General features: G+C 33.7%; 4 protein-coding genes across 9 annotated transcripts in view; 3 read left to right on the forward strand and 1 right to left on the reverse strand.

Annotated features, from left to right (window-relative positions):
• Positions 1 to 2,386, reverse strand: part of LOC108338796 (60S ribosomal protein L11) — a 2,683-nt gene extending 297 nt beyond the window's left edge. Inside the window, exons 1-5 of the mRNA XM_017575827.2 lie at positions 2,244 to 2,386; positions 2,021 to 2,128; positions 1,886 to 1,928; positions 672 to 867; positions 1 to 183 (exon numbers count right to left, since the gene is read on the reverse strand). The exon at positions 1 to 183 is cut by the window's left edge and continues 297 nt beyond it. Of these exons, the coding sequence (XP_017431316.1) occupies positions 1 to 183; positions 672 to 867; positions 1,886 to 1,928; positions 2,021 to 2,128; positions 2,244 to 2,246 (533 nt within the window). The 5' untranslated portion in view covers positions 2,247 to 2,386. The remainder of the gene's footprint in view (positions 184 to 671; positions 868 to 1,885; positions 1,929 to 2,020; positions 2,129 to 2,243) is intronic.
• A 17,514-nt stretch (positions 2,387 to 19,900) lies between these two features.
• Positions 19,901 to 48,175, forward strand: LOC108340277 (uncharacterized). 6 transcript variants are annotated; one of them, XM_052877425.1, is made up of 5 exons: positions 19,901 to 20,046; positions 20,451 to 20,713; positions 20,867 to 20,921; positions 45,853 to 46,210; positions 47,371 to 48,175. In XM_052877425.1, exons 4-5 carry the CDS (start codon positions 45,889 to 45,891, stop codon positions 48,087 to 48,089), a joined length of 1,041 nt encoding a protein of 346 aa, XP_052733385.1. In that variant the 5' UTR covers positions 19,901 to 20,046; positions 20,451 to 20,713; positions 20,867 to 20,921; positions 45,853 to 45,888; the 3' UTR covers positions 48,090 to 48,175. The 6 variants fall into 6 exon arrangements, with proteins under 6 accessions (XP_052733385.1, XP_052733384.1, XP_052733383.1 ...); XM_052877424.1 differs by having other exon boundaries at positions 19,902 to 20,184; positions 20,451 to 20,717; XM_052877423.1 differs by having other exon boundaries at positions 19,902 to 20,184.
• On the forward strand, positions 40,143 to 43,271 carry LOC108339224 (uncharacterized). Its single transcript, XM_017576363.2, has one exon. It carries the CDS (start codon positions 40,744 to 40,746, stop codon positions 43,249 to 43,251), a length of 2,508 nt encoding a protein of 835 aa, XP_017431852.2. The 5' UTR covers positions 40,143 to 40,743; the 3' UTR covers positions 43,252 to 43,271.
• Positions 48,176 to 69,966: 21,791 nt separating the features above from the next.
• The window catches only part of LOC108339015 (acid phosphatase 1), a 3,882-nt gene continuing 1,759 nt past the window's right edge, over positions 69,967 to 72,089 (forward strand). The window contains exons 1-2 of the mRNA XM_017576152.2: positions 69,967 to 70,495; positions 71,310 to 71,519. Coding sequence (XP_017431641.1) covers positions 70,065 to 70,495; positions 71,310 to 71,519 — 641 coding nt within the window. The 5' untranslated portion in view covers positions 69,967 to 70,064. The remainder of the gene's footprint in view (positions 70,496 to 71,309; positions 71,520 to 72,089) is intronic.

Raw genomic sequence — 72,089 nt, forward strand, 5'->3', positions numbered from 1 at the left:
TGTGATTTGTTGAGGATAACACCCTCGTATTTCACCTGGAACCACTTCATAGCATCATCCTTGGTAACACGATGCTGGATCCCAACACGAGACTTGCAGCGGCGGCGGCGGCCAACACGATAGCCAGGGCGCTCCAGAACGACAAAGAAGTCCATTCCATAAATACCAGTGGAGGGATCATACCTGAAGAAGAGCCAACGTTCAACATTAATGGAACAACATTTTTAATAGAGCATAGTTAAAGTTACAAGTAAATTACAATAGCATTATACCACAAGAAACCAAATTCATGGACATTACAAAGAATGCAATACATGAAAACAACCATGGATTAAAATTCAATTTGTTCTAAAGTTAGAGAGACGATTTGAAAAACAAGAGAAACACATAAATGTAGATTAAACATGCATTATGTTGACAAATCCGTCTATCTTTAATGCTTGTGGAAATCTATTCTCCCACCACCAGTATAGAACAGTTAGGAACTGGATAGAACGAACTTCTAAATACCAATGGTATAATCCATTTTCCTTTTCACAGCTATGGTTTAATTAATTGTTAAATGAAAATTAAAAAAAAAAAACATGCTGCTTTGTATCAGTTAATAACAGCAAAACAAGTACAACAATAAAAAACATTTTACCATAAACTGCAAGAGATTTTAATCTTACTTGATACCCAAGTCAATATGCTCCTGAATACCAAAGCCAAAGCACCCAGTATCACTGAAGTTTCTTCGCAGAAGTTCATATTCCTTCACTTTCAATCCACTCTCCAGAAGTTGCATTGCCTTGTCACCTCTAACAGTGACATAGCATGCAATCTTTTCATTTCTTCTGATACCAAAAGAACGGACAGTGTATCTAGCTGTCAACAACAAAGAAAAAATAAACGATCAGAGAACAGTCAGTTGTAACCAAAAAAATTGTTGTCTCCTTAAAGGTGGGATAAATATACAAAACCACCCTTCTAAGTTTAAAATATGAAAAGTAATAAGTTTAAAATTTACAATAGTTTACAAAAATTAAGATAATCTCTGTTCAATACTTTTCTTCCAAGTGTTTCAATCCAAGCATTTAACCAGATATTGTGTCTTGAAAACAACCAAGGGGTTTCAAGGATCTTCTTCTGGTATTTTCATTTTGGTTCCATGCGGCAGACAGATGGACAAAGAATGAGCCCCTGCTGGTGACTCAATTATAGAACCAAAAATATCCCAGTTAACAGCATTTTGTTTGAGGCCCCAAAAAGGCTTAAAATATCCTTAATATTGTTACTTATTTCCTGAAATTGAAAGACCCTTCACTAAATACAATTCTGAGACTGAAGAATATCAGCCCAAGTATTTCACCAGATATTGTGTCTTGAGAACAACCCAGGGGTTTCAAGGATCTTCTTCTAGCCTTTTCATTTTGGCTCCAAGCGGCAGTCAGGTGGCAAGTGAAAGAACCCCTGCTGATGACTCAATAATAGAGCCAAAAATATCCCCATTCACAACAATTATTGCATGACTTTCCAAACAAATTTTTAAGTTGTACCACACAGCAAACCAAGGCCACAGTTTTATCATAGTCCTTAATACTGAAATTACAGGTAAATGCAGCTTGCATCCAGGACACGGACACGGATCAAAACGCCTATCATATCAATACTTCAGCCACAAAAGTGCAGTAGACAACTACTTCCCCGAAAATAAAGTAATTCAATCAAGGAAGTATTGCAGTTAGAAAACCAGAGAGAATAGTTACAGTCACGGCATATACACCACCCTTTCTCCTATTATCATTAGAACACAGAACTTTTTGAGAAGAGAAAGTATATAAAATGATGTTTGAGTAACCCTAATAATTAGAAGATGAAAAAAAAGAAGAAAAAGAAAACCCACCTTTGGAAAACACTGGGGTTTGGCCACTAAGCTGCTCCAACACCTTTAACAACAACAATTAAAAAAAGGGGTTTAACTCAAAATTAAAATAAAGCAAAAATAAGGATTGAAATGTAAAAAGAATAAAAGAAAAACCTTTGCGGCTCTGGTGAGACGATCGCCACTCTCGCCGACGGAGATGTTGAGGACGAGCTTCTGCACCTTGATTTCCCGCATGGGGTTGGATAGTTTCTTCTCCGAAGCCTAATGAAAACAGAAGATGAAACACAAAGGGTTGAATTGAGAATAACGCGTGAGAAAGACGAAGCGCGTGGCAGAGATGAAGAGAGAAGAAGAATGAGGAGAAGCAGAGACTCACCATTGCGAATGGAAGCTGAAGGAAAGATAGAGAGTTACAACGGCAAGATGCAATGGTAGTGGTTTTGGGGACAGAGAACAGGTAAATATGAGAGAGGGAGAAACTAGGGTTTTGGTATGTGTGCGCTATGACTATAATGCCCCTGATTAACGCCCATTATCTTTTTCTTATGTTAAAAAATAATACAGTTTTTGTGATTATTAATTAATACTTTGATTTTAATTGGTGGATAAAATATTTTATAGTATTGATTTAGTCTAATAATAATAATGAAAATTTTATTTATTTGTAGTCTCCAAAAAGGTGAGTACATTTTTTTCCCAATGAAAAACTCAATTATGTCACGTCTAGTATTAGAAATGCTGAGATTATGAACGTGGTGTAGAGATTGAAATCAAAATCAGGTTTTACTCATAATTGATTTATCGTGCAAACATTTAGTTTAGTAAAATAAATATCACCATAACCTTTTCTTAAGGAGAAAAATGAAACAGCAAAAGGAAATAAAACAAAAAGGTAAAATGAAGGATATAGTATTTAAATGAATAAAATTATAAAAAAAAAGTGGAAATTTTTATATTTATTTAGATTTGTAGAAAATAAATATGCGAATAAATGTTAGATATTTGTACACAGATAAGAAACGTCTTTTTCTTAAAAAAGATCAAATATTTTATTATTTTTTAAATATATATTTTCTTTCCATTTTGAAAAGTTTACAACAAAACTATTTTTTTTTCTTTTAATTTGAAAAGTTTAGAACATAAAATAGTTTACATGTAATTGTTTAATAAGAATTGAACCTTAAGAGTATTTATTACATGGTTAAAAGTCAAAATTCATGTATGACTTTTATTATTTAAGAGTGTTATATCAATCTAAAAATCTTATGATTTTATTATAATTTGATTGATTTGATTTCTAATACAATATAATTAATGTAATCATTAATTTTAATATCAATTGATTGTATATCATTAAGTTAAAATTAGGTTTAATTACTGTGATGACTTTTATTTTAGTTAAAATGTGTGTATATTTTGTTTTGGGTGGTTTTAATTTTATGTCAATTGTATTTCTAAATTTGTTAAGAGTGTGGCGACCTGACAAAAGATAGTGTATCCATATCAAAAAATTTAATTATATAATAGAAATGAGACATTTTATGTGTGAAGTATTTCCTTTTAATGGAGAAGAACTAAGTTTTCCTAATTGAAGTTTGAGGTTTCCATTGTCTTTTTCTCCTTGATAGTTTGTTAATGAAGTGTCGTGCAAAACAATTGATGGTTGATGATGTGCAATGTCTCACAATTAAGGTTGTTCATCTTGCTTGTAGAGACACAAAACCACAAAGTCTCCTCTCCTGGTTGGTTCAAGGGATTGAGTGGAACACCAATTTCCAATTTGTTGGGAGGTTGTGGCGTTAAGAGTGACTAAATCAGTTAAGAATTATAGGAAACAATATTGGAGTTGCCCTAATTACAAAATTTGATTTATGATTTTAATTTTCATTTAGAGTACATTGTTTATAGATTATAAGCTTTTCATTTAATTTTCTTCTATCAGTATTTTATACTTTAATATGTTTTTCATTATTCTTAATTTCATTTATCTATTTTAATTTTATAAACACTAATAATTATTACACTATTTTTAATATTTGTTTAGTAACTTTTTTATTTTATTTTTTTATGTATTTAAAATTAAAAAAAATCAACATTACAAATTACACAATAATATAAATATATTACATGATTTTTCGTCACATCCCATTTGCATAATAATATATTTATAATTAGAAACTGTGTAATATTTCAATTTAGTAGATTTATACCACCAACTTGAAACTATTACAAATTAGGTATTAAAAAATAGATCATCACTTAAACATATAATATGTATTTACAATACTAAATGAATACAAAACGATATATCTATGCATCACCTATACTCTATTTGACCATTAAGCAGTCTCATTACTTCTCAATCCTCTTACATGTATTATCCTTTGCTAACGTATGATATATGATGATTGTAGATTGATAAACCACAACCAAACACAAAAAATAGGTAATGTAATATATGCAAAAAGAAAATATGTATATATGATAAACGAAATCATGTAGTACAAACTCATCCAATCATACACATCATACAAATAGCTAAAGAACCACATATCACACATAACTCATTCATGACATTCTCATATAATACTAAATCATTATACCATGTCATACATATATAATTTACCTCAATCCAAACACATCTTATAGCACCAATCATCTATTATTTATTTCAATTTAAATGTTAATAATTCATCATTTATTTTCTTATTGCATTAGCATAATATTGAAATATAATATTTCCATTAAGTGCATCAAATGGTGAGAAACATTATTATAACCACAAACCTTTAATCAAATATCCTAACTATCAAAGTGAAGAATCACATGTCTAAGACCAGTTGTCAAATTTTCAGTATGATCCAATGGTTAACGAAACAAGAATCTCAATTTTCTCAAAATGACTTAGAATAAGAAAACATGGTGGTTTCTAGTGAGAGAATGACTTACCCAACAAGAGAAGCCTTTCCTGCCTCTTTGCCAAACTCAAAATTTTACACTTGAAAAATGACAGGTTGGCTCGTCCAATGAGAAAACCTCCCTACCTCTTTGTCAGACGCAAATTGAAATGAGTGATTGACTATTCCAACATGTATGCATAATTAAGAAGTCATGTAAGATTGGTGAATATGTTTCCTTGGCTTCAGAGGGTGTTTTTTTTAGTTCTCACATATCAAAACCAAGTTACCAAGTCAAAAACGCATCACTTGATACCAATTGAATCAAACTTACTAATATTTGAAGCAATTATAACATCAAACCCTAAATCATGTTTCTCAACTGCTTCTTAGAGTTCTATTTCTCACATGATGGCCTAACGGGATAAAGAAATCCGTAATTAAAAATTTAAACATATTACTATGATCACAAAGCAACAAAGATTCACTTTAAGCACATATTTTGTTCTTCAATCAGATAGATAGATGTGTAAATATCTTCACCCTGAACAATCTTACGATTCTTTATCTTCAAAAAATATATAAAAATTAAGGATAAAAATCTAAAGAAAAAGTAGGGAGGAAACTTTGGAAAAAAAGTTTAGAGAAATTATATTTTTTTATTTTATAAAATGATAGTTAATTTTTAAAAAATCTATTTATAATTTCAATAATTTTATTATTAAAATATTCTAGTATTATATTTTAAACTATCACAATTCTTATATCATTTTCTATGTTCTCACAAATAAAAATTATATTTATAATGTAAAGCTCGCTTACTTACCAACTACCAACTAATTTATCAAATCCTCATAATTCAATTAATTATTTAAGTAAAAACAATTATAATTGTAACAGTTGTGATAGAAATTAAAAGTTTTATTTCCCTAACTTTTATTTGCTAGAAAAAATTGTCTATTGATTTGTTAACTTCAATTATCATCATTATAACAATTTAATTTAACTGCCTTTAAACATTACTAAATCCATCTTCAAATATAACTCCAATGTACTAATAATAAAACAATACATTATTGGTTTAATCATTTAAAAAGTCCACATGATTTTTCTCAAATAGGTCTCTTACTTATTTTTTTTATTTCAATTGAGTCATTGTTTTTGAAAAATTTATTATATTCTTGCTGTTAGTTCTGTACTAACACCGTTAAAGAGGGTGTCACGTGTCAGTTTGTGATTTTTTTGAATTTTTTAAATATTTTTTTAATTATTTTATTTTATTTTTTTAAATTTTAAAAAAAAAATTGTCAAGTGTCAAGCTGACATTGTGCCACGTGGCAATGATAATGTGACGTGACATTAATAATGTCACGTATCATTATCAAGTCATATGTCATTGCATTAGTTTCAATTTGGTCCATACTTTTTTATTTTTGTCTCAATCTGATCCATGTATTTTTATTTTGTCTAAATTTAGTCCTAATTTTTTTTTAAATTAAACAATTTTGTCCCTCCCCAAATTCAAACCAAATTTAATTTGTATATAAATCTTTACAAATTTTTATTAAAATTGATATTTTTATTAAAAAATTTTAATGAGATTAAGTTTATTTATATTTAGTTAATTATAAAAATGTTAATTATGTTCTTTAAAAAAATAGTGACATTATTTTCGCGAAATTTTTTTCAATTTTTTATTTTAAGAAAATGTGTAAGACCCATGAAAAATATTTACCTTAATAGTAACAATTTTATTACTAGATTTCTTTGTGAATGGAAAATATAATAAGTTTATGTAAAAAATAAAATGTAGAAAGTTAAATAAGAAATTTTGGTAGCTTAATTGGTAGAAAATTGTGGTGATTTCAAGAACATGGGTTTAAACTCTCTTCTACCTTTTTCTTAAAAAAAAATTAAAAAAAAAATTTAAAATATTGATAGTGGATAAAGCACTCAGATTTTAAGGCATTACTGAGGGATCCAACCATGGGTGTTGGAAGAGCCCTTCGCACCAGGAAACTTTATCCTAAGTTCATTGGTCCATACCAAATTTTGAGACGAATTGGGCCAGTCGCTTACGAGATTGCGTTACCCCCTCAATTGGCCAATCTCCATTCAGTTTTTCATGTTTCCCAACTAAGAAAGTATGTACCTGATCCTTCTCACATTTTAGAAATAGAGGAGATTCAAATCTGAGAGGATCTCTCAGTGGAAGTACAACATGTTTGTATAGAAGACACTAAAACAAAAGAACTTAGGGAAAAAACTATCAATTTAGTCAGGGTGGTTTGGGATAAGAGAACAGGTGACTCTACATGGGAACTAGAAGAAGAAATGAAGCAATTATACCCTCAACTATTTTCTTGAAGTATAGAATTTTCGAGGTCGAATTTTTTTTGTTGTTGGGGAGAATGTAAGACCCATGAAAAATATTTACCTTAATAGTAACAATTTTATTACTAGATTTCTTTGTGAATGGAAAATATAATAAGTTTATGTAAAAAATAAAATGTGGAAAGCTAAATAAGAAATTTTGGTAGCTTAATTGGTAGAAAATTGTGGTGATTTCAAGAACATGGGTTCAAACTCTCTTCTACCTTTTTCTAAAAAAGAAAATTTAAAAAACAAAATTAAAATATTGATAGTGGATAAAACACTCAGATTTTAAGGCATTACTAAGGGATCCAATATGTCAAGTGGTGATTAAAATATTAATATAATAAATAATATTAAAAAAATGTTGAATAGTAAAATTTTTGGACTATAAATAGCCATGAGAGGGGAGGCTATTCTGCACAAAGAGAGGAAGAATCAAGTGAGAAATCTTGAGAAATAAAGAAGAAAGAGTTATGAAGAAATTTTTAGTTGCAAGAAGAGTAGAGGTTCTGGAGGGTTTTCGGGGAAACAAATTCTGAGCAAGAGATTGAGTCTGGAATAGAGGTAGGGGAGCTAACCTTTCTAAGCTTTTATATTATGATTTAATATTGTTTTATTACTATTCATGTCTTTGAATTCTGTGTGAATACTGTTAATGAAAAACATTGGTGCTTGTTATATATCTATCTATATTGAATTTCTGTGTTAATATTATATGTTGTTGTTTTGAATCTGTAAATAAGAAATTTGTTAAAACTAGTTGAGGAACACTTTGGCTAAGGAAAGACATGGTACTTAAGTTGTCCATTGTGACACACCTCTCTTTCCTGGAAGTCTACTCGACAAGTTTTTAACTTAAATCTTGTTGAACAAATTATGTACTGTTAAATTATTGTGCAATATATCTTGTTGGAATGAAAATTTCTGATGAATTCATGTTACTGTGGTAGATATGGAATTATGGATTATAATTGTGATGGTAGGATAGAGGAATCTTAAAAACCGGAGTTGGTACATCCCTGATCATAGAGCAGCCCTGGTCAAATCCAGTAAGTTGTGACTAGTCATATGTACTGGCGTTTATAGTGAGTTTGATTCTTCTCCTGTGACCATTTATGGTGATATTTTAGTATTGTTAATTTATTTTGTGATATATTCATTTTGTATGATTTCTGTGATGATTGTATCTTATTATATTGGATTTGAATTTATGCATCTGAACATGATATGAGTATTATGGGGAGATTTTGTAATGGTATAATATGAGTTGAGGAATATGAGCATGGTATGAGTCTCGTGGAAAGATTTTGTAATGATATGGTATTTGTGTATATGTTGATGTTAAGGGTCCTGTTATTGGAGGTTATCCTGATACTCTAATAATTATCCAGTCTCAAGTAGAGAAGGATGAATTATGTGGTGAGAGGGGCAGGAGGTCCTGGTCTATGTGCCGGTTTTGGACATAGTGTTGAGGACTAACCTTGTGAATGGTATGGAGTATTTTGGAAGTGTATTTGTAAGAAGAAGTAGAAGTCATCATAAGTCCATAACCTCCCGTGACCGCTCATCAACGTATCATCCGGATGAGTGTCTATTGGGTATTGTGGGATGAGTGTCTGTCTATTGGATATTGTGGAACGAGTGTCAATTGAGTATTGTGGGATGAGTGTTTATTGGGTATTGTGGGACGAGTGTCTATTAGGAATTGTGGTATGATGGGATGAGTATCTATGGTGTGATTGTGGTATGATGGTATGAGGGTGTCTGACATAATTATTATATGATGTTTGTATCAAAATAATTATGCATGTTTTATAAATGATTTGTTGCATGTTAGCTCACTCTACTTGTTTGTGTTTGTGTATGTGCGATGATCGTATAATTCGTTATACGGGAGCAGATGATGGAATGTCGTCTGATCCAGTGCCAATGAAGAAAGAGATAGAAAAATTAATTAGAAGAATTCGAGTTATATTTATGAGTTTGTAGTTGAAATCTGAGTTTAAAACATATATATATATATATATATATATATATATATATATATATATATATATATATATCAACTATGAGAGATCATGGGATGATACAAAATGAAATTTCATGTCATTAATTTGTTCATTGATGTGAAATTTCACTTTTTTAAAATAAAATTTGGAGAAAATTTTCGTGAAAATCATAATTAAAGGTAGTTTCTTCTTTTATGATCTTCCATATTAATTAGAATTTTCACAAAATTTTCTCCAATTTTTTATTTTAAGAAAATGAAATTTCATCTCATTAATTAACATTTATATAATTAACTAAATATAAATATAAATAAACTTAATATTGTTAAAAAAATTAAATAAAAATATCAATTTTAATAAAAATATTTGTAAAAATTTATATACAAATTAAATTTTATTTGAACATGGAGAAGAACAAAATTGTTTAATTTTAAAAAAAATTAAGACTAAATTGACACAATCAAAATATAGGGACTAAATTGAGACAAAATAAAGATCAACTTGAGACTAATACAATGACACGTTGACAATGTCACGTGACACTATCATTGTCATGTCTTACAATGTCAACTTGATACATGACAATACTTTTTATTTCTAAAAAAAAAAAAAATTTAAAAAAATCACAACGTTAAACCTACCGTCTTTAACTATGGTGTTAAACCTACATTCTTTAACTATGACCAAATTTCTTATGAAAATTATAATGAGATTTTTGTTTTTATCTTTGCATGAACAATTTTTTCACCATGATTGGTTCTTTGGGGATGAAAAATAAGGCAAAACTTTTCTTTTTGGACCCTTATGTATTGAGTTTGCTCAACAGGTCTACAATTGTGAAGTTAAAAAAATTCTTCAATTATAAATATTTCGGCTTCAAAATTTTCAGTTATCAAACCGATGATTTTCTTTACACCTTTTGAATAGAAATAATAATTTAAAGGCACAATTGTATGATGATAATTTTCTATAATTTTAACATTTTACTTTTTTTTCAAATAAAGATCATAAATTAAATTTATTAAGTTCAAATATCCACACGTTTGTAATTCAGATGCTGCCGTTTTTTGAATTTTTTCTTTTCCAAAGAATTCCATGCAAAAAAAAAAAGATCTTTGAGTTTTACTTTATTTATTTAAAAGATAAATTATACAGTTAGTTCCTGACATGTCAAATATCTATATTTCTCATTCCTTTATTTTTGTACTAATATTTTTAACTATTTAAATAATATTACGATTTTATTTAAATAGTATTACGATTTTCTTGCAAATGAAAAAAAAAAGATATATATAATAATAAAAACAAATCCTAAAAGTATTGGTAAAATTTAGTATTTCACCATTTGCAGTACCATCAATTCAAGATCTTCATTTTTTTTATCTTCAATTAAAATAATTTAATCATAATGTAACATTAGGTAAGGATGTAGTTAAATTATTTAAGGGTATAAGTGATTTAAACAAAATGAAGTATGCATACTTTGTTATTTAAGTTAAAATGTTTATAAAATATAACTACTTAAGTTTTATTTTAAAAAATTATTATTTTTCTAAATATTTTTTATTTTCTTTTATTTTAGGATTTCTGAAATATTTATTTAACTTTTTATATATTTGAGTCAATTTGATGATTATATTAGAGAGTTTAACACTTTTGTGCGATTAAAAGTTTTTTTAGTTAAGTTTTTTTTTTCTCTTCTTTTCTTGAGTTGGTCGTATTGGAGATGTATGTAATGAGTTAAGGCTTTGCATGCCATGTTTATGGAGTAAACACTACAAAAATTTTGCTTATTATTATTGGCTATCCCTATTTGATGGTAACTACAAAAATCCATCAATAATAACATGTTTTTGATGGACAAAAATTTGTCGTTAATTAGTTAATTTATAAATTTTATTAACAGATTAAAGGTCATCAATATTACTAACAAAAATATCCTTTAGAACAACATATACTTATCCATCGATAATTATCAACGGATAATTAATCCATTGGTAAGATAAAAATGTAGTTTACCAACAGATGTATTCGTTAGTAATTGTTATACAAAATTCAAAGTCAGTTTGGTATGACTCTTTATCACACAAAATAGACATGTAGAAGCATTCTAACCCGCACACAAACATACCTATCAATTATAAAGACAAAATACCAAATATCCAATAATGAATATCCAACCTTATATCACATAAAATGTAAACATATCACCATAATAAACATAATCAATAATAAACATAATGTACAATAATATATGTAAACATAATCCAAACTAAGTCAAACAATACCAAACTCAATCAAACATAATTCTCAGGATTGATATCCAAATTAAACTAATCCTCAATATTATAAGTTGAACTGAACTAAGTTGAACTAATCGAGCTGTTGTTGGGACGATGTTAGGTTGGACTGACCTTACCCTAAATGTTGTAGCACCATCACCAAAACCATACCCCAAACAAACCTTGTAACAAACTACAACAATGAACAAATTACAACAAGGTATAAACAAGTTCATAACCCAATTAATAAAGAGAAACCCATAAATCCCTCACCAATTCATACTTAATCAATTTGCTTACCTCGACGGTTGGTGCAACCACAAACGCGACATTGTCCCTCGATGATCGAAGCGGCAAAAAATTTCGACATCCTCTCTTGATGGCAAGCCTCATTCATTCAACTCATGAAGACTCCTTGCTCATGCCTCAAACTCCTGTCAAGGATGTTTTCTAATTTATGAAGGCTAAAGAAAGGACTTCCTTATTAACACAAACAATTCATAAGAGATTATTGTAATGCAAAAAAGAAGAGAAAAAACCAATTTGAGTGTTGGCTGCCCTAAAATGGCCCTTACATAGATTCATTATCAGCATCAAGATAGGTAGTGGTAAACGTCACAATAGGTAGTGACAACGTTGCAACAACGTCAAGGCGAGCACCGATAGTATCATCGTGGGTAGCGATAATGTCACAGACTCATAACTAGGGTTAACAAAGGTTTGATTGTGTTGTGCTCTTTCTCGCATTTTGTGGGAGAAAATGAATTGGGGGAGGAAGGAATTTGAAATTGGATTATTATTTCTTTGAATAACTTACTAAGGGATGTTATCCGTTAGTAATTTATGAACGTGGATATCCGTCTGAAATTTCCTATTACTTACAGATTTATATCCATTGATAAAATATTATCGGTAATAATTGGTTTTCTTGTAGTGAATGATGAACTTTTGTTAGTTTTGGGGTGGGATGGTGTGTTTATAATGTTGATCAAAGTATTCTATGTGTAGGTTTAGTCTTCTTGTGAGGGTAGTGAAGTTGAGAGCTTGAGCTTGATTAAACCATTTATAACGGTAAGAAAAACTTGTTATATTTTTTTTCATAACACTTTAGAGTAGATGATCTAGATGTGACTTGGTCACAATGTTAAGTTCTTTGTAGAGATTGTATTATGTTTAAGAATATTCGAAGTGTTTTAAATTTTGATATGAATAGTATATGTAATGATGAATATTTGAAATTAATATTTGTGATGCTACTTTTATGTTTTCTTCTATTGAATTTGAGATTCTTTCGACTTTGTTGATATTGAATTTCACATAAAGAAAGATATCAAGTGATGACATACCCTTAGCCATAGCCAAACACTTTCAAGAAGAGTTGAAGTCATTTGTGGAAGATAGACCTAAACTCTATCCATTGGCCCATTATGAGCCATCATGAAGATTTTAAAATAAGAATAATTTTGGACATTGTATTTTGGGACAAGTAGTCTAAGATTTATTTGAGTTTTGTATTATGGGCCTAGTAGTGTAGGATTTAATTTGGGCATTATATTTTAGACCAAGTAGAATAAGGTTTTGACCACATGAGTAAACAAAGGGTTAAGGCCCAATGTTGACGAAGGTGGGATGTCCACACAATGAGTTGACCAAGGGGTCAACATTTTTAGCTAGCTTGGTAGACAAGAGAGAGTGGATGGCCTTGACAAGTGTCACCATCCTATTGAAGAGTTTTTCCTCCTAGTTAGTGGTCACATGTCACTTTAGGAATTGATAGTATTTTCCATAGGTAGTGGCCACATGTCACCCTTTCATTTGAGAGGATTTTTACCACTTGTCTTCTTCCTATTGGAGAGGATTTCTCCCTGCTCTCCAAGCTAGCAAAGGTGGCTCTTTTAGGTTAAAGTTTATGTCCATTTTGAAACACCCTAGCTTATAAATAGAGGTGTCTCTCCTTCATGTAATTACCTTTGATTTAGAGTATAACTATGCTACCATTTTTGTGTCATACCACTCTTTTAAAGTCACTTTAGACTTAAGCAACCCAAGTGGTTTCTTGTCTTTATGGCTTTCAAAAGCAATATTTCACCTATGTTTCTAGTGTGTGGTGGTCTTTTTTTGCGATTAAAAATAATGGAAAAAGAAGTATTAAAAGCTTTTAAGCAAAAGGCCTCAAAAGATTACCAAAGAGAGTTTAGAAATGTGTTGATAAAATTTATGTGCATAAACCACTACCACTATTTTTGAGTAATCTATTTTGGGACAAAATTTACTCTCTGTTTTGGGTAGAGCTGTCAAAATGGGTCACCTAGTCCGACCTGGCCCGGCTTACCACGGGTTGGTCACTTAGTGAGTCAACCTAACCCGACTCATTTATTAGCAAGCCAGAAAAATTCGAACCCGGCCCGACCCACCACGGGTTGGTGGGTAAATGGGTTGACTCACTAGCTCACTTAATTACATTTTTTAAAAAAAAAAAAATTACAAACTTTCTATAATTTAAATCTTAACAAATTTCACTCCCAACATGGGTGTTTAATTAATTTTGAAAATAAGGAACTTAAATAATTTTTCAAGCAAATTAAATTTTGGTGGACCAACCCAGTCCACCACGGATTCAACCCGCATGAGCCAGGTTTAAATAAGCCGAATTGAAATTTGACCCGCATAAAAGAAATATAATTTTTTCAAACCCAACCCGGCACAAACCCATGGTGAGCCGAGTTGGCCCGCGGGTTGTGACCCATTTTGACAGCTCTAGTTTTGGGCATTTCTTTTCACTTTCTAGAAGCTAAAAGTCTTGGCTAATGATGCTAAAAAAGACTGGCCTTAGTGCCCCATTTTCTCAAAGTTGCTAAAGATAAGAAGCATCCACTTTATCATCTAGTAATTTTTATTTTTGTGAATCTATTCTAGTACCTTTCATTAGGACTTCTGTTGAGTGCTTAACCTTTCTTTCTTGCCATTTAATTTCTTGCTTATCTTCTTGTATTTCTTAGTTTTGTCATATTGAAATTCCTTTTGCAAAGCCTTTCTTGTTTAAGACCTTTTCTTGTTTTTCTTCTTTGTTTTCTCTTCTCGGTTTTGACTTGTTTTTGTGGAGTAGGTTCTCTTTGTGAGGTGATCCAATATCTTTAAAGTAGCCTTCTAGATGTTGGAGACTCAAAGGGAGCTTGAAGTCTAGAGTGATAGCAAAAAAGAAAAGAGAGAAACACTTGGGAGGAAGAACCTTTGTTTGGTTGTATTTCTTTGCCTTGTAATTGCTTTCCTTTTGCTTTGTATCTCACTACCTTGTTAGGTGTCTTAAGAGAGCCTTTGGTGCTCAATCCCATCTCTTAACAAGAACCTTTAATCCTTAGTAAATTTCGTTTTTAGTTTTTTAGGTTGGAGGAACCAAAGTTCATCTAACTTAGTCATTAGGCCGCATATTTAGTTTTTTGTTTTCTTTAATTGTGGTAGCTTAGTGTGTGTCCACTTTAATTTCAACTTTAGTTCCCTTTGAGAAGTTTGATGCAAGAGTTCTTAAAGTAAACTTTGGTTAGGAAAGACTTGGTTCTTAAGCAATCCTTTGTGATTCACGTCCCTTTCCTCGAAGCGAACTTGAGTACTTTAGCTTCCTTAAGTCTCATAAGGAGCTTTTTTTGAAATTTTAAGTAATTGTTAATGTATAACATGTTTTTTTTCTTAAAAAGGAGTTTCTTTTTAAAAAGGAGGTTTTATATTAGTTTTCGTTTAAGTCACAGTGAGGATGAGCTACATCATAGAAATGAGAGTGACATTCCATTCTTTTGTGAAAAGATTAATGCATTGTCATATTTAGCTTGTGAGAAAAAGATTAGAGAGCTTCATCCATTCTTTGTTAGGCATAGTAAATATTATATACTTAGTTTATGCATTTCTAGGTTTGTAGGACATGCAAGTGAGTAGTGGGATCATATACAATCAAGTGTTGAGAGATATAGAAAATCCCCAATTAAAGATTGGTATGATTTGATAGCATGCTTGAGAATAAAATTTGTTCCTTCTTCATTTAAGAGAACCCAAGAGCTAATATGTGAGATGGGAGAACTCATTAAAAGAGGAAACAATTCATTAAAAGTATAGATGAGTTTTGGTAGAGAAGATGAGTATTAAGAAAAAGTCAAAAAGCTCTTGAGTGAAAAGAGAAAGAGAGATTAAAAGTATTTTTCACTCTAGGAATAAAGAGTATTTTTCATAAGTAGTGACCACATGTCACTCTAGGAATGAAGAGTATTTTTCATATGTAATGACCACATGTCTTTTCTTATTTGAGAGGATTTTTTCCACTTGTCTTCTTCCGACTGGAGAGGATTTCTCCTTGCTCTCCAAGCTAGCAAAGGTGATTCTTTTAGGTTAAAGTTTATTTCCATTTCGAGACATCTTAGCTTATAAATAGAGGTGTATCTCCTTCATGTAAGGTCACCCTTGATTTAGAGTATAATTATGCTGTCATTTTTGTGTCATACTACTCTTTTAAGGTCAACTTAGGCTAGAGCAACCTAAGTGGTCTCCTCTAGCCACATTTCTCAAATAGCTGGCCCATCCTCTCTTAGAGAATCATCAAACATCACCTCCATCATTATAAAACATCCCATGATCGAAAGCCTTAGCTCTCTTTCCACCAACTTCCGCAAACATTGACATTCACCCTTCACCATGGCTTTCTCTTCTAGCTTTAGCCCAACCTAACTAGGAGGATTGCTATCATCAAGTAGTGAGATTAGGGGGGATTTTTATGACTTGGTTTACTATGTGAAAAGAAATTGTGTTTTGGTAGGTTGAGGATTCGCCTTCTTATATAAGTGAATGCATTCCTATTACGTAGCTTTATTGTGTTAGGTAACTTAGTAAAAATAGTGTGACAAATACCAATATCTAAGTCTAATTGAATTTATGCTTCTTTCAAAAATAAAGAGTCAGGTTAAATTCAATTATTTATGACATGAACTGTAACCAACACTAGTGCAATGAAGGGAAATGACACCGGTTATTTTCGCTTATAGGCACCGATTCTGCAACCGAGGGATATACAGGCGAGGTAAAAAGGATAACCTTAATGCCTCGGTTCTGAACTGAGTCAAAAAGGGATCGGTTTTCGCCTCGGTTCTCTTTTGAACTGAGGCTGTATCTTAGAAAATTCAATAAAAAAAATTCAGAAAACTGCAGAACTGTTTTCTATATTGCTGGGTCCTTTTCCTAAAACCTTTAATACAGCAGCCTTGCCCAAGTACTCCGGATAGAATCCCAACTCAAGCATTTTCATGATAGTTCTTGTAGTTACGCTCAAGTTAGACGCCAACTAATTCCAAAACACAAACCAACTCCAAAAATATGTTTTTTAGGCAGAATTGAGGTTCAATTTTCACTTAGGTAACAAAGATAATCAGTATTGGGTTTGGGTATGCAAGTCAGGAACAAGCTATCTAAATATCCCTCCATTAAATGTATATCCAAGCAGATTTTCAACATATATTCAAAATTATGTTCAGACAAAAGTTTGCTCAGAGAACATATTGAAGTATGTGTTTAAAAGAATCAAAAGGTTCCAGTTCTTCCGCATCAGAAAATTAGAAAATAATTAGGAGTTGAAGGCACCAAGGATTCATAATAGTTCAAAGTAACAGATACATGATAGAGTAGATAAAACCAACATAACAAATGAAAAAAAAATGAAAGAAACCAGGATTCATACTTATGCTAAAACCAATCTGATTTGCATGATAAATCTTTAACTTCTACAGTGTTCTTCCACTCTCGCAATTTCAAGATAGCTCCTTCCTTCTCCCCCATTTCCCAGTACAAAGAAATCACCTTTTCAATCATGCTAAAACCTAGTCGTCATCCTCGTCGACGCTGTCATCCTCGACCTCTGAAGCGGAGCCGAACGGTCCCGCAACAGCTTCATCCACGGGGGTTGAGGGCTCGGAAGCGGGCTGGACCGGGTGCTAGCCCAGCAGCTCCACCACTAGCACGAGCCGCACCAGGCGGTCCACGAACAACACCAGACGATCTGAGACCGCGTCCGGTGGTGGAGTGAGATCGCGTCCGGTGGCGGTTCCGACTGGTTCTGGGTTTAATGGATCGGATTGGGTGACGATTGATGGTAGGGTTGGGGTTGGGGTTGTGGGGTGGGAGGTGTGATGGGTTTGGGGGTGGGATGAGTCAAGATGAGGATGCGGCCATGGGCTTTGGGGGCAAAGATCCACGAGAGCAGGTTGGATGCAGCCATGGCTTTAGGCGGCGATAACGGAGCGGCGGCGTTGAAGGAGAGATTCGATGCAGAACCTTCCCTTCGTCTAGGTTTTAGGTTGCGTCAACGGAGGCGGAGGCGCTGCGAGGGAGCACGACGGCAATGTCGTCGAGGCAGCACATCAACGACGATGAGGAGGGAGCGTGACGGCGAGGCAACGAAGCGGTTGCGCGAGAAGCAGGGGACGACGCAACGGGAGGCAATGTGAGGCTGAATCTTGCGCGAGAATAGCGGCATAATGGTGGCGACGGAGCGGCGGAGTGGTGGCTATCAGATTTGAGCGAGAGAGAAGAAGAGGAACAGTGAGAAGGAGGTTTGAGCGAGAGAGAAGAAGAGGAATAGTGAGAAGGGTACCGTGAAAGCAAAATATCTATGAGCATACTACCTCGGTTACAGATTTACCTAAGGTAATAGAGGCATACTGACTCCGTTGGAACCATACCCGATGCCTAAACTTTCATAAAATAATTAAAATTTGAAAACATATACACGTTATATGCCTCGGTTGACGCGTAACAGATGTTGGAAAGCTTTTCTGCTTCAGTCCTACTGATACCCGAAGCAGTAGACCTTATTCAAAAATTATGTTAGCTTCTATAACGTGATTTAAGTGCGCTCTGGTGAGACTTTATGCCTCGATTTCTGACTTAACCGAGGTAGTAGACGTTTTACGCTTCAGTTTCCTATAAACCGAGGTATATAAGTTCTCTAAAACTACAAAAATGTCATAGTACTTTTATACGCTTCGATTTCAGTAAAACCGAGACATATATAGCGCGTTAAAAAACTTCTTTTTTACTAGTACAATAAATTAAGAATCAAGTAGTGCATATGAATATGTATCTATTAGAAATATGGATGAGATATGAATGGAGTGAATAATATATATATATAATTTTAGTATATGCACGTGGGTTTTTAAAATATTAATTTACCCTGTGGTTGTTTTTCAAAATGTATTAAACGAAAATATATAATATCTCATGAAAAAAATTCCAAGAATAGTAAAGAGAGATGCACAAATTTATTTATTTATTAAATTTCTGTACTTGAGATATCTATATATTATAATTATCTATGAAGAGAAAAATTCATTTCAGAAAAAGCTTTGAAATTTAACGTAAATATAAAATATTTGTTTATTTATCTGGTAATGACTAAAAACAATATAACTGTTAATAAAATTTTACACATTATATTCAAGTAACTCGTACATAAATTTACTTGTTCATTTAAAATGTTAAGAAGTCCACATTTTTAATTTTTGTTAATTTAATCTTTTAAATTTAAGATAACTTCAATTATGATCTCCTCCAGATTTTTTTTTAATTATCAATGATTTAAAATTTATAGTTTCGATCATCGAATATATTTTTTAAAAACTCGAGTCAGTCTTAAAAACATTTTAATCTTTTGAATTTTGTGTTTAAAGACTATATATAAATACACACATATATATATATATATATATATATATATATTACTTCATTTACTTTTACACATATATTTATTGTTTTGTAAATCAATATTTTCTTTTTCTTTATTTCAAAGTCATCTTATTTTAAATAAACTACACGACCTAAGGGAATAAAGAAAACGCACAAGCATTTTGGTTACATATATAAAATATACATACATTTTTCCACATTTGTTCTTTTCAAATTATGTTCTTATATATAAAAACACAATTATAGCAAAAAAATTAAAGAAATACGACAAAAATAAAAACTAACTATTTAATTAAATATATAAAGAACAACATTAATATATAACTAATTTCCATTAAAGTTACCAAATTTTATCCATCTAATCAACTAATCATACAAAATGATTCAGTGCTTTCCAAAAACTGATATTAAGTTTTAATTCAAAGACTAATACATGTCATGTTGCACAGTTTGCATGAAAATATGTCATTTTCTTGTATATAGATAGTAAAGTATTTTTCGTAACTCGTAATTAATTTTAGGAATTTCCGGCGATTTAAAAAATTTCGGATATGCGGGACTTAAGATTAAAACCGCACTTTTTATTTATTTTTTAAAATGCCTGGCGGTTTTGTAAGAAACCGCTCCTAAAATTTATATTTTATTTATTTTTAGAATAATATTTCGGCGGTTGATTAATCATACCGCCGGTAATCCCAATATATTTCCCAACCCAAAGTTTTCTTCCAAACCTAAACACAATCATTTTCTTCCAAACCCCTTCCCCTTCCCCACACCACAATCTTCAAACAAGGTTTTCGTGTTGGCCAGTTTGGCTTCGTGTTGGTCTTCCCCTGCTTGGGCGAGCCAGGTGTCGAGGCGTGGAGGACTTAACTTAGTCACTGGAGTTTTCTTTGGTAAACATAGAGTGGAGAACATTTTGTTTTTTTCAAGTTGTCAAAAAGCTGAATACCTTTTGTTGTTCACCTCTAAAAATGGGGATTCGTAACTTTCGTCCACCAAAATCGCGTGAAGAGTGTCTACTGCTCGAGTAGGTAGTATCACTAGCTAAACCCTAAGTAATGGGTTTCCTCTTTTTCCTTTCATACACTTTAGTAACTCTGTGCATTGGGGGATAAGTTTCTTATGTAAAACTGTCTTGTTTAAAAATTATTGATCAAGTTACTTAGCCACTGCTTTCAGAAAAATTCTCTCTATTTGCCACTTGATTTTCTTGGAAGGATACCCGGTCATCTGCTTGGTTTGAATTAGAGAAGTCAAGTTTTCATGTGGTAGAATTTCTTAATTTTTCGTTATGCAGGCACATTCGAACAAATTTGGAGCATTGGCTATAAAACTGACATGTTGATTGTTGATGGGAGTGTGTCATCTATAGTGTCGAATTGGATCTCCCTCTGGATGCTTCCTGTATCCATGAATTCCGAATACCTCCTAAAGCTCTTATAGGATTGCATTCGTATTGTCCTTCCATTTTTACGCTTTACATGCGGTGCTTGTTGACGTAAGTGTACATGCCAGTATACTAAAAGTTGCCTCTCATTCATTTGCATCAAAGCTACCCAGGTTTGTAAGTGTTCTTATTTTCGGTTTGAATCTGCTACAATTTTCTTTTAGCATTATCTGTTCAAAAGTTTATTTTTGAGCACTTGTGATTGCAAATTTATTTTTATGCATCTTGGATTATATAGAGTAACCTGTTCATTTGATCCATTACAGCAATTCTGCCAACACTGAAATCATTGCAGATAAAAGCAGCGAAGCCTCGAATAAAGTATGTTCTAAGACATTAGATGTCTCTTTTTTTATAATCACACTAAATTCTTTTTAATGCTATGTTTTCTCCTTTTCTATTTTTGGTTTTTTGAGACTGAGTATAAAGCTTGAGTAAAAGTGCACTCAGCCTTGGAAATTTATATACATGAATGATTACAAACCTAATAAATACAAAACAAAGTTGTTATTATTCAGTCCATAGGTATATTAGTGCAAAGTTAGACATCTGACGTAGATCTCAACTGTTATCTTTGAAAATTCAAACATACTGATTATGTCTTGGAAAATGAAAAAAGGAGTTAAATAAGGTCTATTTTCCTTATTTTGATGGTAAATGGTATCAAATCAATAAAGGTTAAGGTGTTAGCAATGAAAAAGTAAACAGATCTTTTAGCATCTGTTAAAGGCTCAGTAGCAAAGTTCCCTTTAAGTCCTACCTGCCTTGCCAATCTCTTACCAAACAACACTGCCAAGTCCTATCACAGACGTGGCTAGCAATAGTATAATCCTATTGCTTGGAAGACTTAATACAATCTACACAAGTCTTGCTGTTGCATTTGACTTTAATAGGTCCGTCTAAGTTCAGAAGATTACCTTAAACTGTTCCTTGCAAAAAACTTATGTACAATTACTTGTACATTTTGTAAAATCATGTCAGCAGGGTCCGTGCTCCACAATTGTTCTGATGGAGCCAGTTGCGTATTGTGATCAATAGTGACTTTGGTTCTGTACATATCATTAAAAAACAGATAAGCATAGGCATTAAAAAAAAGAATCAAATCACATTTCCATCCATCGAAGAATATTCTATTAAACACACTCAAGCATATTATTGTTCTTCTGCTTTAAACAAATTCTCTCACAAATTCCCTTGAGCTTGCCCATTTCAAAGGACAGTGAATCGGAATGTATTGTGTCAAAATGATGACCATAACAGACTAGAACAGGGTACACACCTTGGAAATGGTCCTTCCAATGAAATCAAGAAAGAAACACTTTTTTATTATTTTTGAATCTATTCATTAAGATCTTATCAACTGCAACCCATTTACAATTGAACTCTTTGGGCTAAATAATTTTATCCTTAGTGCACAGATTTCCTTAGCCTTTTTCCCTACTTCACAGATTTCTAGCTTTGTGTAGATACTGCATATTTCAAGTATCTCGTATAGTTACTGCTTAGAATAGGGCCTCGTACTGCAAACCTGCATTTAAATTTCCACTCTTACACCTACTGGCTACTGGTAGGAAAATATGAAACCTACAACACCTACATCATCTCATATTTTCATTGTTGATGATATTAAATCTTTTGACAGTTTATTTAAATTCTATTCTTGCAGAAACTGCTTTTCTAACTGCTAACCTAGATGATAAAGTTTCCATGTTCCATTGATAAAATAAGAAATTACTATACTTAGAACTTCTGATAGGGTATAAGGTAATAGATAATGTTAGGGGTTGGAAGGTATACGAGAGAAGAAGAAAATATGAGAGAAAAAGGCGGAGAGAGGTCGAGCCGAACGGTGGAAGACGGTGAGGGAGAAGAAGAAGGCAACCAAACGGTGGAAGGCGGGGAGAGGTCGAGCCGAACGGTTGGAGGCGGTGATGGCTCAAGCCGAACGGTGGAAAGAGGTGAAGAACTGGAGCCGATCCGATCGATGGAAAGAGATGAAGAATTGGAGCTGATCGATTGAAGAGTTATTATCTTAACTGTTGTAGCAGTTAGGATGAGTGGAAAATAATTACAGTGAATAAAGCTATATCATAGGGGAATATTTGGTATAAGATAATTATAGTATAAGATATTTATAGTAAATAAAGTCATATTTTAGGAAAATATTTAATATAAATAAAGCTAAATGCTATTATTAAAGTTAGGTTTTGATTATTGAGTTTGTTGACAGGCTTCTGCAGGTGAGAGAAGTTATGCTCCCATCTATCCTTGTTTTGTAAGGGAAGTTATGCTTCCAACTATCCTTTGTTTACAAAATTCTATTACCATTAATAAGAGAAATTCATTCTTTCATTATCTTTTCTTTCTACTGTAATTAGGTTTCTTACTGAGGAACCTAACAACTTCATTCAGCTTTTCTTCTCAGTATCATCAATATACTCAATACGATAAAAACGCAACCAGAGATTTGAGACGGCAACTTAACTAGTATATATATCAGTAACTTCGCATGAGAAGTCTGTACTTGTACTAAGAAAGTAAAAAATACCAGACATATAAACAATTTATCAAACAGTTCAACTTCATTGGAAAACTTTGCATTCACAGAAGTAAATACACATAATGGAATGCACCCACTATAGTCAGCCACCTCCCTGCTTTAACAACTCCCTAAATTCTTCATCAGTGCTTTTAAGCATCACTGACAAAGGTAAAGTGATTCCACTCTGCACAACCTCGGTGTGTCTGGGTTTTATCATGTTTTCCAAACTAAAAGCAAAGTACTGAGGAAACTCTTTCAGCTCCTCCACTTTCCTCCCCATTTCCCCAGCAAAATAGTCATACTTTGGCTGAAAATTATTCTCTATACTGAAAGTGAGCAGTGCTGGGCATCTCAACACCATACTCCTAATCTCATCCTTGGAAAGTCCCAAAGTCTCCAAAAATCTACGTACATATTATAGAAGAGAAACTTTAAAAATGTAGGTTCTCAATATTTATACATATTATAGGGTAGGATAGGATTATTTATCTCTAAATGATAAATTGAAAAGTCTCGTCATTTATGTTTGTTATATCAGTCCTGGATGCAATTGCAATTAATAATTGTTTTCTGATTATTAAAACAACTTTTAGTCAAGTTTTTTTACAGAGCATAGTAATATAGCGTTAAAAGTAATAATATACTGTTGCTGGTGTTTGTTGTGCAACCTGTAACATTTCTAATTATATTTAAATGAAGTGATAGAATTAATTGTTTTCCTTTTATTTTGAAGTAGACGCTCAACTTGGTTTCGAGCGTGTTAACTAGCTTCAACAATTAGTTGGGTTACGTTTGATTGAAGTATACAGAAATTAATAACAATCTACTTGGAAAAAAATAAGGTTACGTAATAAATTGATCTATGATGTTGCTTCGATGATACACAGAACTCCTTTATATAGCGTTGGTGTTCCATTACAAAGCAATGACCAGATTTTGAATCTGTACAAGCTGTAAGAAACTTCCCAATTTTACCTAAGAGTTCTTGTTTAGTTGAGCTAATGATCGTGGAAGAATTCCAGGAATGTTGTTATTGCAACTACATTGAACATTATAACAGGACTTTCGGATAAGCCATTTCAGACTAATATTATTGAAAGTCCAAGCTCAAATCTAGTTAATAATTTGTGTTTTTCCTTTGTGAAAGTTATTCTCAATAAATTACATTGGACTAAAATACAATTTTAAGACTATAATGAGCTATCTAAGACTAGTTTCATAGTTTGGAAACCGGATATCTTAAACAAAATAAATAATAAATCAAACCTTTTTATTGTTATCTTATCTTTTATTTATCTTATATTTAATTTAATTGAATTTTGTTTTATTTTATTGGTTTAATCATTCACTAAGTCCCTATTTTCGCATGGAATCTCAATTTCGTCCCTTTCTTTCTGAAAATCTTAATTGGGTCCCAATTTTATGAAAATTACAACAAATCGATCCTTTCCGTTAATTTGGCTGGACGGCGTTAAAAAAATTGATGAATGAATGCTAAGATGACGAACGAGCGCTCGTCCAGCAGCGAACGAGCGCTCGTCCAGCAGCGAACGAGCGCTCGTCCATCAGCGAACGAGCGCTCGTCCATCAGCGAACGAGCGCTCGTCCAGCAGCGAACGAACGCTCGTCCAGCAGCGAACGAGCGCTCGACCACCGAACGAACGGTCGTCCAGTGTGGAACGAACGGTTGTCCAGCAGTAAGAGGTCGACGAGCGTCCGTTCTCTGGTGGACAACCGTTCGTTCCACACTGGACGACCGTTCGTTCGGTGGACGACCGTTCGTTCGGTGGAAGAGCGCTCGTTCGCTGGTGGACGAGCGCTCGTTCGCTGGTGGACGAGCGCTCGTTCGCTGGTGGACGAGCGCTCGTTCGCTGGTGGACGAGCGCTCGTTCGCTGGTGGACGAGCGCTCGTTCGCTGAACGAGCGCTCGTTCGTCATCTCAGCATTCACTCATCAATTTTTTTAACGCCGTTTGACACTATTTAACGGAAATGATCGATTTGTTGCAATTTTCATAAAATTGGGACCCAATTAAGATTTTCAGAAAGAAAGGGACGAAATTGAGATTCCATGCGAAAATAGGAACTTAGTAAATGATTAAACCTATTTTATTTTATTTTCTTTTCTTTTCTTTTTATTTTATGTTATTTTGTTTTATTTTATTGTTTTATTTTCTCTTTATTAATTTTGATCCGTGTTACCAAATCCACGACCTCCGTCATCATTAGTTTCTCCTTTATATACCACTTCCTGCTCCTACCCAACCAAGCCTCCAAATGCCTCTCCACATTCTGATCACGGGCTTCCAAGCTGAAGGGTTCCACGAGCTACACGACGGAGACCATATTCACTTTCCTGAACTTTGACTGAAATAAAACCCAAGCGGGGAAACCAAAAAAGAAAAAAGAGAGGAGAGGGTCGTGAGAGGAGAAAAGAAGAAACAGGAGAAACGAAAAAGTCTGGAAACAAAGGAAGAGGAAAGCAAAAGAGCCTGAAAAAGAAGAAAAATTAGAAGAAGCTTCAACGGGTATGTCATGAACTTGCATGAAATCATTATATGTATATGTTATGGATTAGATTCATCTTAATAGTTGAAATGTGTTGTAATGGATGGATTTCTGCTAATGTTTATGATGTTGTTATTGACTGTGATATTACCTTTCCTCCCTCACTCATCAATTCACTTTATCTATCCCGGGCACTCCATCATTCATTTCATCATGCTTTCATTCATCGCTCTATTTCATTTATCATCAAACATAGCCATCAAATTCATTCTCAATTCCTTTCAACACCAACGGTGACCCTTCTCCATGATTCTGTATCCTCTACCAAGTGAGATACAACCTCACCTTCTTCTTTTAACCTCGATTTCATCTTTCCAACCTGCACAGAGAAGCCATATCCAGAGAACAAAAACATTAGTGGAGGAAACTAGACAATGCATACTCATTCAAAATCAGATTCAGCTCTTTGCATGTTCATGTTCGTTACTTAATCCAATCAGAAAAGAAAATACAAAACAGAATCTACTCCCATCATCTTCATCAAATTTTCCCATCAACCACACCATCCCCAATTTCTTTCACCTGCAAAACGCTAATCCAACCATCCAAATCACAGATCATCGGCACCTGAAACACATTCAGAAATCAAAACCACTGTTAGCAACCGTTACCGGTGCCTCCATTCAGGAGCTCCTCACCGTGAGCCATCACCGAACCAACCAAAAGCCGCGAGCTCCTCCATCGTGACTCTCCAACTCCGGCGAAGGAGCGATTTGCTCGCGTTTGACATTGAAGGCTAAGAAGGCCGCCGAGTTATGGTGGAGTGACCCTTCTTCTACGGCAAAGGTGCGGCGTTGTTTGCAAGGTAGCGGCTGTCGTTGGTTAGAGGATGAGCAAACCCTGCCTTCTTTGAAGGGAGTGGCATGAAAGGAAGGAAGAAGGAGGCAACTGCTCTCCCTTTTTGCTGGAGTAAAGAAACCCCTAGGGTTTGTAAGTTTCTGGAGAAGGAAGGAAAAAAGGGATTGGGCCAAACCCAAAGGGTTCTGCTTTTTTTGTTACTGAAGCGCGAAAACCCTAAGGAAGAAAGAGATTTGGGCTGTGGTGTGAATTCATCCTTTGGACTTGGATAACGCATCATTTTTGTTTCTTGAGTGTTTCACCCTTCCAACCTTTTTCCAATTTCTTAAAATGCCCATAATTAATGAGGTAGTTATTCAGTAATTTTATGATAAATTTTGTGCAACATTGAAATCTTACACCCCATTACCCATATTAGCAAACATGCATCCCTTACATCCCATTTCTCCTATGACGAAACATACACCCTATCTCTCATTTATTAAGAACCCTACACCCAAATTAAAAAAATAAATTTTGAGGGAGAGTGTTTAAGTGAATTTGAGAGGATTTGAAAATAATTTTTTTATTGTTTATTTAAGTAAATTTAGAGGTAAGTGAAAGTGAATTTGGAAGTAAAATTTTTTAATCCGTCATATCAATTAAATTCTACACTAACTCTCACAAATGTTTCTTCCAAATTCACTTTCATTTACCTTCAAATTCACTCAAATAAATAACAAAATAATTTATCTTCAAATCTTTTCATATTCACTCAATTACTCTCCCCAAATCTATTCAAGTGAATATAGAGTAAGTGTTTTCTTGTCTACTTCATATTAGTGATAGTGAGTGCGGTTTTGATAGTTGAGAGAGATTTGAGAGGGTTTATTGAAGCAGTTTAAAGTGTTCCAGCAGCTTGGAGGTGGTGCATCGAGAGAGGAAGGCTTGATGTTTGGAGGTGGTGCTTTAAGGGAGATAGGGTTGGCGTGCTTCCAGGTAGCTGGTAGTACTGTTGGTGGTTGGCATTGCTAATCTTTGAAGAATCTGTTTCAAGTATGTATCGGATGTCGATACCTATATTGTGATTTTTGGATGTTCACATCCAGTATTCATGTTTGATTTCTTTTAAAATCTTTCACTACATTAGCTTAATTTATAATTTCTTTTTTTAATTTTGTATGAATTTTTATTAATTTATAAATTTTTAATATAATTTATAATGTTAAAAAATAAATTTTATGATTTTATTAAATTTATAAACAAAATTTATGAAAAAAGTTTTGTAATTTTTGTATGAATTTTTATTAATTTATAAATTTTTAATATAATTTATAATTTAAAAAAATAATTTCTATGATTTTATTAAATTTAATAAACAAAATTTATGAAAAAAGAAAAATACAAGTTGAAGATGTATCGGATATGAAAATCCATGTCGAATCTGGTTATCCGATGTACTATCAGATGTTTATCGCATTTGGAAATGCGATGGTATATTTTAAAATTTATCTTTCGTACATCCAGATCACATGTTTGAATGTGTAAAGTTTTTCTCATAATAAATTATTTAATGTTTTATTACATATGATTTTTACTGTTTCGTATATCAATTTCTCTTTTATTAGTTTAAAATGTTTGATTATATTATTTACAAATGTTTGATAAGATAATTTTAAAAGTTCTTATATTATTTTAAAAGGTTTAATTATATTATTTATAATTTAAAAGTTTGTTTTTTTAAAATCTTTTATTATATTATTTTAAAATTTAAAAGTTTGTTTATTTTGAATCTAAAACTTTATTAGATTAATTTAAAGTGTTTATTTATATTATTTATAATTGTTTAAATAGATAATTTATATGAATTTATTAAAAATATAAATTTATTTAAAATTCATATAATTTTTTTAAAAAATTATTATGTAGTTTTAAGTATTTTTATGTTTTTTGTGTTATAACTTTTAATTTTATTAGATTTTTTTTATTTTTTATTTTAATTAAAAATGTTTAATTTATACTAATAATTTTTAATTTTGTTAAAATTTTGTTATAAAATAAATTTTATGAGTTTTTTAATTTATTTAGACTATTTATAATTGTTTAATGTATTGTATTAGTTTATGATTTTATCATTTAATTATAAATGTTGAATATATTGTATTACTTTTTTATTTGGCTTAATATACCTGATGGTCCCTATTTTCGTCAGGTGTGTTCAATTTGGTCCTAGTTTTTTTTTTCTGTTCAATGTTGTTCTAAAAAATATAATTTTTGTTCAATTTAGTCATTTTTGTAAACAATGTTTAAATCGTTAACGAAAGATAGTCTAGGTGTGCACAAGACTAATGAGATGACATTTAACTACTGTCATGTCAAAAGTAGAGTTTTCGTGGCAGTCCCTTTACCACCCCAAAATTAGGGTTTTGCATTTGGGAAAAAGCTGCATGCGGTTTTGCATCAATGGAGCTCATGGTAGCATGAAGAAGACAAACCTAATTGTGTAAGAAAGCACTCATGGTGGCCAGTGGAAGCAAGTAATGACGTGATTCTAGGTTTTTTTGATTTAGGATTTTTCTGGATTTCGTTGTGCTTCTCTGTAGGTTGGAGAAGATGATGACCCTTGAGATTAGGGTGGCTTGCGACATTATTGACGATGAAGACTTAGCGGTTTGGGTGGTGCGATTCAGCTTTCTCTGTTTCTGGGTGCTTGTGTTTGATTTATAGGTACAAGATGCTCGCAATGGCGGCTTAAGAAATTCCTGTGATGGCGGAGGCGCAGAGGTGATCTGGGTAGCATGACGGCCTGAGGAGAGTTTCGTGATTTGGGGGAGATCGCGACTTTGATGATGGTGGCCAGGGGGTTGTGCATGATGATTGTCGTGGTTCTCTGCAGGTGCGGCTTCACGGTGGCATGGTGACTTTGGATGATCTCTGCGACGACACTGGCGGTAGCGTTAGGGTTCAGTGGCGGCTAGGGTTAGGTGACTAGAGCGAAAGTAGGGTTTCGGTTTCTGTTTGGGCTGAAGATTGAAGAAGATGGTGACGTAATGCCATCTCATTTGGGGTTTGCACAGTTGGAGCAATGATCGTTAACGATTTAAATGCTGTTTGTAAAAAGCACTAAATTGAACAAAAAATACATTCTTTAGGACAACATTAAATAGAAAAAAAAAACTGGGATCAAATTGAACACACCTGACGAAAATAGGGACCATCAGGAGTATTAAGCCTTTTTATTTTGTTTATTTATGATGAAAAAAATGTGTGTTTTTCAAATTTCTTAGATTGTTATTTAAATAATGTTATTTGTTTTTTGATCATTATAAATGATATTAGATATTGAGGGATGAAATTTATGTTATAGGTGATTATATAGTCTAAATGGACGAATATCGTTATGGGATGAATTCTAAATAAAATCTACCATCCTATCAGAATTTTCGTCCTTTATAAATGAGGTTGTTGAGGGAGATTTGACGAATCATTATTTCACAACAAATGAAATTTTTTCTTCTCGTGAAAACTTAATTGAATGGGTAAGAGGAATTGCATATGATATAAGATTTATTATGGTGACTATAACATCCGATAATACTACTGGTCAACTTAGGAGGAAGACGTTTGTGTTGCTAGGATGTGAAAGAGGTGGAAAATATAGAAAATACAAATCCGATGTCCAACCTAGTACATATGACATTCAGAAATGTGAGTGTTCTTTCTAGTTAGGGGACAAGCCATTTAGTAATGACGATGGGTGGATATTGCATGTGATATGTGGATACCACAATCACGATTTATCAGAAACTTTAGTGGGACATCCTTATGCTGGTAGGTTAAATCCTACTGAGCAAGTAGTACTTGTTGATATGACTATAACCCAAGTAACACCTGCAAATATTTTGTTGACTCTCAAACAAAATAATAATCATAATGTAACTACAATAAAACAAGTTTACATAACAAGGTATACAAATAAACACCCATTAAGAGGGTCGAGAACTAAGCTGCAGTAGTTGATGATTATGTTGGATCGCGACAAGTACATACATTAGAGTAGATGTGTAGAGGATTCTGAGGTTGTCAGTGACCACTTTTGGGCACATCTTGATGCAGTCAAGTTATTGAATGCATTTAATGTTGTTTTTTTAATGGATTCAACTTATAGAACAAATAAATATTGGTTGCCATTACTAGAGATTGTTGGTATGACATTTGCTAGGTTGACCTACTCAGCTGCATTTTCATTCTTATGAAGTGAGCGACAAAATAATTTCACTTGGGTTCTTGAAAGACTTAGAGGTTTGTTTTTGACATCTGAGGGGGTCCACAAGTCATTGTTAGTGATAAAGACTTATCTTTGATGAATTTCATTAGCAATGTGTTTCTCTAGTCATATCAATTGTTATGTCGCTTCCATATTATAAAAAATGTCAAAGCAAAGTGCAAAATGTTAGTTGATTGTGTGAAAGCATGAGATGTGATAATGGAAGCATGAGAGAACGTCATGGATTGTGAAAATCAGTCTATGTTTGGCGACTGTGTGAATCACCTTGAATACACATGCTGTTCATGGCCTTTATTATTTAAATATGTCAATAATACTTGGATTATTCCATACAATACTTATTTTGTAAAGCATGAACAAACAATGTAATGTATTTTTAGGGAATATTACAACGAACATGTATGTTTTAATATTATATTAGTCTATTTAATATTTAAATATTTGATAATATTCCGCTTATTTATTTTTGTCATGGTTGAGTCTGCTCATTGAAACTTAAAGAAAATATTAGGAAATGGTATGAGAGATTTTTGTTCTTGTTGGGATGCCATTCATAACGTCATTATCTTGCAACATAATAAGATTAAAGCGTCCTTTGAAAAAAGTTTAAATCTTTAAAGTGAAGCTTATAAAGTAATAAGATAGAGAAGACTTGTTGGACGAATATTCACTTATGCTGTTGTAATTATTCGACGATTAGTCCCATAACGTAAGTGGATACTCGTCCAACAAGTTTTCTGTATCTTATTCCTTTATAAGCTTCACTTTAAAGATTTAAACTTTTTTCGCAGACATTGTGAATGACATTCTAGCAAGAACAAAGATCTCCTATACTATTTCTCAATACTTTCTTTAAGCTCCAATGAGTAGACTGAACCTGACAAAAATAAATAATCAATATTATCAAATATTTAAATATTAAATAAACTAATATAACATTAAAACACATGTTCGTTGTTGTATTCCCTAAATGCATTACGTTGTTTGTCCATACTTTTACAAAGTAAGTATTGTATGAAATAGTCCAAGTGTTATTAACATATTTAAAGAACAAAGGCCATGAACGACAGGTGTACTCAAGGTGATTCACACAGTCACTAAACATAGACTAATATTCACAATCCATGATGTTCTCCCATGCTTACCACATCACATGCTTCCACACAATCAACTAACATTTTGAACTTCGCTTTGACATTTTTTATAATATGACAACAACATAACAACTGATATGACTGAGGAAACACATTGCCAATGGGATTCATCAAAGATAAGTCTCTATCGCTGACAATGACTTATAGACCACCCTCATATGTCAGAAATAAACCTGTAAGCCTTTCAAGAGCCCTAGTGAACTTGTTTTGTCGCTCACTTGATAAGAATGCAAATACAGCTGAGTAGGACAACCCAATAGATGTCATATCAACAATCTTTAACAACGACAACTGATATTTATTTGTTTTATAAGTTGAATCCATTAACAAAACAACATTCAATAACTTGATTGCACTAGGATGTGTCCAAAAGAGGTCATTGACAACCTCTGAATCCTTCGTACATCTACTCTAATGTATGTACTTATCGCGATCCAACATCATCATCAACTTGTTGCAGCTCAGTTCTCGATCCTCCCAATGAGCGTTTATATGTATATCTTGCTATGTAAACTTGTTTTATTGCAGTTACATTATGATAATTATTTGCAGGTGTTACTTGGGTTTTAGTCATATTAAAAATACCGTTTGTTCAGTAGGAATTAACTTACCAGCATAAGGATGCCCCACTAAAGTTTCTGCTAAACCGTGATTGTAGTATCCACATATCACTTGCAATATCCACCTATTGCTATTACCAGATGGCTTGCTCCTTAATTGGAAAAGACACTCACATTTTCGGGTGCTATATGTCTAGGTTGGACATCAGGTTTGTATTTTCCACCTCTTTTACATCCTAGCAATCTTCCTCCCCGGTAGCTTTATCGGATTTTAGAGTCAGCACAACAAATCCTAGATCATATGAAATTTTTTCATTTGTTGTGAAATGATTTGTCAGATCTTCCTCAGCAACATCACTTAAAAAGGACGAAAATTCTGATAACATGATAGAATTTATTACAGAGTCCATCCCATAACGATATTAGTCAATTTAGACTATAATCACATGTAACATATTTCTTCTCAATATTTAATATCATTTATAATAATAAAAAACAAATAATATTATTTAAATAACAATCTTAAATATTTGAAAAACAAACATGTTTTTTTATCAAAAAGTAATACAATATATAGAACATTTATAATTTATAATTAAATTATAAAATCATAAACTAATACAATACATTAAACAATTATAAATAATCTAATAAACTTAAAAATAAACACCAAAATAATAATACATAAAATACCTAAAAAATAAATCAAAATTTTCATATTATTTTTCCATACCAATTTTCTTTAAATAAATGAAAATACTAATACAATTTATTTTATAACAAAATAAAAAATTAATAGAATAAGATTAAATATTTTTAATTAAATTGTAAAATAAAAAAAATAATCTAATAAACTTAAAGATTAAAACGCATAAAACATAATAATACTTAAACCTACAAAATAATTTGTAAAATTTTTTTATATGAATTTTAAATAAATTTATATTTTCAATAAATTAAAAATATTCATACAAATGATTGTATGTAAATTATCTATTTAAACAATTATAAATAATATAAATAAACATTTTAAATTAATCTAATAAATTTTTACGTTCAAAATAAATAAACTTTAAAATTTTAAAATTATATAATAAAAGATTTTGAAAAAACAAACTTTTATATTACAAATAATATAATTAAACCATTTAAAATAATATATCAAATTTTAAAATTATCTTATTAAATATTTAGAAATAATATAATTAAACATATAATTACTGGATAACTACCTCTTAAGGATATTTTAGGAAATTGAGACGGAGGTTGAAGAGGTTGGAGGTGAATGATGAAACACCACCCATTCCTTTGTCAGAATACATCATCTTCTTCCCCCAAATTTCCAATACAAATGCCAATAGAGGCTCCCCATCTCCATGCAAGCTTTTTCGTGCACCTCTTCGTCGCGGCGACACCTCTGACTGGGAACTGCGTCAGAGCCGCGACGGCAATCGGAAGCATCGCCGCAAGTAGCATTGAACTGAGGACCACCCTCCCAACGGATTCCATTACGGCCATCATCGCCGTGCTGCTGCAGCGGCAATTGGAAGCATCGTTGCACCTCCGACCAGAGACTTCGTTCACGCCAAACATCAAACACTAACAGTGGAGCCATCACCATCCCTGCTGGGGCTTCTCCGTACACCATTACCACCGTGGCACTGATCCGAAGGCATAACTGATTGGAAGCACCACCAGCATCACTTCTTCCTTTCATTGCCATTGAATACTTTTCCTCCTTCCCAGATGTTTTCACATCTTTATTTCTTGGCTTTTGCACGAAACTAGGCATATTTGTCGGTTTTTGCACCAAAGTAGGCAAATATGCCTTCAATATTACTAAAATGGGCAAATTTTGATCCAAAGTGAAGTTGTGGGGGCCAAAACGACTTCAAATGAAGAAGTCGTGCCCCCTGCACGATTTCATACTGTTCATGTTAACAGTGTTGAAGTCGTGCACCCTAAAAACGACTTCTGGGTCCTGTAATCGATTACAATGTACTGGTAATCGATTACAGAGTGGTGAAATCGTGACCTCCTTACACGACTTCAAATGAGTAGGCAGAAAACGTACTGGTAATCGATTACGACACTTCTGTAATCGATTACCAGTGTGTTTGTGGTCCAAGAACCACTCTGGTAAGCGATTACAATGTACTTGTAATCGATTACCAGTGTGTTTTTGGTTGGTTTTAGAAAATGATTTTGCATTTTACATGTTATGTATTGGTTGTGTTATACGAGAAGAGAAAATAAATATCTGCAATAAGAAATATTAATAGTAATATATCAATAATGGATTTGATTATAATTGGGTAAGATTAAGAAAAAACTAATGACGAAAGAGACAATTTCCCCTATGATGACCTTCGTTGCGGCAGTAAGAGCATTTTTTTGGCTTATCTGGATTGGATTGATCCATTTCATTATGAAGCCTATTTGTAGATGGTCTTCCAGATGCCTTGCGTTGCATTTTAGGATCTGGTATGAAGTTTGGACCTGTATACGCAGACCAATAATCTTGATTTTGGATTGGGTGAAATTGCACTTCGTATGCCTTGAAAATGTTGTTAAGACCAACACACGCAGAGTCCCACACTCCAACAACAATCACAAAGGCGAGGCCAACGACAACGACCACCGTGTGAGACTGGAGGACATAGATAGACTGTTTGCCTTCTTTATTTATAAATATGTAATTTGTTTTTCATGTGGTTTAAATTAATGAATAACATTTATATCATCATAAACTGTTATCCACTGATGTTATTATTGCATTCAACTTTATATAGAAATCAATTTTAATAGATAATGCATTCAAACAATTCTAAAGCAAACAATAATCCCTCCATATTTGGTGTAATCCATTACCCTCGAGGCAAGTAATCGATTACAGTCTTTCCGTAATCGATTACCAGATAACCACTGTAAGGACTTACAGAATAATTTGTACTGTGCATGACCAGACTTACTGGTAATCGATTACAGCGTTTTGGTAATTGATTACCAGAAACTTACTGTAAGGGCTATACAGGAGTTGTTCTAATACATAACCAAATAGGCTGGTAATCGATTACAGGGTTTTTGTAATCGATTACCAGTGGGCTATGGTAATCGATTACAGAAAACCCGTAATCGATTACCAGCCCAACCGTAGTCTATAAATTCAATTTTTTCTCTCTCCTCACGAACCCATACCACTCCCACACCAGCAGCAGCGACTCCCACCGTCTTCCATCCTCTCCAAAGTCCAAAATCATCTTCTCTTCCACCATTTTCACTTCAAAACACCATATTTTCACTCCCCTTTCAATTTTGTTCAATTTGTACCGATTGGATTTTGAAATGGCGGACTCTTCAAAAAGGCAAAGAGTAAGGGGGTCATCTTCTACAGGTGGGGGACGTCGCCGCCGTCAACCTTCACCGACAGAAAACTCACCGTCACCCTCATCACCACCGTCACCCACTGCTGAACACCAAAATCTTCAATTTTCAACTTCTGCACTAGCCCAAAGGTATTTCTTCCTATTTAAAGACCGTCAAATCATTGAGCCAAAATATCTAGATGACGATTATTTTGAGAGCCATGGGTTTGAATTTTTTGGCATGCTCAAAAATTTGGGATTGGATGAATTTTGCTGCGATTTTGCTCCATATCATCTTGATTTGGTACGTGTGTTTTATAGTAACCTCAAATTTTCTGAAAATGGAACAATGAAAACTGAGGTGAATAATATCCAAATTATTATCAAACCCAGCATTTTTGCTTCTATAGCCGATCTTCCCTCTGTTGGGTTGCCCTTTGAGGGGAAATTATTTGAGGATTGGGCCAATGAATACGATATAGACGTAGCCAGACAATTAATTTGTTTGACACACAATCCCCCTACCAGTAGAATTCTAGCCGGGAATATGACAGTTGAGGCTAGAGTATTACATTATACTATATGTCGTGTTTTGTTTCCACGTGTTTCTAACTTTGCACAGGCAACCGAGGAAGATCTTCTAATAATGTGGATTATAATGACGGCAAAACAGATAAACTGGACCCATCTCATCCGACATAGGATGAAGAAGGCTTTGAGGCCAGGTGCTCCTTTACCATATCCAACTTTGGTCACCCGCATCCTAGAACATTTTGAAGTTCCATTGGAGGATGAAATATCTGTCCCATCTACTAGGCATTGGACAATATCAGGAGGAGTCATACAATCATTTGGATTGACCCAAAATGCTGACAACAGATGGGTGCACAGAAATTCTCCTCCTCCACTTCAACCTCAAAATCAACCACCTCCTCAACTACAACTACCACCAGTTCAACGAACTAGTAGATTTGATGAGGTCATGACAGGGATAAACGATCTCCGAACATTTGTTGGGGACAGCTTCAATAGCATGAATGCAAGATTTGAACAATTGGAGCTGAACATGGGTGACCGCTTCGATACTATTGATGCTCGAGTTGAGCATGTGGAGCACGACATTGAGTATCTGCGTCGTCATTTTGTTCCACATGGTGGATCATCTTCCTAGATGCCTTTCAATTTGTACTGTCCTTTTCTTTTAATTTTAGCTTGTTCCATATGTAATGCACTTTTAATTCAATAAAATACTACAAATTTCATTTCTCATTTCATCTTATGATTTTCTCTTATTTCTATTACATAAAATCATATACTCTTCCTATACAAAACAATACATCACAATGTAATCAAGAACAATGTGTGCTTACACAAATTCATATCAATACACTTAATAAACTTCAAACTATGCACCACAATTACAATACAAAATTTCAAAAACCAACCAAAAACACACTGGTAATCGATTACAACAACCTTGTAATCGCTTACCAAAATGAATCTTGCACCAAATACAACCTGGTAATCGATTACAGAAGTGTTGTAATCGATTACCAGTGCGTTTTTGGCATACTAATTTGAAGTCGTGCAGGGTGGTCACGATTTCAACACTCTGTAATCGATTACCATTACGTTGTAATCGATTACCGTCATCAGAAGTCGTTCTTGGGGTGCACGACTTCTTCACTCCCCACGACTTCCCCCATTTTCGTAATATGGTTTGAATTTGCCCATTTTGGTAATATAAGAGGCAAATATGCCTAGTTTGGTGCAAAAGCCCATATTTCCTCGGTTGCCTGTGCAAAGTTAGAAACACGTGGAAACAAAACACGACATATAGTATAATGTAATACTCTAGCCTCAACTGTCATATTCCCGGCTAGAATTCTACTGGTAGGGGGATTGTGTGTCAAACAAATTAATTGTCTGGCTACGTCTATATTGTATTCATTGGCCCAATCCTCAAATAATTTCCCCTCAAAGGGCAACCCAACAGAGGGAAGATCGGCTATAGAAGCAAAAATGCTGGGTTTGATAATAATTTGGATATTATTCACCTCAGTTTTCATTGTTCCATTTTCAGAAAATTTGAGGTTACTATAAAACACACGTACCAAATCAAGATAATATGGAGCAAAATCGCAGCAAAATTCATCCAATCCCAACTTTTTGAGCATGCCAAAAAATTCAAACCCATGGCTCTCAAAATAATCGTCATCTAGATATTTTGGCTCAATGATTTGACGGTCTTTAAATAGGGAGAAATACCTTTGGGCTAGTGCAGAAGTTGAAAATTGAAGATTTTGGTGTTCAGCAGTGGGTGACGGTGGTGGTGAGGGTGACAGTGAGTTTTCTGCCGGTGAAGGTTGACGGCGGCGACATCCTCCACCTGTAGAAGATGACCCCCTTACTCTTTGCCTTTTTGAAGAGTCCGCCATTTCAAAATCCAATCGGTGCAAATTGAACAAAATTGAAAGGGGAGTGAAAATATGGTGTTTTGAAGTGAAAATGGTGGAAGAGAAGATGATTTTGGACCTTGGAGAGGATGGAAGACGCTGGGAGCCGCTGCTGCTGGAGTGGGAGTGGTATGGGTTCGTGAGGAGAGAGAAAAAATTGAATTTATAGACTAGGGTTGGGCTGGTAATCGATTACGGGTTTTCTGTAATCGATTACCATAGCCCACTGGTAATCGATTACAAAAACCCTGTAATCGATTACCAGCCTATTTGGTTATGTATTAGAACAACTCCTGTATAGCCCTTACAGTAAGTTTCTGGTAATCAATTACCAAAACGCTGTAATCGATTACCAGTAAGTCTGGTCATGCACAGTACAAATTATTCTGTAAGTCCTTACAGTGGTTATCTGGTAATCGATTACGGAAAGACTGTAATCGGTTACCAGCCTCGAGGGTAATGGATTACACCAAATATGGAGGGATTATTGTTTGCTTTAGAATTGTTTGAATGCATTATCTATTAAAATTGATTTCTATATAAAGTTGAATGCAATAATAACATCAGAGGATACCAGTTTATGATGATATAAATGTTATTCATTAATTAAAACCACATGAAAAACAAATTACATATTTATAAATAAAGAAGGCAAGCAGTCTATCTATGTCCTCCAGTCCCACACGGTGGTCGTTGTCGTTGGCCTCGCCTTTGTGATTGTTGTTGGAGTGTGGGACTCTGCGTGTGTTGGTCTTAACATTTTCAAGGCATACGAAGTGCAATTTCACCCAATCCAAAATCAAGATTATTGGTCTGCGTATACAGGTCCAAACTTCATACCAGATCCTAAAATGCGACGCAAGGCATCTGGAAGACCATCTACAAATAGGCTTCATAATGAAATGGATCAATCCAATCCAGATAAGCCAAAAAAATGCTCTTACTGCCGCAACGAAGGTCATCATACCCAATTGTAATCAAATCCATTATTGATATATTACTATTAATATTTCTTATTGCAGATATTTATTTTCTCTTCTTGTATAACACAACCAATACATAACATATGTAAAATGCAAAATCATTTTCTAAAACCAACCAAAAACACACTGGTAATCGATTAGAAGTACATTGTAATCGCTTACCAGAGTGGTTCTTGGACCACAAACACACTGGTAATAATCGATTACCAGTACGTTTTCTGCCTACTCATTTGAAGTCGTGCAGGGGGGTCATGATTTCACCACTCTGTAATCGATTACCAGTACATTGTAATCGATTACAGGACCCAGAAGTCGTTTTTGGGGTGCACGACTTCAACACTGTTAACATGAACAGTGTGAAGTCGTGCAGGGGGGGCACGACTTCATTTGAAGTCGTTTTGGCCCCCCACGACTTCACTTTGGGTCAAAATTTGCCCATTTTGGTAATATTGAAGGCATATTTGCCTACTTTGGTGCAAAAACCTTATTTCTTGTTTAAATGTTCTCTAATTATGATCCTTACATAGTGTTTCACAATTAAACTCAATAATGGAGGAATTGACGTATATCCACTACAGCAGAGATGATTTCTAGAGTGGAATTATCATTTGAAATAGAAGGAGTAGAAGTGTACCTTAATTCGCTTTGCTGTTATTGCTCTCTGTGCTATCTGCTGCTGGTCCTTCCTCCACCACCGAGTTTGGTTGGTCTCCGGAAAAATATATATTTCTATCTTTGAGAAATATATAGCCGATGGTTTAAAATAGAGCTGATTGAGGCAGTACATGCACTTTATATATACGTTTAGACTGAACTGTGATCTTCTTAAAGTGAGTTAAGGTGAGACAGGGCCAATGTTTTTATTTGAATCCCTTTTTTATTTTTGTAAATTTGTTTATATTGAGTTTTCTAGTATTATTATTTTTATATTGTGCCCTTCACTCCATACTAAACTAAAAATTGTAACTGACTCTAAATCTGTGCTTGACTGTGATAATCATTATACTTAGCCCAAAACAGTAAATTAAAACGTGAAGTCCACTGTTAGACCATTAAAAGTGTATATGAGGAGGAATAAAAGAAGAGAGAGTTAGTGGCGGGTAGAGGGGAAATCAGTTAGAGGAGAGAGGGTGAGTTTGTTAGAAGAGAGAGATAGTATAAATAACAAATAGTTGGAGAGAGGGAGGGGATGAGGATTTTGGAATTAAGACTGGACCTCTTGGCCAGTGGAGGAAGGGAGGCTTCCTTGGGGGAGAGTGAGATACCGATATTCATCTTTTCTTATCATTACAGAGGAAATATCAATACATATACATACATATTTCTTATACTGTTGAGTGTGTGAGTATTATTTGCCGCTGTTCAGTTCCTTGCATAAAGGAACCTAACAGATTTGGTCCGACCTGCCGGATTATTTTGGAGGGAAGAGGAGTGCGCGTGATAGGAGAAGAATGGAGGGACGAATGGTGGCTGTGGAGTCGACGATGGAGGAGTTGAAGGCAGAAATGCGAGCGATGACTCTCGAGTTTCGACGAGCCCTCGGAAGACGTTCTGGAACCCGCGATAGGAGTTCTGAGGGGAGTCGAAATTCCGTCCAGGGTGATCGTGAACGAAGGTCGACAGAGAGCTCTGATGAAGAATCGGAGGAGGAGCGGAACGACGTACAACGCAGTTGGATGAAGCGAGTTGAGCTTCCAACTTTTGAAGGTACTGATCCAACAGGATGGATAGCGAAGGCTGAGAAATTTTTTGACATCCAAGGAGTGACGGAGAAGGAGAAGATGAAGTTAGTGTATATCTGCATGGATGGAAGCGCTAACTACTGGTTTCGCTTCTGGCGGAAGAAAACCCGACATCCAACGTGGAGGTTCGGCGGATTAATTAGGGGAACCGTCTTTGAGAAATTGGCCGCGGTGCGACAGAGAGGGGGCGTCGATGAGTATATCCAGGAGTTCGAGGTACTCGTGGCGCAGGCGACCGGAGTAACCGAAGACCAATTGCTGGGATATTTTTTCGCGGGTTTGCAGGAGGGATTACGAAACACTGTGAGACCGCATGACCCACGCGATTTGTTGACGGCGATGGAGAGAGCTAGGGACATCGATCAAGTGGGATGGACGTCGCGAGGAAGTAGTGGAGTGGGAGGAAGAGGCGGAGCGACGTGGGGAAGATATTCCGCGAGTTCAGGAACGGTGGCGAGGACAGAAACTTTTCGCGGACCGTCAGAGGGATCGGTGAATGGCGGCGGAGGGCAAGGAATGAAGAAGGACGTTAGTGCGAATACTATGGCTTCGAAGGCTGGTAACAGTGGAGGAGGAACCGTGGGACGAGGCATTCAGACCCTGCCTTATCAAGAATACATGAAGCGGCGAGAAGAAGGATGTTGTTTCCACTGCGGCGGACCTTACAGTCCAGGTCATCGTTGCGCTGAACGGAGCATGCGGGTGATGATATTGGCGGAGGAGGATGAAGATGAAGAAGCGGAGGCAAGTGTCGAAGTAGAACAGAAGGCTATGGAGTTGTCGGGATTGTCCGCGGGTGGCCTCTCGCAATCGAACACGATGAAGCTGCAAGGGTGGGTGCAGGGGAAGAGAGTTCTGGTGCTTATTGACAGTGGAGCTACCCATAGTTTTATATCCAACCGATTGGTGGAAGAGCTGGGTCTGGAGTGCACCGACACACGCCCTTATAAAGTGTGTTTAGGGGATGGACAAAGGAAAGAAACCAGCGGGTATTGCACAGGAGTCTCGGTGTTATTAGAAAACTTAGAAGTTAGAGATAAGTTATATCTCTTTGAATTAGGCGGTGTGGACATAATATTGGGAATGACCTGGTTATCCTCCCTAGGAGAGATCAAAGTAGATTGGGGACAGCTCATCATGAAGGTGGCGCATGGAGGAAGAGAAGTGGAGGTAAAGGGGGATCCATCATTGACACATAGGGTAGTGACTCCTGAAGCTCTTATAAAAGAAAAAGGGATTGAAATGCTGTCTTTAGAGAGTGGCTTAATGCAAGAGGAGGAGGTAGAGCTGGAACAAATTCTGAGTGCTTTTGAAGGGGTATTCCGAGACCCCCAAGGCCTCCCACCCGAGAGGAGAGTGGATCACAGAATCCCTTTAAAAGAGGGTAGTGAGGCCGTCAATGTGAGGCCATACAGGTACCCTCATGGAATGAAAGCTGAGATAGAGCGTCAGGTGGAAGAGATGTTGAATTTGGGCATTATCAGGCCCAGTAACAGTCCTTACTCTAGTCCTGTAATATTGGTGAAAAAGAAGGATGGAAGTTGGAGGTTTTGTGTGGATTATAGGGCATTGAACAGGGTAACAGTGGCTGATAAATATCCCATTCCAGTCATTGAGGAGCTGCTGGATGAACTTCAAGGTGCATCATATTTTTCTAAAATTGATTTAAAGGCTGGGTATCATCAGATAAGAATGAAGAGGGAAGACATTCCAAAAACTACCTTTCGGACACATCAAGGGCATTATGAATTCCTTGTGATGCCTTTTGGATTAACAAATGCACCAGCCACATTCCAGGACATGATGAATTCAATTTTAAGGCCGCTATTGAGGAGGTTCGTGTTAGTATTTTTTGACGATATACTTATCTATAGCAAGACTTGGGAGGAGCATTCTCAACACCTCACTCAAGTCTTAAAAGTCTTGGCTGAACATGAACTTTTTGCAAACAAAAAAAAGTGTGACTTTGGGAGAAGACAAGTGAGATATTTGGGGCACAAGATATCGGCAGCAGGGGTGGAGATGGACAGGGAGAAGGTGGCAGCTGTCTTGGAATGGCCAAAACCCAGAAACATCAAGGAGTTAAGAGGGTTCCTTGGGTTAACTGGGTATTATCGCAGGTTCATTAGAGATTATGGGAAAATGGCTAAACCCCTTACTGATTTGTTGAAAAAGGGAATGTTTAAATGGTCTAAAGAGGGGGCCATGGCACTGTAGAAGCTTAAAGAGGCAGTGACTACAGCTCCAGTGTTGATTCTCCCTGATTTTGAGCAATCTTTTGTTGTAGAATGTGATGCTTCGGGTACAGGCGTTGGGGCTGTTTTGTCCCAGAACAACAGACCCATAGCCTTCTTTAGTAAGGCGTTATCTGACTCTTCCTTAACCAAATCCATTTATGAGAAGGAATTAATGGCACTGGTGCTTGCTATACAACATTGGAGGCCGTATCTAGTGGGTCAGAAGTTTGTCGTCTTTACTGACCAAAAGAGTTTGCGTTATTTGCTGGAACAACGCATTACAACTCAAAGTCAACAAAATTGACTAGCTAAACTTTTGGGGTACGAATTTGAAATCAAATATAGGACAGGTGCTTCTAATCATGTGGCGGATGGATTATCCAGAAAAGGCATGGAGGAGGAGGAAACAGATAAGATGCTACGGATGATATCACGACCATATTGGCTTGAATTTCAAGAGATCATGGAGGAGGTGGAAAAAGATGAGAGTTTGCAGAAAGTGTTGGAGGAATTAAGGGTAGACCCTAACTCTCATCCAGCTTATACGTTGGAGCATGGAAGATTACATTATAAGGGGAGACTTGTCTTATCAGCAAAATCTGTTTGGATCCCTCGCTTATTGGCTGAATTCCATAGTAGTGTCACAGGAGGGCATTCTGGGGTTTACAGAACCTATAGACGGGTGGCCCAATCTTTGCATTGGATAGGAATGAAGAAAACTGTTACAGATTTTGTGGCTGCATGTCTAGTATGCCAACAACATAAATACTTGCCAGCTTCTCCCCAAGGATTGTTGCAGCCTTTGCCAATAACCAAAGCCATTTGGGAGGAGATTAGTATGGATTTTATTGTAAAATTACCCAAATCTCATGGGTTTGATACTATATTGGTGGTGGTGGACAGACTTAGTAAATATGGCCATTTCATCCCAGTCAAACACCCTTATACAACTAGATCCATCGCTGCATTGTTGGTGAAGGAAGTGATTCGGCTTCACGGGATACCCATGACCATTGTAAGTGATCGCGACTCAACATTCATGAGTGTTTTTTGGCAGGAGATTTTCCGCCTGCAGGGAACTCAGTTGAACATGAGTACTGCTTATCATCCAGAGTCAGATGGCCAAACGGAGGTGCTGAATAGGGTGCTGGGAACGTATTTGCGTTGTTTTAGTTCTGAACAACCAAAAAATTGGAGCACAGTCTTGCCTTGGGCGGAATATTGGTACAATACTAGTTACCAAGGAGCTTCAAAATGCACACCTTTTGAAACTGTGTATGGAAGACCTCCTCCAACTCTCACACGTTTCATTCCTGGAGAAGCAGTGGTGGAAGCCGTTGCACAAGACTTACAAACAAGAGATGAGGCTTTGGCACAACTTAAATATCATCTGGCCAGAGCTCAAGATCAGATGACCCACTATGCCAACAGGAAGAGAATGGATACCAAGATCAAGGAGGGAGATTGGGTATTCTTGAAAATCCGGCCTCATAGACAAACTTCTATGCCCACACGCTTACACCCAAAACTTTCTGCACGGTTTTATGGACCATTTTTGGTGGAGAAACAATTAGGACCAGTTGTTTTTCGCTTATAGTTACCTACAACATCAAGAATCCACCCTGTTTTTCATGCTTCCCAATTGAAGCTAGCTATAGGGGATCATTCGGTGGAAGGGCATCTTCCCATTGAACTACAGGTTGACAACCCTATGTACACACCTCTAAAGGTATTAGAGCGTAGGAACCAGCTGCAACAAGGAGAGGAAATTCCCCAAGTTCTAATACAATGGCAAGACGGTGGGTTGGATGGAGCTACTTTGGAAGAGGAACAATACATTCGACAGCAGTTCCCTGATTTCAACCTTGAGGACAAGGTTGATCTTGGGGAGGAGGGTAATGTTAGACCATTAAAAGTGTATATGAGGAGGAATAAAAGAAGAGAGAGTTAGTGGCGGGTAGAGGGGAAATCAGTTAGAGGAGAGAGGGTGAGTTTGTTAAAAGAGAGAGAGTATAAATAACAAATAGTTGGAGAGAGGGAGGGGATGAGGATTTTGGAATTAAGACTGGACCTCTTGGCCAGTGGAGGAAGGGAGGCTTCCTTGGGGGAGAGTGAGATACCGATATTCATCTTTTCTTATCATTACAGAGGAAATATCAATACATATTTCTTATACTGTTGAGTGTGTGAGTATTATTTGCTGCTGTTCAGTTCCTTGCATAAAGGAACCTAACATCCACACACTAGATAATGCCAATACCCGAGGGTTAGAAACCCTTTTGTTTTGGGTGAGTCTATGATTCCTTGATAGGATTTTATATTTCGTGGTCCCTTCCTTTGATGTTCCTTAAAAGGTATCTGTGATCAAGTTGATCAACTGCAATTTTAACATGAAAATCTGTAGTTCTAATCTTTATTGTGCATTATAAACATCCAACAACTTTCATTCCGTAAAATTTTGGTCGGGTGCTTTATTTTGGATTGATTTGTGTCATGTTCTTCTGACATATGTTTTCTATGGTAAATTATGTTCTTGTGAAATCAATATGGTAACGTTTAAATTTGGTTGTCTTATTCAAAGTTGCTGATAAGATAGCTAGGCAATCATTCGGCTAGCATGGACGTAGCACATTGTTATTTAAAGGGGAATGCTGATGCTGTGGAGTTTTGTCCGTATGATTTGTATCATAACGTTTTGGCGGTATCCACTTACACATTACAAGAAGGTTGTCAGCCCAATCGACATGGAAGCATATCACTTTTCAATGTTGATGAGGACAAAGGCCACCTTGACATGGTTTTTAGTGAGGAAACTGCTGGGATTTTTGACATAAAGTGGAGCCCACCTGGAGGACGTTTGAATCCTTTTCTAGCTCAAGCAGATGCTGATGGATACTTGAGAATTAAAATGCTGGAAGGTTGCTCTAACGGTGTGGAAGGTATGGATTTAGTCCTTGGTTAATTTCTATAAAGCACTGTATTCAATATGAACATGTCAACTTAGTAACACTCAAAACTGTATTAAAATAAAAAGTTGTCAAAGTTGAGAGTTCGTACTGACTGATAGGCTGAAATTTGACCAAATATATAAATATTTAGAAGTAATATTAAAAAACTAGGTAAAATTTCATCACAAGTTATGGTGGAGACGTTGCACGTACTCAAGATGAATTATCATTTGTTTGGCTCTAAAACTGAAGATTCGTCCATGTTACTAATAAAATGTTTGAAAGTTTAGTTGGTTTAGGTTTTTCTACATGGTATGTTGGAATGATACAGTGGTGCTTGTGTGAAAATTTTCGATAACAAGGCTAGCTTAGTCCTTATTGTTTGTTCAAAGTCTCTCATCTTCGCTTCTTCACAATGGGTTGACAACTCTGGATTCTTGTGATCTTGAATTCGCAATGGATGCTGAGTTCTTAAGCATCATTACCATAGAATACCAATTTGACAACACTAAGCTTGATAACAAAACTTCATGCTAATTGCCTTCACAAAACAGACTATGGTGAGGCTCGATTGTTTTGACCCCTATTGAAATATTGCATCTATCTTGACTTCCTAAACAACACCTGGGCAAACATAAACACTTGTCGAGACTCAACAGTCAATTGGCTACCTATACTTAGAAGTGTAGCTGTTGGAATTTACGAGTTGGGACTTAAGATTTGATAACAATTTCTCATGTACTCTTAAAAATCCCACCACAAGACTGATATGAATTTATGACATCCAGCCATCAGTTCTGGTTCCCATTTATGGCCTATTTTGGCATTATAATTTGTCTCTATTTTATGGCCTTTTTTAATATAAGATTTATCCCTTGTGTTAGTATGAAAATTACAATCATTGTTACAAATTATTTGACCTCGTGTTTTAGTTACTTTATACACTTTTCTGTTAGCGGCTATTTTTTATTTTTTATTATATAGGTTTGGTTTTTTACGCAAATTGCAAAGATGTCAAATATTCTCCATTACTTAATGTACTCATCCATGACATCTAAGTTATTTCTAAATTGGTATTTTGCTAAAGAGATATCCTGTCATCTTTTACTCACTTACCTTGTACTAAAGATTTGTTATTGATTCTATGTCAGGGGTTACTCTAAAGGAGATCATTAAGGAAAAAATCAGCAACTCTATGTGCTTGTACCTGGATTGGAACCCTTCAGCCACATCTATCACAGTAGGACTTTCTGATGGCTCTGTGTCTATTGTTTCTGTTCTTGAATCCAAGCTGGAAATACAAGAACAGTGGAAGGCTCATGATTTTGAACTTTGGACAACCTGCTTTGATACTCACCAACCAAATTTGATATACACTGGCTCTGATGATTGCAAGTTAAGTTGTTGGGATTTGCGAGATAGACCTCCTAATGTGGTATTTCAAAGCTCTAAGGTCCACAAAATGGGTGTTACTTGCATTGAGAAGAGCCCCCATGATCCAAATATCTTGTTGACTGGTAGCTATGATGAATTCCTAAGGGTATGGGATTTAAGGTCTCTCTCAAAACCCCTTAACAATACTTCAATTAGCTTAGGGGGAGGAGTTTGGAGGGTTAAGCAGCACCCCTTCATTCCAGGCTTGGTCTTGGCTGCATGTATGCACAATGGTTTTGCTATTGTTGCTATTAAAGGTGACAATGCTGAAGTATTGGAAACTTACAACAAACATGATTCTCTTGCTTATGGAGTAGACTGGCAGAAAGGTGAAGCAAATCATTTAGGTGGGAAAACCAAACCATTGATGGCTACTTGCTCATTCTATGACAAACATGTTCGGGTGTGGAGGTCAGCAAATGATATTATCTTGTAGAATGCTCATTCTTGCTTAACTTTAACACATTAGGAAATGTGATGCACAGTTTATTTATTCAATCATGGTTTGCATTATTTTGACAATTTCATTTGCATTTAAAATCGTTTTTTCCCCCAAATTAACCGTCACTGTTTGATTGCGGTAGTTGATTGAAAATGAGTTTACTGTTAAACAATGATAGAAAAACCAAAACTATATATATATATATATATATATATATATATATATATATATATATATATATATATGTGTGTGTGTGTGTGTGTGTGTGGATATAAACAGTGCGTGATTTACTGTAAACATCTTGATGTGTTTAATTTTTGAATAGTATTGGAATTAGGGAAGTTGTAAGGAAAAATGATATTAAAAAGGGAGGAAAAAATTAATCCAAATTCATAAATGAGAATACAAGTGCATAGGGCTTATAACCAAATTGAAAACCCTAAAATATCTAATAAATAATTAGATTTACTTGAAAATTATCTATTTAACAGAAGGAAATTGATGCAAAATTTAATAAATAAAGATCAATTTCAGATATTTTTAAGATGAGGGACTAAATTGACATTATTCAGTAAAATTGGAGAGAAAATAGGTTATGAGCCTTGAATTTATGCTTCTTTATATATATATATATATATATATATATATATATATATATATATATATATATATATATATATATATATATTTATTAAATTTCTTTTCTTGAGATATCTCTGTATTATAATTATCTATAGGAGAAAAATTCATTTAAGAAAAAGCTTTGAAATTTAACATAAATATAAAATATTTATTTATTTATCTCGTAATGACTAAAAGCAATATAATGTTTATAAAATTTTACACATTATATTCAAGTAACTCGTACGTAAATTTACTTGTTCATTTAAAATGTTAAGAAATCCACATTTTTATTTTTTTTTTAATTTAATCTTTTTGTTGAATATAGTGAAAAACTATATTTAGGATTAATCTTTCTTGTGTTAAATATAGGGTTTTCTATTTATAATAGATGTGTTAAGCCCAAAATACAAATAATAAATAATAATAACTAACTAAAGATAAAAGATAAAGGGTGTTGCTCCCTCCACCACCCCAAGTACTATTGCACCTCTCCACTATTTTTTTTATTCCAAAAATACTCTACACCTCCCTATTATTTTCTTTTATTCCAAAAATACCCTACACCTCCCCCACTATATTCAACAATCTTTCTCTCTCCACATTAATAGAGCATTCACATGGCTCAGATTTAAACTTTAATATATTGTAAAATTATATTTACACAGTTTGATTCAATCTTATTTTTACTGTTTAATATTTTTTTTTCTTCAAATTACTTAATAAATGGTAAAAATTTGTTCTAAATTTCTAGAAAAATGTTTATATATATGTGTGTTTTTTTTACATTCAATATCTATAATTTTTAACATTATATTATGTTTTAACTTATCGACATGTTTGACTCAAATAACTTGAATAAAGTATTTAATTTATTAAATAAATAATATAAAAATATTATTAAATACTTAAAATATAAAAGAAAAGTTATTTGTTAAAGATTTAGAATTTATTTAGTTCTTTCGTTATTATAAAGTTAGTATATAATAATAATAATAATATATTATTTAGTATTAATATTATTATGTTTATTATTTTGTATTTGCATCTAACTTTTAAGTTTATAAAATGAAAGTGGTAGAAGCACTAATATTGAAGTTTCCTCTCAATTTTATATTTTGCAATATATCACAAGTTTAAATTTAAGCCATATGAATGCTCCATAATGCATTAATGCAGAGAGAGAAAGAAAAAAATTGTTGAGGATAGTGGGGAGATGTAGGGTATTTTTGGAATAAAAGAAAATAGTGGTGAGGTGTAGAGTATTTTCTGAATAAAAGAAAATAGTGGGAAGGTGCAGAAGCACTTGGGGTGGTGGAGGGAGCAACACCCAAAGATAAATATAAAATAAAGATAATATATCTAACACTCCCCCTCAAGCTGTGCATACCAATCGTATGTACCAAGCTTATTACTAATATAATCCATAAAGACTTAATGAAAATATCTACTTCTACACTCGAGTGACACCAAATTGCTAATGATTTGCAAGACGACATAGAAGACAAAATACTAACCTAAAGACTCCCCTAAGCAACAAATTTGAGAGGTTGCTCCATGTAAATCTCTTCTTGCAAATCGCCGAGGAATGCCACCAATGGATAAAGAGGTAATTGTTGGAGAACCACCACAACTATAAATAAACTAACAAGAACCATCTTTTCCATGGGAAAAAAAGCATATATGTGGTGACAAAAAAAAATGAGGTCAGAAGAGAGAGCAGCGGAAGAAGCCATGGATGAATATGGGAGAGAAATATTAAAAAAATCCAATATTCTCTAATCAAGGCACAAGAGCAACCTTGATGCTCTAAATAAATGCTTGAGAGAAGATGAGACGTGCGACAACGAACGATGAACCTGAAAGAGGAAAACGAGCGACATCGACGCTCTGAATTGCTACTAGACATGCCACAATGCACAACAAAAAAAGGAGTAAATCCATAACTTTAAAAGGCGCTAAGAGCACGTAGGAGCTCCAATGAAGGCGTTATTGATGACATAGTGGTTGCTTGACCGAGACGATCAAAGCCATGTGATCATCAGTCGAAACTTAAACTCTGATAGTGGCAGCGGTAGACAATAGTAGTAGACGACGGCGTCGCCAGCAGTAGATGGCGCCACCGCCGGCAGCGACAAATGTAGTGGCAGAGACACCAAAAATTTTTCCTCAAAAGAATCTTAGGCTCTGAAACCATGTTGAATATAGTGAGAAACTATATTTGGGATTAATCTCCCTTGTGTTAAATACACACATAGTATTCTTTATTTATAATAGAAGAAATATGAGCTAAACCCAAAATACAAATACAAAATAATAACAAACTAACTAAAAATAAAAGATAAATATAAAATAAAGATAATATATCTAACACTTTTAAATTTAAAATAACTTCAATTATGATCTCCTCCAGATTTTTTTTTATTTTAAGGTTTAAACCCTTATTTGGTCATCGTATTTGTGTGCCAATCTCAAGTGGGTCATCGTTTTTTTTCGGTCTCAATCGGGTCCATAAACTTGTTAAAATGAGCTAATTGAGCCCTCTCCGTTAATTTATCAGTAACACCGTCTAACTCTGATGACGTGGTGCATATATTATTAGCTCAGTTATAAGGATTAAATTACGTGGATATTTATATTTAAAAAAACAGTTTTTGATGTGGCAGGAAATTAAGGATTTTTTTCTTGAACTTGCATTAGGGATATGTTTTTTTAGAGTCTTCATCATTCTTCACCGTCTTCGTCTTTCCTTTTGAGCATTTTTCCTTTCTCAAGGTTCTGGTTTGCACGGGGGAGATGGATGAGCTGAGGGAAAGAGGTGTGTGGTCTCAAACTGGGCCATACGAGATCCGACTCTGGATCCACGCCGACGCTGCTGATATACTCCGGCCAAACTACTACTTCGCCGGCGATGAATGTTCTCCCCACCAGGAACATCTACCCCTCCGGGAAGATCTTCGCATTCATCTGCCCCACCGGCGATGGATGCTCTCTGATCATGTTTTGGATTTGTATCTGTGTAGGATTTCATGTATGAAGATATGATCTTTTGTGGTGTTTTTGATGGGCATGGTCCACACGGTTATCTTGTTGCACGCAAAGTTAGGGATGCTCTACCTCTTAAACTGCTATCATTTTTGCATTGTTCTGAATCAAAGCGAAATGGGTCTGGTAAAACTTGCTTCAAAGGGAATGTAAAATCTGATAATGTAGAATTTGAGAAGGATTCCTCCACAGAGGACAAAATGAACTCTATGTGGATTGCTTTTGCAGTGGGAACACTATTGTGACTATAGTGAAGTGGGTAGTAGAATAGCACCATTTTACTGTTATGATTGTTTCCCATTCTTTTTCAATTTTCTTGATTTCTTATCTTACCAGGGTTCCAATCTGTTCTTGACAATGGCGTAAGGGCAAGCTTCCTTTTCTCTCCATCTTTCTCTGATTTTTGATTGGGTTCTCTTGGGATTTCCTGTTAGTGTATTGCGGTCTTGAAATTGGGATTTCCGGGATGGTTCATTGGATTTTCTATGCAGGTTTTTTTATCACATTTTTGGAAGTTGGAGTTGAATTGGGATTTTGATTTTGTGTTCCCATTTGTGAGCTTGAAACTGTTAGGTTTAATTGAATTTGTGAGTGGTGATTGTTGGTGGTGGTGCCAGTGGAGGTGAGGAGCAACGACCCTTGACAGTGCTCCGGTGATAATGCTCGGTCGTACGACAACTACAACATTGTCTTGGTGGCGACTCTAGATTGCGCGGCGTAGTGGACGGTGGGCGAGGAGGAGTGTCGTGCTTGAATGTACAAATAAGCCATTCAAAAAAAATTAATACACCTCAGCATGCCACGAGATCTAAAAAAAATTACACTTCAGCATGTGTAAACGACGTTAATGAAAACTTAATAGAGAGAACTTAATTGGCTCATTTTAACAAGTTTATGGACCCGATTGAGACAGAAAAAAAATGATAACCCACTTGAGATTGACACACAAATACGAGGACCAAATGAGGGTTTAAACCTTATTTTAATTATCAATTAAAAATTATAGTTTTGATCATTGAATATATATATATATATATGTATATTTATTGATTTTTATAAATATATTTACTTCATTTACTTTTATACATATATTTATTGATTTTTAAATCAATATTTTCTTTTTCTATATTTCAAAGTCATTTTATTTTATATAAACTACACGACCTAATTTTAAGGGAATAAAGAAAACGCACACGCATTTTGGTTACATATATAAAATATACATTACATATAATTTTTTCCACATTTGTTCTTTTCAAATTATGTTCTTCTATAAAAACACGACAAAAATAAAAACTAACTATTTAATTAAATATATAAAGAACAACATTAATATATAACTAATTTCCATTAAAGTTACCAAATTTTATCCATCTAATCAACTAATCATACAAAATGATTGAGTGCTTTCCAAAAACTGATATTAAGTTTTAATTGAAAGACTAATACATGTCATATTGCACAGTTTGCATGATAATATGTCATTTTTTGTATATATATAGTAAAGTATTTTTCGTAATTCTTTATCTCAATTTGATGTTAAAGATCTTCATCAACCTCAACATTGACATCCTCGTTTATATGATTTAATATAATAGTAAACCTTAATTAACATCTCACTGAACCCTCTAACTTTCACACAAGTCATCAACCACTTAGTAATATTAGTTACATAATACATGTAATCATCGTAATCATATCACTTTGATACTCATAAACATCTCAACATCTTTAATGTATACAAAATTAATTTCATATGGCATCCACCAATTACACTCCATGCTTATAACTTAGTGAAACGACCTACTAAGTTTCATACCCATGTAAAAAATTGATGTATGGCTTGAGCAACCACATGTTGTTTGAATGATGAACATTACAAGAAATTTGTTGTTGACATGTTAATATTTACCTACAAAATGGATCAGTAGATAAATTATGGTTTATGATATTACGTACATGTAAATGTCATACATATTGAATTACCCATATGTAATACTAACATAATGTTGTAATATATGCAATTAAGCTGTACATAAGTTTGGCATTGGGGCACAAATTTTTTTCAAATGATATAATTTGCATGTAATTAGCCATGCATTACAAAAAATGGTTCCTATTGAAAAAAAATTATTAAAAATAAAATTTACGTAAACTTTGAAATTAAAAAACAATGTTATTTTGTTGAGAAGAAATTACTAGAATTTCAAATGAGTCTAAGTCTTATATTGGTTAAAAATGAAAAAGTAGAGTAACATATAAACGTGAAGATCCATTAATCTATGGTCTTAAGGTTTTAGGTAAAAGGTGTTGTTAATCTCTTATGTGATTGGACTATGGTCTTATTAACGTTGTATTTTCCTAGTGAACCCCCTTCCTTGATAAACCTAACAAGTGGTATTAGAGTCGATTGTTAGTTTTGGTGACGACTTAGATGAGTACAATGATTGTAGAAGGGACTCACCCTTGAAGGGGCACCATATAAAGGTGAAGACTCATTACCTTAAGGTTTTGGGCAGAGAGTGATGTCAATCTATTATGTTGTTGAGCTTAGGTCTCATTAGTATTGTATCTCTCTAGTGAACCCCCTCCCTTGATAAATCTAATAGAAACTACAAGTCATCTCGGAAGTAATTGTTAGATGCACTTTAAAGTCACAAAAAATGCTTGATGCATGAGTTTCCTATATATTTTCTGTAATTTCTTTTATTACTTCTCTTCCTTTTGCTATGTTGCTCCTTTTCTTTTTGTATCCTTTAACAAATAAATACACTTATTTCAATTATGGTATTCTTTCTCACACATTGGAGTTTTAGACAAAATAAAATGGATTATTTGGTGTTCAAATAGCTAGCATAAGGTTCTGTATTCCATAGTTGCTTTACAAGTTAATATATTGTAACTATTGCTTATTTTTAACTTTTACTTTTTCTTATCATAATATATTTTTTTCTACATAGGAGGCATATTGAACTCCCACATTTCCTTTTGATGTTCTTAATGATAGCCCTCTTGAGAAGTTTGAATGAATATGTTTCTTGTATAGTTGAAATTTCACATTTTCATAAATCAATATCAATTTCTTTTGTTAGGTAATGTGTTACATTTTGTTTTCATGTATTCTAATCTAGTTAGATTGTCACTATCTCAGGATAAGTAACATATGGACAATTATTTTATGTTCTCTTTAATCATAACCTAAAATTATGGAAAAGACCTTAGTTACCATGAGTTACATATTTCTATAGTTGATTTTTCTTGTTACCCGATCGAGCATGATGACTGATTTGATCAATTGTCCACCTATAAAAGTTATTGTTTAAGTGTGTCTTTCTAATCTCACGGTCTTCATCAGGTTGTTTTAATTGGCAAATAAAAGGTTCCTATTAATAAAATGACTTATCTTTGATTATATATACTTAATCATTGACAAATTTAGGATGATTTATGAATTATTGTTTGAATTTTGTATTAAACAAAAAACTATGTTGTAACATAAATGTTTAACTTTACTGATGGTCTAAGTGACACAAACTAAGACATTATGGTGAGAAGTTGAAGATAAATTTATTGCATTGTCAAAACACTTATTGTGAATTCTAGGTATAAATACACTTTAAACCTACCTTGATCATGTAGTTGAGGTTTGTATACCTAAATTAAAACAGGTCTAGTGTTAGTATCTAGTAGTTGTAGTGAGTGCTTAATTCAAATCTTCCAGAAAATGTTAGTAAAGACTATATGAATATGCTTGTAATTGAAGAAATGATCCGATGAATTGATTGACTTGTAAATATATACTTATGATGAATTATAAATAAAGTTGTTTCATTTTGATAGTTTAACTTTTTATATGTAATTGTTTGTGTGATAATATGTAAAGATTGTATTGTGTATATTGACAAAGGTATGTTCTAGATTGTATTGGTAAAACATGTGTATATATTTTGTTATTGTCATTTTTCATCAACTAAATACTTTATCTAAACTGAGCTGGATTTATAGGAAAATAAATAGTTTTGTGTAAGTTTACACTTTTTTTTTTAAATTATACAAACTTTTTCTTATTTGAAAATTTATTTTGCTTATATATGTTTGTTTAATGAATATTATTAAATTTAGTTTCTTTTTATTCAATTTTTTTATTTTCCATTTAAAGTATTATTATGTTGAATTTGTTCTTTTTTTTCATTTTAAGTGTATGTAATTTTCATAACACTAGTTATTTCCGTATATAAAGGTAAATTTCTTTCAATTCGAATTACATTTAAATTTAAAAGTAATTCATGAACGAAGAGATTCTATTTTAAAATACTTACGGCATATTTCTTTTATATTAATTAAATAATATAGTAATTAGCTAACTAATTTTTGTTAACAATTTTGGGTTATATATATATATATATATATAGGAGTTTGCTAACGCGCGTACGCCTATTTTTCAGTTGGTACATTTTAGCAATGTGTACCGGGTTTTAGTAGACAAAAATATCCTTATTGTCAGTAGCGACTGCAGCGGAATGGTTAGCGTGGAATAACAAACCAAGAGGGTTTTTAATACTAACTTGTGCCTTTTAATTTCTACTCAGTTAAACTTACTTAGCAATTAATATTGACAAACAAAGAGAGTAAGGTTGAGAGAAATTTGCACAGATGATTTTATCCTGGTTCGGATCTTACCAATCCTACGTCCAGTCGCTTATCTCAAAACAAGATAAACAGTTTCACTAACACAAAACAATTACAAACTACAATCACAAAGATACAATTTGTAAAAGTTTAGAAAACACCTCTCTTGATGCCACAAGAGATGAGACAACACCTCCTTTGAATCTTCACAAAGGATGAAACACTTCCTCCGAATTACTTCACGAAGGATGAACACCTCCTCCGAATACTTCACGAAGGATGAACTTCCTCTTCCAAACACCTCCTTAGACACACCAAGGATGAACCAGCTATTCCTCTATCACCATAGCAGTATATCACCAACTCTACAGACAGAGTTTCCTTAGCTGAGCAAGAGCACACAATTCTCAAGAGTTTCTGAGTATTTGAGCACAAGGGAAGAGTTTCTCAAGTTGTTGTTGAGAGGAAATGAGAGTCTATTTATAGACTCATCCAAAGACTCTTCCATTTTTCGTTTTCAGCCTTTCACACTGTGTTAATCGATTAGCTACAGTGGTTAATCGATTAACAACCCAACGGATAGTTCAACGGCTCTAAAAACGGCTAGTTTTTCAAACGTTCACTATGTTAATCGATTAACAGGCCTTGTTAATCGATTAATGTTAATCGATTAACACCCTCTGTTAATCGATTAACACTGCATTGCTGGGCTTCTTCATGGCTCTCTGGAATAATCGATTAACACCTTCTGTTAATCGATTAACACTGCACAGAATTTTGCTTATGGCTTATTTTTACATCACTTTTGAATGCATACATAAAACTACTAATTTTCCTATGTTCATACAATTATTACAAAAGATTACAAGTCTTCAAAGATCATTCTTCATGAGTCTTGTTTGTTCTTGACTTGATTTAGACATCATCAAAACTTCATCTTCATCATTTTGCTAACAATCTCCCCCTTTTTGGTGATGATCAAAACCTTCTTGATTTAAAGCTTTTGGTAATAATCTGTATTCTAAAACATAACTTAAGGAAGAAACAATTGTTAGTGAACTTAGAAATATTTGCACTAAGTTTAAGGCTTTAAATATTTCTCCCCCTTTTTGATCATTATTAAAAAGTGATGTATAATTGCTCCCCCTAAATTTATTAGAAATTATACTCCCCCTTAATAAAAGCAAGTATGCATAGAGATAATAAGGAAAAACAACATACATTTTATTGAATTTAAAGAGGTAAGCATACAAGGAAATATAAAGGGCACACACTAATAAAAACATAGAAATATAAAGTACCCCTTTAGATATGCCTCCAATTTTGTAATGAGAATCCTCTAGGTTATTTCCACATTTTGTTTAGATCTTCATCTTGAGGATTGTCATCATTCTTCACTTCATTTGTTGTCTTCTACAAATCTTCATCATTGTCTGCATGTAATTTCAAATGACTCAAGAGGTTTTGCCTCAAGGTCTACAATTTCATCAAAGACAACATGCACACATTCTTTTATTTCAATTGTTTTCCGTTTGAAAACTATATATGCTTTGTATATTAAAAAATTGTTCCATATTCTTTGAAATAAAAAATTCTTAATTCTTCTTTTCAAATATTTAAAACAAAAACAATTGTTAAAAATTTTCTTAAATATTGTTTTAAAGAAATTCTAAATTTTAAACAATAGGTACCCAACTATTTTGTATGGGTCCTTTGGGTTAGTTTGAAAATTTGAAATCATTTTACAACCCAAATAAATCTACCACTTGGAACACCATAATGCTTAATTTTACATTTGTTAGATGTATGACCCTTTTTCATACAATAAAAGCATGATACAACATTTGTGTTCCTATAAGTTGTTCCTTTTTCTACCCAAGTTCTACGGGTTCTATGATTATGTTTATTTTTAATTCTAGGAACATACTTATTTTTAACAACCTTATTTTCATTAGTTTTACTACATTCTCCTGAGGTTGTTTGTTCTAGTAGTTTCTTAAAATTTTCACAAGAAGCACATTCATCACTACTAGTAAATTTACCTTTTTCATAAAATAAAACTTTATTTTTCAAATCTTTATTTTCTTCAAAAATATTTTCAAAATTTAATTTTAAATTCTTATTTTCTTCAAGAATATTTTCAAAGTCTGATTTCAAATTTTTATTTTCTTCAGAAATATTTTCAAAATTTAACTTTAAATTTTTGAAATCCTTTTTCAATTTCTGATGGGCTTTATCTAATTTTTCAGATTCTACTATTAAAGCAGCATAAATTTCATGCAATTCATTTTCACTAATTTGACTAGAATTATCAGAATCGCTAGATGTACTTACTTGGCTTCCAGCGTCGTCATTCACCACTAAACAGATGTTTGCTTCTTCATCTGAGTAGCTTGAATCTGAAATGGTCTCATTGTCGTCTTCCCATGCGATGTACGCTCTCTTTTTCTTGAAGAATTTCTTTTCTTCACCTTTCTTTTGATTTGGGCAGTCTGCTTTTAGATGCCCCTTTTCTCCGCAACCATAGCATCGGTAATTTGAGGAAGATACTGGATTATCTTTCTTTTCGTATCTAAATTTTCCTTTACCTTTAGACTTCATGAACTTGTTGAGCCTTTTTACCATGAGTCTCAAAATTTCTTCTTCTTCGTCTGAGTCTTCATCTTCCGATTTACCTTTGCTTCTTTCAACCTCAGATTTCAAGGCTAGACTCTTTTTCTTAGTTTTTGCTTTTGCTTCTTCTTCATCTAGTCTTCCGAGGTCAAGTTCATGTTCCCTCAACTTTCCAAAAAGTGCCGCCATAGTCATGGTGTTGAGATTTTGTGACTCAGAAATTGCAGTCACTTTTGGTTGCCAAGACCTGTCTAAAGATTTCAGAATTTTTATATTAAGCTCATCAGTATCGAAAGATTTACATAGTCCAATGAGATGATTGACAATGTTGGTGAAGCGTTTTTGAACATCTACTATTGTTTCCCCTTGCTTCATCCTGAACATTTCGTATTCCTGGATTAAGGTATTCTTTCTAGCTCTCTTAACATCATCTGTACCTTCATGGGTTACTCTAAGTACTTCCCACATTTCTTGTGCAGTTTTACAAATAGAAATCCTATAAAACTCATCAACAGTTAAAGCAGATGAAATAATATTACGAGCTTTTACATCATTACCAAATTTTTTCTTATCTTGAGCAGTCCATTGGTCACGGGGCTTTGGTTCCTGCATATTGTTAATTGGAACAAAAGGACCAGATGCCACAGCATCCCAAATATCTATATCAATAGATTCCATAAAAATTTGCATTCTAACCTTCCAGAATGCGTAATTTTCACCTGTGAATAATGGTGGTCTATTGATAGAAGCGCCCTCTGCGAATGTTTGATGCGATCCCGCCATTTGAATGACTATCAAAGCAAGCTCTGATACCAATTGTCAGTAGCGGCTGCAGCGGAATGGTTAGCGTGGAATAACAAACCAAGAGGGTTTTTAATACTAACTTGTGCCTTTTAATTTCTACTCAGTTAAACTTACTTAGCAATTAATATTGACAAACAAAGAGAGTAAGGTTGAGAGAAATTTGCACAGATGATTTTATCCTGGTTCGGATCTTACCAATCCTACGTCCAGTCGCTTATCTCAAAACAAGATAAACAGTTTCACTAACACAAAACAATTACAAACTACAATCACAAAGATACAATTTGTAAAAGTTTATAAAACACCTCTCTTGATGCCACAAGAGATGAGACAACACCTCCTTTGAATCTTCACAAAGGATGAAACACTTCCTCCGAATTACTTCACGAAGGATGAACACCTCCTCCGAATACTTCACGAAGGATGAACTTCCTCTTCCAAACACCTCCTTAGACACACCAAGGATGAACCAGCTATTCCTATATCACCGTAGCAGTATATCACCAACTCTACAGACAGAGTTTCCTTAGTTGAGCAAGAGCACACAATTCTCAAGAGTTTCTGAGTATTTGAGCACAAGGGAAGAGTTTCTCAAGTTGTTGTTGAGAGGAAATGAGAGTCTATTTATAGACTCATCCAAAGACTCTTCCATTTTTCGTTTTCAGCCTTTCACACTGTGTTAATCGATTAGCTACAGTGGTTAATCGATTAACAACCCAACGGATAGTTCAACGGCTCTAAAAACGGCTAGTTTTTCAAACGTTCACTATGTTAATCGATTAACAAGCCTTGTTAATCGATTAACGTTAATCGATTAACACCCTCTGTTAATCGATTAACACTGCATTGCTGGGCTTCTTCATGGCTCTCTGGAATAATCGATTAACACCTTCTGTTAATCGATTAACACTACACAGAATTTTGCTTATGGCTTATTTTTACATCACTTTTGAATGCATACATAAAACTACTAATTTTCCTATGTTCATACAATTATTACAAAAGATTACAAGTCTTCAAAGATCATTCTTCATGAGTCTTGTTTGTTCTTGACTTGATTTAGACATCATCAAAACTTCATCTTCATCATTTTGCGAACACTTATATGTCATGGATTCTAAGTTTTAAGGTTAAGGCTATTTTAATAATTTTCATTCTCAAAACTAAAAAAAAGAAACCCCCAAACCCTTACTCACCTCTCTCATTCCTCTCAACCCTTTTTCTTTCATCTTTTTCACTCCAACTTTTTCTCTGTCATCCGTACTGTAGTTCCAATTGAAAAAAATCAGAAACATTTGCCTTTAAACAATTTGCCTTTGTAAAGAGTTGAGTCATTGACATATTCACCTTCACGCAAAGGTTCATTCAGATCTCTTCAATTTCACCATCTTCACTAACCTCTCTAATTTCATCATCTGCTGAATCGTCATCTCTAAAAAAATCCTTCAGACCAATTACCAATTATTTTGGATGTCATTATGCTTGTGAAAATTAAATAAAATTATATACGACAAAAATTATAAAATGAAAACTCATTATAAAGTCATTTTTTGTAAGAAATTGTTTAACAATGAGTGTTTCTGATTTTTTCAAGGCCAATTACCAATTCCTTTGATGTCATTATGCTTGTGAAAATTAGATAAAATTAGATAAGACAAAAATCATAAAATAAAAACTCATTATAAAATCATTTTTTGTAAGAAATTGTTTAACAATGAGTATTTCTGATTTTTTCCAGGTCAATTACCAATTCTTTATGCTTGTGAAAATTGGATAAAATTAGATAAGACAAAAATTATAAGATGAAAACTCATTATAAAATCATTTTTTTGTAAGATTGTTTAACGGCAAGTGTTTTTGATTTTTTCAATTGGAGCTACAGTAGGGATGATAGAGAAAAAATTGGAGTGAGAAAGATGAAAGAGAAAAGGTTGAGAGAAATTTTTTATTTTTTCAATTGGGGCTACAGTAGGGATGGCAGAGAAAAGAATGGAGTGAAAAAGATGAAAGAGAAATGGTTGAGAGGAATGAGAGAGGTGAGTAAGGGTTTGGAGATTTCTTTTTTTTTTTAGTTTTGAGAATGAAAATTATTAAAATACCCTTAACCTTAAAACTTAGAATCCATGATATATAAGGATATTTTTGTCTACTAAAACCCGGTACACATTGCTAAAACGTACCAACTGAAAAACAGGTGTACGCACGTTAGCAAACCCCATATATATATATAAATATATATATATATATATAATAAATCATTAAACGTGTTAGATAATTATATTGTATTAGTTAATTATAAAGTAATCTAATAAAATAAATGTGACTAAGAACATATATGTCATCAAAGGTTTATTGAATCAAGAGAATAATTTACGAAGAAAATATAGTTCTATAAAGAGAAGAAACATTGTTTAGAGAAAAACACAAAGAAGCTCAAGCTCAAAGAGAATATATGGGAAGAGAAAAAATAAACTCAAGAAAATCTCTCAAGCGTCATTATAATATTAGCTTACGATTTATAAGTGGAGAGAAAAGAGAAAAGAGAGAAACACTCATCGAGTCTGTAAACCGTATTGTATTGAACATATATCCTTTCCGTAAGAGTAATCATCTAATGACTTATAAGCAATTAGTTGATTGAAAAATTCGAAGAGAATTAAAACACTTGTTGCTAATTCAGGAGAGTTAAGGATTACTAGGCAATGTATCGGGGGTACCAAGATTGTCTAATGGAAACCAAGAGTTGATGAAACTCAACTAGTCTAGGGTAACATGAGTTATTTGTTGACTAGGGATACCAAAAGTGGTGAAGAATACTAGGCAACTAAGAGTGAGTGAAACTCAACTATGTAGCGTATCAGGTTGATACCAGGTAAGGATGGCAACGGGTCAGGTCGGGCACGGATAATGTCTACTTGCAGCCTGATCCGCATGGAAAAAAATATACTCGTACCCGCCCCACTACCTGCCGGGTACTCGCATAAAAAAAAGTCCACGGATATTTTTTTTAACCTGTGGATACCCGTTGGATACTCGTTTTCTAGTAGTCTGTGCATTATTATCCAAACCCAATTTTTGGCCCAAACTATATTCTCCTTTTCAAAACTCAGAAACCCTAATTCTTCACTTTGGGCTCATGGTGGTGGTTGTAATTTGTCATCCTCCAAAACACTATCAATAGCAACAACCAAACACCAAAAACTCTCTTCCCTTTCATCACAATCTTACCCCATGAATAAAACCTGTTGAGTCCATTTTCTCCAAGCTTAGATCTACACTAAAGCATTTCGACCTGGAATTTGAACCAAGAAGACGTGTCATATCCCTCTGCCTCTCGTCGCCGTGTTGCCTCGTCACATCGTTGACCACTTCATCCTCCACCTCTACCGACTCGTTGCAGACTTAGTCGATACTGTCGCGTGCGCCTCGCTCGAGCTCTAGGTCACTCGCGCTCTAGGTCGCTCGCGCTCTAGGTCGCTTGCGCTTTGTGTTCGTCTCCTCCTTCAATCATAGTAGCCGCTGTCCTCCGTCCACCTAGTGCAGTGTCGCTTCCTCCTCCTTGTCAGTGGCGGCCACGACCTTCGAAGGATGAATGCTGATAGTGGAGTTGTTCACCTAGGAACTTCATTTTCTTCTCTCCTTCTATGACTGTAATGCCAATAATGGAAGGATAATGTATGAAAAAAAATAATGAGATTTAAGGTTTCCTATTTCTTTGACGACAAAATGAGATTTAGGGTTTCCTATTTTTTTGACGGTAGATAATGAAGAAGCTAAATATTTGAAAGTTATAACCTGCAGGGCAAAATTGGAATTTCATTTTTTTAAATAGGTAGCGGGTACCTGCAAGTACAAATAGTGTGATACCCGAACTCGACCCGTTAACAAGCAGGTATTAAAATTCCCGCTACCTGCAGATACCTTCTACCAGCGGATACTAAATACTCGTAGTGGATTTTACCCACGGATACCCACAAGTACAGGTTTCTTTGCCAACCCTAATACCAGGATTGTCTAGGGATACTAGGAGTGGTGAGAATACTCAGTTGTAAGGTTAGAGAAGATTGGATGTAAACTCAGTTAGAGTCAACCAGTATAAAAATCTATGTGCATTTACTGTTTACTTTTCTCTCAACGCTTCTCTTATAAAACTTGTAGTTTATTTTATTTTAATTATAAGAGCTTTCCATAATAAACGATTATTCATTAAGAGGAAGTCTTTACAAACACTACAACTAATATTCTGAACAACAGTTGAAAGATTTTATTGTTTAAATCTAGTCGTAAGGTCGAGCATTTAACAACTTACTTGAAAATTCTTGTACTCGACAAATGTGCTATATTAGAAAGGTTGAACAAGAGCTTTTCATTAACACTATTCAATCCTTCTTCTAGTGTTTTCAGGTGCTTTAATTGATATAAGAGCTAACCTCATGGGGTTAGTTCCTAACAGGACTCGAGGAGACAATCCTGGGGAATGGAAAACGAAGGATACACTGTCAACCGTCCTCCCCTATTCAAGGGTGAGAAGTTTGATTATTTGAAGAAAAAAATGATTACATTCTTTGAATCATGTCACATTGACATATGGGACGTCGTACAGAATGAAAAATACATACCCATTGATAAAGAATGAGAGTTACTCTCAAGAAGCAAATAGACTGGCGGGTAGAAGCAACGCTAACTGTTAAATTTCAAATCTCACAACTCTCTAATATGTGCCCTCTCTGAAGAAGAATATAGAAATTTTCACGCTTACCAAGGAGAAAAAGAAATGTGGGCTACCTTGGTTCTCACCTACGAAGGATCAAATGAAGTTAAAAGAAACAAAGTGAGCCTACTGACCAGACAATACGAGCTATTTACAATATTGGAAAACCAAAAAAATCCTCAAAAAGCTCAAATCCTTGGAGAAGTCTTACAATAATTTTTATATTTTTTAAATGAGATATTACTATTATTATTATTTCTTGTTGATAAAGTTCTTATTTTTTTTTAATTGTTTATTTAGTCCCTAAATTCATTACTAAGTCTCAACTTCGTCTCCCCTTTTAAAAAGATGTCATTTTCGTCTCCATTTTGTATAATTTGTACCAATCAAGTCCAATTCTATTGACGGTGTTTAAATAGATAACATTGACTTATTTCTGAATATGTGATGTGCAACCATTGTTCTCGTGGCATTTCCTTGGGATATATTATGGTAACTGCTAAGCCAAAAGAGGGTAACGTGGAAATTTGAAAATTATGGTTTAGAATTAGGAAAAAAAACTTAATTTTAATAGAATTAATTCTTAATCGAATTAGGTCTTTCGACAAAAGAAAAGAAATTTGGGGATTTTTGATAGAGGATTAGTGAGTTTGTGAGCGAAGTGGATTCGTGAGCTAAGTGGGTTTGTGAGCGAAATTGGATGTTTGGAGATTTTGAATCGCATTTGGGGATTTCGAAGTGCAAGGTGGGTTCCATTCAAGATGCAAGGTTGGTTCCATTCAACGCGTAAGGTAGGTTGTATTCAAGGTGCAAGGTGCATTTTTGATGAATGTGTTTGTACATTTGCTTGATGTGTGTTTTGTTGTGGTCCCCTATTATTGTGTGTTTCGTTGTGGTCCCTCATTATTGTGTGTTTCGTTGTGGTTCCCCAATATTGTTTGTTTCGTTGTGGTCCCGCAATATTGTGTGTTTCGTTGTGGTCCCGCAATATTGTGTGTTTCGTTGTGGTCCCGCAATATTGTTTGTTTATGATCTGTTGTTTGAATTGTTTATGGTGTGTTGTCGTTGGTTTTTTGCATGTAGTATCTAGGTAGAAGCACGAAAAAATAAGGCTATGTTGATGCATGTGAGAACTAATAAATATCAAAAACTGTGATTGGTAATTCTAAAATATACCATAATTAAGAACCATGTTAGGCCGAATTTTGATGCTTACTGGTTGAACATGTGTGTGTTAAAATATACCATAATTACGACAACACCTACCATGTAGTCTTATTATGTACCCTTTTATAAACTGAATGTAGTCTTATTTGGCTAAAGTAAATGTAGTCTGATAGGAATTTTTCTATAGACATATAATAGTTGAGATGATTAACTCTAATATCGAAGTGATCTTTCACCATGGGTTAAGTTTTTGAATAATGGGTCACTCAAATACAAGTTTGGTGAAACAAGTACTTTGGTCATTGACCCAGATAGATGGAACTACTATGAAATTTTTTCCATTCTAAAGGAGATGGGTTATGTCAATGTATAGAGTTGTGTATTCAGTGGGTGATGGTTTTGTGTTAGAAGGAAGGTTGGAACTTATTATATTCTTTTGTGTTCTCTGTTGAACAACAACATTGTCTGTTCAATGAATATTGACATGAATATCATGTGCATTTGAAGCACACTTTCTAATTTTAATGTATTGACATCAATATTATTGGAAGTACAATTTATGAGTTTATTCTTAATTTGAATGTGATTTAAAGCACAATATCACTTCATCAATATCACTTACAATGTATATTGAGAGTAGAATTTAAGATTTTTCATTCATTTAATAATAAACACAAATTACAATATACCCAACTTGGTCATGACAACATGTCACTAATACAACACTTCATGGAATTTTAATCATAAGACAAACAAGGATGATGTTAATCAAACCCATAAAACATAACATTCATATTAACAACTTCTCCCATATCTGACAAACCATAACTAATTTTTCCAGAGTATTAATCTTTCTCCTTTGCCATGGAATAACATTATCCCTTTCATCCACATTATCTTCATTGTGCTATTTAAAAATATTGCATCCTTGAAATTCTTCATTTTGACTCCGCAGTTCAAAATGCCCAACCATAATCATTTCATTAATCACCAAATTTTTTTGTCAAAAATTAAAAATTAAAATCACTTAACAAACCTTGTATTTAGGATAACCCCAAAATTGGTTCCCCTCGTTCTTAACAGTTTTTGTCACTCTCAAGACAACAACCTCCCTAGGGTTCCAATGAATCCTCTAGATGAATCACCACGAGAGATCCCCCATGAGCAAGACGAACAACATTAATTCAATGACATTGCCACGCTCAAGGACACAAGCACACTTCGTGGAGAGGAAGAACCAACCCAAATGCACAACAACCAACCCTAACGAAAGAAGAGAAGAAGAAGATTTCCTCAACCAACTCTCAAAGATGGAAGAAGACTTCGTAAACCAAGGAAGAAGAAGACTTCAGTTAGGACACCTGCCTAGAAGCTCCTTGGAGTACAAACCTCACTTAGGACAACCACGTATAAGGTCTCCTTTCTAATCACAATACATTTAAATATTTATAATCCTTAAAAGAAATTGTTTTTGTCACATTAGTATACTCTTTTGTCACATCACCAAATATTTAACTTTATTTCTACAAAATTAAAGGAATGAATTTGATTGTTGTAAATTATATAAAACTAAATCGAGACTTTTATAACAAGAGGAACCAAATTGAAAGTTAAAAATAAATTTAGTGACTAAGCAATTAAATATTTTTTTTCAATTCAAATCACTTCATTCTTTATTAAATTTTCAATGCAATTAAATTTTAAAATCTTAAAACCTTAGTCAATTATGAACGTGTCTATTCAAACTCAACCACCTAATTGATAATTATTAAAGTTTCAGCGTGATCACTTTTTAAAACAACTTTGACACAACCAACTAAACAAGGTACTACAATTTCTTGTCAACTAAGTTTGTCAACATATTTTAATTAATTAATATCATAGTTTCAACATTGAACTCGTTATATTATATAACTCGCGAAAACTTTTTTAACAGCAAAATATATTTTAATTAAATTTCAAAAAAATGTTAAAACCTATTTTAAAGAAACCTCCTTTGCTATTAGCTTGTAGATAGTTTAAATAAAATTAAAGTAAAATACTTCAACAAATTTTAGATTTTTGTAGACATAAAAAATATAAAAACAAAAGAAAGTATTTCATTAGTGACAAAAAAATATGTAACACTTTTTTTCTCTGATTTGTTTACATTTATATTATTTGTGACATTAGACGTTTATGTATTTTTTTATGATTAAAATTTATTAAAAATGATAAGTTGTTTTTATATTTTATTTAATAGTTGCTTTATTTTTAAGTTTATTGAGATAATATTATTAAGGATTGTTCTTAAGATACTGTAATGTTTATTTCAAAGTCTAAAACTTTCTTCACCGTTATGGTTCCTAAAAGGCATATGGAATTTAAGGAGAAAAATGTGTATTTAAATTAACTTTTACCTCACTCCAAAATTAGGTGAGTAAGAATGACAAGGGGTGTCCATGTTGTTTTTTAGTGTCTATAATAAAATAAATTCACTTGTGTTGCTTTTTAGTGTCTATAATATTAACTTGTTGTGTAGATATCCATTTATAAAATATATGTAAATATTTGTTTATAAATATTTTTTTTAAAAAATATTTTATAAATTTTTAAAATAAAATTTAAATAAAATTAAAAAAATTAAATTTAATATAAATTAAATAAAATATAAATTAAAATTTAATTTTAATTAAATTTAATCTCTAATAAAATATAAAATAATTTTAATTTTAATTAAATTTAATATAATAAAATATAAATTAAATCTTAATGTTAATCTTTTACCGATAATAAATATCTATACATACAAATAATATAAATAATATGATATCACATCTAACTTTTTTATAAACAAATATTGAAATAATACATTATTCGTACTCACAAATAATTGGTTAAAGATTTTATCTGCAAATATATATATATATATATATATATATATATATATATATATATATTCATCCCTAATTCTCATTCTAACGAGAATAAGACTACATTATAAAACTAAAGAAGTTTCTAAATTCATTATTAAGCTTTTTACATCAAATCTATTGAAATAATATCACTAGGTTATAAAAAAAAATATTGTTTTCACTATTTTATTCTAAAAAAACGTTTACGAAGATTGAATCATATATATATATATAGGAATGACAACGGGTCGCGTCGGGTACGGATAGTGTCTACCCGCAACCCGATCCGTCGGATTAAATTGTACCCGTTATCCGACTCGCTACTCGTCGGGTACCCGTTTAAAAAATATTCGCGGACATTTTAAAACTTGCAGGTACCCGCGGATACCCGCAAAAAATAAAAAAAGAAATATTTAATGCATATTTAAAATAAAATTTAAATAAAATTACAAAAAAAAATATATATAATATAATATAAATTAAATTAAATATAAATTAAAATTTAATTTTAATTAAATTTAACTTAATAAAATATAATTTTATTTTTTTTTAATTAATTTAATTTAAAAATATATAAATTATTTTTTTTTAATTTTTCGTGGGTAACGGATACCCACGGGATGGATAGTATACTACCCGTACCCGACCCGTTTAGAAGCAAGTATTAAAATACCCGCTATCCGTTACCCGCGGATAATAAATACTCACGAATAATTACTACCTACCACGAATTTTACCCACGGATATTGGTGTCCGCGAGTAAAATTGTCATCCATATATATATTTAAGTTTTTCTTTGACTTCAATGTAAAACTATATAAAACTATATATCATAACAATAGTTAATCTAATTTTTTAAATTTTAATATATTTGTACATATCAAAAGAATATATTTTTTTTAAAAAAATTGTATTCTTGATTAGCTAAGCTTCTAAACTTCCATGTTGTACGAAAAGCACTAATTAGGTTTTAAAATTTATGAGGCCTTATTAATTTAATTTTTAAAATAATAAAATTAATTATGATAATCACGTTTAAAGGTTAAGATTTGTGAAACTAATTTACTATTAAATTTTTATTTAGAGATAATTTAACGCTAAAATTTAATATTAAATAAATAACAAATAGATATTTGCCCGAATTAAGAATCTCATATTTTAGAGGTGGGTGCCACCTAAGTCCACGTCATCTACCGATTTCCGTGTCTTCTTGGTCTACCGTCCAATCCTCTCTCACCAACCCATCCACGTTTTCTTGGTCACAAATGACGGAATATTCCAAAACTCCGTCACTTTCCAACCCAATGAAATCACTCTCACGTCACGTCGTTAAGTTTCTCTGCACACGTTACTGTTCCTCTCAAACGCATATATACATGAAAATGCTTCCTCACGTTTTTCTTTTGCTCCATTTTCCTTTCTTTCTCTCTCCCTTTCTTTTTCTCATACTTCTTCTCTCCATTCTCCCAACAAAATTTCTTTGTCATGGCGATTCCAATTCAGTTTCCCTTTCTGCTTCGGTTTTTCTTCCTATTTTCTCTCTGCTCCTTTTCCGTCTCTGATTCCGATTCTCTGAGTGCGCACCAGCACCATGTGTTTCCGCGGCCGCTGATAGTGGAGTACGCGGGGGTGGCGGAAGTGGCGGAGGAGGTACGCCTGCGGTGTGGCGCGTGGCGCGTGGCTGGGGAGGCGAACAACCTTGGCGAATGGAAGACGGTGCCGGAGGTGTGCGTGGAGTACGTGAAGGAGTACATGACGGGGAAAGGGTACTTGGTGGATCTGGAAATGGTGTCCAAGGAGGCGGAGGAGTATGCCAAGAGTGTGAAACTCAGTGACGATGGCAAAGACGCGTGGATTTTTGACATTGATGAGACCTTGCTCTCCAATCTTCCCTATTATGCCGCACATGGATATGGGTAATGGTTGTGCATTTTGGTTTCGTTTTACTCCAAAGTAAAGAAAAAGTAGGTAAATTTGATATTGTGGACATGATCTCAGTTTGGATAAACTTCTTTGTTAATATTAACTTTTTTTTTAAATAAGAAAAAAATTAAAGGTGATCTAGAGTTTTTTTATTAGCTTATCTATAAACCTGTTTTGAGTACACTTTTTTTAAAAATTGATTTTTAATTTATGAATAAATCAATTTTAATTTGTGGTTATCTTCCTGGTTTTTTTTTTCTTTTGTTGTGATTGATTTTTTTAATAGACTTTAATACTAAGTTTGTTCTTGGGTAAACACTTGAAAAATGTAAGTTACCATAACCAGATCTTTGATTGTACTAAAATTGAAAAATGTTCTTGAAAGTATAATTTATTTATCACATTAGCTCTGTTATTAAAAAAACTATTGCCATTTTTCTTCTTTGGATTTAACCACTTGTTATCACTTTCGTATCTGAAAGAATTTTCAAAATTTTAATTAACTCCTAATTTCAGGTACTAATTGTCATGAAAGTAAGGCTAGTGTAAGGACCAAAACGCCTATAGTATTCAAATGCATCTCTCTTGTTCACTTTTGTTATTTCTCTTTTTGTTTGTTAGAAGAGATGATACACGTATAATAATTCATATAACAATTTGTGCAACATTTTTTTTTTGTCTATCTCCATTACATTATTTGTTACGTATCATGTTTCTCTGCTTTTCACTCTTTCTTTCTCTTAGTTGTACAAAATGCTTACGATTTATCGTTCAAATAACATTTCTTGTGTTTTAATGTGCTTGCAGGCTTGAGGTTTTTGACCATGAGAAGTTTAACGATTGGGTGGAGACCGGTGGAGCTCCAGCCATAGAACCCAGTTTAAAGCTCTATGAAGATGTTCTGAATCTGGGATTCAAGGTTATTCTGCTGACTGGACGGAGTGAAAGACACAGGAGTGTTACTGTTGATAATTTGGTCAATGCTGGGTTTAAGGAATGGGACCAGCTCATATTAAGGTAATTCCTAAATCATATTTGCTAGCTTTAGGACAGAAAAAGATGTATGTTTTTTAAGTACATTAAAAAAATGCGGAAAGATTCTGAGTATGTTCTATAATCCATTCTGTTTTAAATATCTTGGATCTTTCATTCAAGCCGAGTGGTCGAAATTTAGAAAGCCTCAGGTATCAATGTGTGATCATGACTAAAAGGTTCCTGCAAGCATAAAGATAACTAATGCAGGACAGCGGTGCATAGTTGTAGAGAAGGCCAAATGGAGGAAGAATTTTATTAACAATCTTCTAAACTTTAAATTGAGCTTGCATATAGATTTCAAGCAGCCTTGCCTAGTCAATGGCGATAGATGAACATAATTTAGTTTTTATAAAATTAGTTTTGCTCATTAGCAACATACAGTTGAAGTACTTCTACGGTTCTACTATAGAAGAATTTTAGGAATCACGAGAGCACATGATAAGGTCACATAGAATTTCCTAATAACCTGCATTTTTATTTTCAAATGACATTGCCCCTTGTTAGATATGTGTTGACAAAACTCAACAGTGTTGTATTGTACTTGTCTAGTCC

This window comes from Vigna angularis, chromosome 5, assembly GCF_016808095.1.
Source record: "Vigna angularis cultivar LongXiaoDou No.4 chromosome 5, ASM1680809v1, whole genome shotgun sequence".
NCBI lineage: Eukaryota > Viridiplantae > Streptophyta > Magnoliopsida > Fabales > Fabaceae > Vigna > Vigna angularis.

Bases quoted from the DNA above. Each gene is read 5' to 3' on its own strand.
- LOC108339224 (XM_017576363.2), top strand. From the start codon at position 40,744: ATGGAGGGACGAATGGTGGCTGTGGAGTCGACGATGGAGGAGTTGAAG.
- LOC108340277 (XM_052877425.1), top strand. From the start codon at position 45,889: ATGGACGTAGCACATTGTTATTTAAAGGGGAATGCTGATGCTGTGGAG. The intron at 46,211-47,370 runs GTATGGATTTAG...ATTCTATGTCAG, and splicing joins TTGCTCTAACGGTGTGGAAG to GGGTTACTCTAAAGGAGATC.